Below are 72089 nucleotides of genomic sequence, written 5' to 3' on the forward strand. Positions count from 1 at the left end.
ATAGAGAATTTCATATGGAAATAAGATCAATCAGGTTTTTTTCCACTTAAATTATGTGGAAACAAAACATCAAAGCTATGAACATAACCAAGCTGGTGCAAATGATTTTAAATGCTTGATTTGGATATTTTGAGTATGTCAGCTATCTCCCATGTGGTATAACATAGATTGTTTTCAATTAATGTCTCAATTTGATCGTTATCAACTTCAACTTGTCTACCTAACTGTGGAGCATTGTCCAGTGAGAAATGTCCAGCAAGAAACTTTGCAAACCACTTTTGACACTTTTGATCAGTCACAGAACCTTCTCCCTACACTGCACAAATCATTTTTTGTCCTTTAGTTGCATTTTTACCTTTCTTGAGATAATACAACATAATATACCAAAAATGTTGCTTTTTTTCTTCCATCTTCAATATTAAAATGGCTAAACAAAAATTCACCAACATTGATAAGTTTTTTTAATGCATGCTGATATGACAACTGTCACAATTCAATCTAGCAACACTGTTTCAAATAAAGTTAAAGACAACTAAGAGCTACTAGAGCCATCTTACAGAAAAAAATGAATGAACCTTTTGGCCCACCCAATATGTAGATGCAATTTTCAATTGTCTTTGAATAAAACAGGAATTTCTTTGGAGAAATTAAAATGAGATATTTTTTCCCAAGAGAAAAAAGAGAAAAACAGACATTTCATCAGCAGCATTTTTTTTACTATTTTCTCTAGATATTTTATCATATTACTGGTATATAATAAACAATGGACACTAACGGCTGCCTCCCAAGCATCCATTTCTCCTACACAGGAGACTCTGGCATTTGTTGGAGAGCATGGTTCCACCCTCAGGGCTCCAGGGATGAGCACATGTACAGGTCAAGCCATGCTGCCCTTCCCTGTGGACACAGGAGTTGGTTGAGGTGTGGGTGTGTTGGGAGGTTGTGGAAGTTATTTCCCCAAGGTTAGCCAGTTTGAGAAAATATCAGTAGTTTTCTGGGAGGCTGAGACAAAGCCATTTATTTCCCGTACATTGGAAATGAAGAACAGGTAGCTCCAATCTGCAGGCAGTTATCTTAAGAATGTGGGAGAACTTTAAAGATGGATCATAGAATCAAAGAGAAAGAAACTGAGTCCTATGCTCAGCTGAGTTCTGGGTGAAGTTGTGAATGACTCTGTTTGTCTCCTGGACTGCTCATCTGCTCAGCTATTTAATCCAGGGTTAGGAAAACTTTTTTCTAAAATGCTCCAGATAATAAATATTTTGGGTTTGGTATGTCTTGTGGTATCTATTGCAGCTACTCACTTCTGCTGTTGCGTTGGGAAAGCAGCCATAGAAAATATATAAAAGAATGCACCTCTCTGTATCTTCAATAAAACTTTATTTATGAGCACTGAAATTGGAATTTCAAATAATTTTCATAAATTATAAAAGATTATCTTTTTGATTTTTTTTAACCCCCTAAAAATGTAAAATCCAGCCTTAGTTCTTACAAAAGCAAGCAATGGGCCAGATGTCCTGAGGACCACAGTTTGCTGACCCTTGATTTAAACCAATCAATTCATATTTTCAGGGGGAAAGTTATGTTTTTCCTTATTTACAACCTAAAACTTCTTTATAGATAATAAAGATTGCATGGAAAAGGGAACATATAAATAGAGGTTTTAAGAGTTAGTAGGAATTGGATACAAATTGTGATGATGAAAATAAATAACTTGAAAAAATTAGAAATAAGAAAATGTTTGGTCAGAAGAGTATGTTTTCTGGGGATATAAATGCATATACCCACTAACACACAATGAAAGCATATGACCACATAATTTGGGAAATCTTTAAATCCTGGAAATTCAGTGTGCTTTAATATATTAAATACTTTGAGAAGTCCTGGACTAAAGAAACAGTTTATTAATCTTTGTTTAATCCAGCACTTCTCAAGTGTCTTTGTTCATAAAACAACTTTATCATGGCCTGGCTATTAGCATTACTTAAAGCAACACCAATTTGAGTAACGTGCAGATATGTGATGTGTTTGGACAGGTCACAAAGGGCCATTGATGGTTCTCCTTTAAATGGGAGACGTGAATGACCTGCACACCAGCAGAACAGTAAGTGTGAGCACCCTGGTCAGACAGGGTATAATTACAAAACTCCATATGGGAGGTAATGAGAGCCTGAATTAGAAATATCTTCGTTTGAACCGGAAAGGAAAAGATCAAGATCAGATTTGGAGGACAAGGGGAGAGAGTGATCAGGACAATGAGACTCTCAGCCTGGAGGACTGACAAGAGGAAGAGAAGCATATTTTAGGAGATTACTTAGATTCAGCTGTATTGACTCTGAGGCATTTATCAGGCATTTGGGCATTCCCTACTGACTTTTGGAAGAAAACCATGAAGAATATCACAGATTCAACCATTACTGGTATCAAATCTAACCTGGACCCATTTGCCCACCTTGCAGCAAAGCCAATCGACTGACACTAGGTTGTGATAAAGGAACGCACAGTGTTTATTGCAGAGCACCAAGCAAGGAGAATGGACAGCTCATGCTCAGAAGACCCAAACTCCCTGATGACTTTCAGAGAAGGGCTTTTAAAGGCAACATTTGGGGTGAGGGTTGCACCCCAAAAGACTGTGACTTTTATAAATTTAATAATGAAAGTAAGGAATGTAATCCTTGGACCTTTGTGGGAAAAGGCACTTAAGGGGAAAACCTATTTAAGAAAAGGGAGATGTGAATAGTAGATGAAGATAAAGTATTGAGTAGAAGGAAAGAGAGAGATGGGAGGACACGAAATATCCAGGAGGGATGGAGGGAAGAGGGTGGAGGCACAGCAGAGTGATCACCTTGTCAGTGAGGAGAAAGAAAAGAGAGGAGAGAGTCAGGTTGAGATGGCAATGGGGACACTGCAGAAGGCCATGTGGAATTGTCCTTCCCTCCTCATGAAATGGAGAGAAGAGGAATCCTTGGAAATGGAATCAAGTATCAGAGTGAGGTTGGCCATGTGGTGCCCTGGAGAGGAAACAGACTCCAAGGTCAGACACACCTGCCTTCTACTACCATCTACCATGTAATTTTGAGTATGAATCTCTATTTGTTTATCTGGTTAATGGGGAGAATAACTCAAATAACCAAAATACATATCCCATTAGAGATGAGAGATAATAAATGCCAGCATGTTTGCTGTGAAGTCACTGTAAATATTAGTTTCTAATTTTCCACCCATCTTTCTTTCTTTCTTTCTTCCTACATTCATTTTCTCTCCCTTCCCATCTTCCTCCTTTCCTCTTTTTCTTCCTTATGTCCTTACATAGAAAGGAAAAGATCTGGATTAGCCATGTTAGGAATATTACAGTGAATTTGTGTTCTCCTTCATAAATCTGCCCCATGCTATACCCTCCCAACCAAAGCCGCATGGCTACTGAGATGTCCCACTTGCCTTCCCCTTATATTTCCCATTTATTTATACACAGCCTTCCTGCTAGTTCAGCTTCATAAATGAAATTCCAGAATCTAAAAGGTACAAGTATGCTTACCCATGACTTGCAGCTACCTTGTTGCTTTTGGGAAGAATTCCAATAAAATGTTCCAGGTAAATTAAAACCCATGTTCCTTTTAAAGACTTCCAGGAAAGGTTGATTAATGATTAATTCTGGTGTTTAATAACCATATATGTCAAGAAATCTTTCCTACAGATCCTCTAAATTCATGTGCTAAAGTGGGAGTGGGTTCTTTTTAGGAGCTATGGTTAATTACCTGGGGCATCAATTTCTACTGAGCTCACTTTTGCCAATTATTATATATCAAATGTGTGACCAGGGCACACATATCAAGTTAATGAGTCCTCTTCTACACTTTTTTCTCCTCTCTCCACAAAGATAATTGACTCAGATTTATCATGCAAGACATCTAAGTTCCACATAGGTCTGCATGAAATTCTCATACACACCTCACCCTCTCCATGCTGCAGAAGAAAGCTCCCTGGTTTGCTGAGAGTGGCTGTCTCACTGGCATCATACTACATGAAGAAAAGGAAAAATCAAGTTTTTCAGATTTTCTCAACTTCTACCACTTGCTAAGTCCTTCACTATTCACTAGAGTCACACTGAAGTCCTTCTCCAAGTTTATTAGGCAATGAGTTAAACAAGGAAATAAATTATTCTGCAAAATGCTGCCCAGCTTGAGATGGTATCAATTCTTATTTCTGAAGGTGAAGATTTAGAGATGTGTTTCCTTAACTTTGTTAATTTTCTCAAGCTACATTTGCAGAGTATTGAGACTACAGGCAGGACAGATCATGTTCTAGTCTGTGATGTGAGAGTCAGGATAAACTCCCTCCAAGTCCTGGGTATCTGCCTCGTCCTGTACAGTGAACAGTTGTTTTTAGTTGGCCAAAGTCTGGCATCCATGTTTTTTGAAACACTAGCCACACTTTTCATTTGTTTGCTCTACTCGGCAACGTTCTTGGAATGAATGGCCTTGGAAACCAAGTCCAAGGACAGAATTCCCTCGACATTCTTCTAGACATGGCTCATCAACTTGTGCCCCAAGCAATCTTACAGGTAAGACTCTCCATGCTGTCTGAGTGCACCACACCACTACCACCAGGTTCACCTGTTTGTTCAGATTCTGCATTTCTAATGAGCTCCTCGGTGTGGCAATGTTGCTGGACCATGGTCCACAGATTGAATATCAAGGTTCCAGTTGCTCCAGTCTGCCTGTATAAAGTGAAATATGCATTTACAACAAGGGCCCTTGAATCATGTTTCTAAGGGATACCAAACATGTTTCCATAAATTTCGACCTTCATGTGCAGAATTAGCATCAAATAAGCCATCTATTTTTTTTTCTTCTCTTTTAGAAAGAGCACCCAAGATACCCTAGGACAGTGGTGTTCAAAGCTTGCTGCACATTACAGTCAATGGGGGCAGGGAACATGGAGAGGAAGGGGAGATTTTAAAAATTACAAATGTCTCAGCCACATCCCTAGAAATTAAAGTAGAATATCTGGGGGTGGGGTGAAGGCTCTGCCTAGGTAGAAGGCCCTTGGGTAACTTCAAAGTACAGTGAAGGTGGTGCTCCACAACCTTTAACTTTTGGCACTACATGACAGGTGTTATTACTACTACACACAGCACATGAGTTATTTAAATCAAAGTAATTTCCTAATATTAGTTACCTCAAACACCAAGCAATTGGTAAACATTTTCTTTATTAATTCCCAGTAGGTGTTCTTTCTTAAAATTTTGCTTCCACTGAAAGTTGAGCAAAGGAAAATTTTACCTCCTAACATCTAGTTTTACCGCTATAAGGTTGTATAAAATAATTAAATTAAATTGCAGTTTGCAGGCTTGTGTCTTTATCTTAATCTTCCAATTTTCTATTTCTTAACATTAGTTGAATATTCTTTCCTCTCCTCAGAAGAGAGATACTCATTTTAAAAGGACTTCACTGGGCTTGAGTCTATATGTCAAAGTGTTTCTCTAAATGATCCCAGGAGAAAGTTTGATAAATGACTAAGTGTATTGATCCCTGCTATCTTCATAAGTCAAGCCAAGATGCCCTCAAAGTAAAATGCGACATAGATGAGAGAGCAATTAGAACAAAAAGACGAGTCACCATTCAGCTGCCAGTGCTTCAGAACAACAAGAGCAACATTTTGCTTGTTTGATATAAAAAGAACAAGGGTAGCCTGAGAGAAATAGAGTGTTGATGGGTAGAGACACCACAATTCCACCCCTAGGTACATACCCTAAAGAACTGAAAACCCCAACAAGCACATGTACACACATGTTTAAAACAGTACTATTCACAGCAACCAAAAGGTAGAAACAATCCATATGTCCAGCAGGGGATGACTGAATAAACAAGTTGTGGTCTATCACACAATGGAATATTATTCAGACTTAAATAATGGATTAAGTACTGACACATGCTACAATGCAGATGAACCTCAGAAAAATTAGGTTGAGTGAAAGAAGCAAGAATCAAAAAGCCATATTTTTACTGTGTATCCATTTACATGAAATATTCAGAGCAGGAAAATCCATGGAGACAAAATGCAGACTCGAGGTTGCCAGGGGCAGGGTGAGAAGGAGGAAATGGGGAAAACCTGCTTAATGGATAAAGGGTCTTACTTTGGAGTGATGGAAATGCTTTGGAATTAAATAGAGATGGTGGTTGCACAACATCGTGAATGCAATAAATGCCAGTGAATTGTTCATTTTTAAACAGTTAACTGTATTATGTGAATTACAATAGATTACTTTCTAATATGGGAACCATTTGTCATATCTGATGATAGTAAGTCTATGGAGCCAGAAAGGCAGATGTTGGTGAGGGTGATCTTTTTAAATAGAGTGGTCAGGGAAAGCCATCTCTAAAAGATGAGTTTCGGAAAATGCTAAGGAGTGAGGGAGTGAACCATGCAGACATATTTGAAAAGACTACTCCAGGCAGAAGGCCTCCAGGGGGAGCATTCCTGAATGATGAACAGCAGGGTGGCCAAGCTGGTTGGGTGGACAAGCCTAGGATTTCGATTCTAGGAGGCTCAGAGGGATGTAGGAGGTTTGTTGTGCTGAGCAAACAGGAAGTCCAGAATAAGCCACATAGAGGAAATGAAACCAAGCAGGACACTGCAGGGTCTTTCCAGAGCCAGATCAACCCCACCTTGTATCTCCCACCCCTTGTTTGTAAAAAAGATTTAGCTTCATATGCCTTCCCCAAGTTCCAAAGAGCAGATTTAATCAGAGAAATGAGAAAAATCAGAAACAGAGAAAAGCAGGACAAAATTATAATAGCTTAGTCGTTAAACAAAGTCAAAGACCTTTAGTTTCTCCTCAATGGCTATGAAGCATATTCTTGAGCTGTGTTGCAGATACTTAAACCCCCACCAGGTGGAGAAAGTTAACTGCACGCTGACCTCCAGCAACAGACCCCAGACTAGCTGGATCCCAAAAATTGATAATTGAAGTTCTTGAAATACCACCTTGTTACCTCACCATCAACCAATCAGAAAATTGTGCATAAGCTGATCATGCACCCCACAACCTTCTCCCTCACACTGTCTTTAAAAGCCCTTCCTTGAAAGCCACTGGGGAGTATTTTGAGCATGAGCTGCACATTCTCTAAGCTTGGCACCCTGCAATAAATGCTGTACTTTCCTTCGCAACATGGTGTCAGTAGATTAGCTTTACTGTGTGTAGGCAGGCAGACCTAAGTTAAAGTCAATAACAATTTTGGTGACTTCAAAAGGACTCCTGTTCTGAGTCCTTTCAAAGGACTCTCACCCATGACATATTAACCCCTGGTTGGTGACAGCTCTAGGATCCTGTACAGCAGTTGCCTGAGCTCCTTTGTCTCAGGGACAGCCCCAAGTACTTGCCACTGACTGGGCGTTACTGACCCATGGTGACTTTGATTCCATGAAAAGGAAAGAAGACTCTGGTCCTGGTCTATCAGACATCTCTGGTAAGTGGCAAAACCTCATGTGTGGCAATACTAGGGTATTCTTCCCTATTGTGTTGCTTTGATTGAAAAAGTTTCCTTTATGGGGGGGGGGACATAGGAAAGCACAGGACTTGGTCATCTGGTGTTGAGCAGAATGCTGCTTTAGGATTTTCCTCTCTGGGGTGAGGAATCTCCCAGTCATCCAGCACTGCCTGAGTGGTAATTGGGAAACTCCCTGTTAGACCAAGGCTTGTCCACACACCATCTGGACCAGCAGATAGGAAATCTTCCAGTTTTTCACTAGGGAATTGTGACCCTGAGAGACCACCAAGAACTGGGTTGCTTGGTTCTGATTGACTGTCTGTTTCTGGTAATACCAATTGTGCATAAGTACAGTGGGAAATCAGAGGTCTATTTCATCTTGTAGTCTCTTAGGGTACATTCTGCAGAATTGAGAGATTTTCAGTTTTGATCCCTTGAAAAGGAAAAAAAATGATATTTTTCAGTAATAATGTGTGGTCACAATATCCTTTAGGATCCAGAGAAAAATGGCCAAGATGAAACTCTCTTGACACTCCAAAACTGTTGTTCTTTCTTACATTAAAGAAAGCTGGCTTGATAAAATATATTTTCAAAATTCTGACCCTGAGAAAACAAAAATACTCCTAGGAGCAAACTTAAAGTAATAATTCTTTCATGTCCTTGAAATGCAAATACAGCCTGCATTGCCTAAGATTACAGCCTTGGCTTAATTAGAACCTGAGACTTAAGGGAAGAAAAGAGGCTTTTTAAAACTCAAATGAGTAAACTTAACTTATTCCACCTGTTATTTATAAACAAATAAGTTTTATAATGAAATACCTGACGTAACTAAGTTTTTTTTTTTTTCTATTGATCATCTTTTTTTAACATCTTTATTGGAGTATAACTGCTTTACAATGTTGTATTAGTTTCTGCTGTATAACAAAGTGAATCAGCTATATTTATACAATTATCCCCATTTCCCCTCCCTCTTGCACCTCCTTGCCACCCTCCTTATCCCACCCCTCTCGGTGGTCACAAAGCATCGAGCTGATCTCCCTGTGCTATGTGACTGCTTCCCACTAGCTATCTATTTTACATTTGGTAGTGTATATATGTCCATGCCACTCTCTCACTTCGTCCCAGCTTACCCTTCCCCCTCTCGGTGTCCTCAAGTCCATTCACTATGTCTGTGTCTTTATTCCTGTCCTGCCCCTAGGTTCTTCAGAAACTTTTTTTTTTTTTTTTAGATTCCATATATGTGTGTTAGAATATAGTATTTTTTTTTCTCTTTCTGACTTACTTCACTCTGTATGACAGTCTCTAGGTCCACCCACCCCACTACAAATAACTCAATTTAGTTTCTTTTTATGGCTGAGTAATATTCCATTGTATATATGTGCCACACATTCTTTATCCATTCATCTCTCAATGGACAATTAACATGACTAAGTTTCTTTTTTTTTTTTTTTGTGGTTCACAGACCTCTCACTGCTGTGGCCTCTCCCGTTGTGGAGCACAGGCTCCGGACACGCAGACTCAGCAGCCATGGCTCATGGGTCCAGCCACTCCATGGCATGTGGGATCTTCCCAGACCAGGGCACGAACCTGCATCCCCTGCATCGGCAGGCAGGCTCTCAACTACTGCACCACCAGGGAAGCCCAACATAACTAACTTTTAAAATAAAGTTATGAGATTTCTGGTCTGTCTGTCTTTATGTAAAGATTAATTTTGTAAATGAACTCTATTTAATTGGCTTAAAGAAAAGTAAGGACTTACAAATCGAATGTTTCCAAATACAACAGAAACTAACCCAAATGAATTTCAGTTTCACAAGATGTGAGAAATATTCAGTGTTAAATTAATATCTCATATTAAAGCTAGCTTAAGTTTGTTGGTTTAATTAATACAGACATGTCTTTAGAGTTATTAACATTCAGTCTAATACTTTTATTGTACCTAGGTTTACTAAAAGTCAAATAAGATCATATTTTATATGTTGCAAAATTTGTCAGCAATAAAAAATTAACTTGGTACCATGATACTGTCATAAGTAATAAAAAAGAGATAAAGGAGATAGAAGCTTTTAGGTGAACTTTTTAGGAATAGTTATGTTTTAGTTTTTCCAGATTTTTGGTAACTTGACCCTTTAGGGTTTTGTTTAATTAAGTGATGAGGATTAATTAAATATCTAGATCTTTTTAAAGTACTGAAACATTGATTGCTAGACAAGTTTAAATTTACCTATTTTTGTCTCCTTATGAAAGAAAAAAAATAAATATTTTGGGTTTATTAGACACATGTCTTATACCACATTAAAAAATCAATTATGCTGCAAGAAAGTACATGTTTTTAGAGGGTATAAAATATATCCATAAGTTTGCCAATCATAAAATGCTGGTATGAGAAACAGTTCACAATTGATTGCTTCTGGTGTTTTGCTAGAAATTAAGGTTTTTAAGGGTTATAAATTGTAATATATGTGTAATTAAAGCTACCAGAAATAATAAGGGAAGCATTTCAGTGTGTAAAAGAAAGTAAGATTTATGTTGTCAGTAAGAAAATGTATAAAAATGCAGATTTTTTTTTAAGAAAAAATAAAGTAGTTTTGTCCTAGAGCTGGTGGTTTCTGGGCAGGAAAAAATAAGGGTCACCCCTGGAGCAGGCAACCATGAGCACCTTGGTCTTTTTTATTTTTTATTTTTTTTTGGGTGATCTGATGAAATCCTTCTATCTGATGGCTGTGGTCATCCTGGGCTTTGCCTCAGGTACATCATCTGAGATGGGGGTCCTGGGCTGGAGGGAGAAAGTTGTGGAAGATTTGTAAGAAAGAAACCCTGAGAAAAAGTTTTATACATGGTCAAGATTGTATAAGATTAGATTACATTTAATTAAATAAATATATTTTCTTATTTAAAGTAAGATGGTATAAGACTAGAGTTTGTTTTTTTTCTCTCTCTGTCAAGAGAACAAGTTTTTCTTAGAATATTGAGCTGTTTTAGAACAAATTCTAATTGAAGTTTTTTGACCTCTAACTTTAGGACATTTCAAAGGGCCCCTGAGGCATCTCAGAGAAAAGTATTAAACTAATTAGGATTATTTTGTATGTTAAATTACATAAACATTGTCAAATGAGTGGTAATAAACCTGCTTATGTTATACTTTATAGGTAAATGTCATTAATATGAATGTTCTAGAAATCATATAGAGTTCTTAAAATTTGAGTATGTCCTGATATTATGTTATCAGTAATAATTCTGTTATTATCTTAATTTGTTGTATGTCACACAAGTTTCCCTGTCAATTGCATTATAATCAGATTTCTAACCCTGCCTATTTAAGTCTTTTGTCATTCATAGACAGTTATTGTTTCATACTGATGCTTTTGCAAAAATGCTTCATCTGTCAAAAGATTCATAGAAAGGACTTTTTGACAAGTACATGTTTCTGATACTTTTAGATCATACAGCTAAACTGGGTAAAACATTTTAAAATTCTAATGAAAACCCTGATGGTTTCATAAAACTGTTAACAAAAGATTAAGGATTAGTTACATAAGACTAAGTGAACTGATAAATGTGGTAATAATTTTTATGGCCTTTGTCTGAAATGTTATTGACTTTTAATCTGTTTTCTAGATATAAGGAAATCTTTCCCCTTAAGCTAATTATGACTTACAGAAACTTGGTAAATTATACCTTTGTAAGCAAAATTGAAACATTTATCTTTTCTCTCTATTGGATCCCTCCAGAAACTGGAAACTCTTACATTTCCAACACTTTATCAGGTGAATAAGAAAGGTCACCTCCTGACAAGTGCAGGAATCTCAAGATATTTTGAAGACCTTGAAAAGAGAGGAATTTACTGAAATTAATAGATATTGAAGGTGGAATCTGTGACTAGCACTTGGTGTGGATTTTCTGTCCTTGAGAGGCTATTTAATTATTTATTTGGCTGCACTGCATGGCTGTGGGCTTTTAGTTCCCTGACCAGGAATTGAACTCATTCCCTTGGCAGTGAAAGCATGGAGTCCTAAACACTGGACCACCAGGGAATTCCAGAGAGGCCTTTTAAAAATTCAAGCTGAGATTCCCCATGAAAAGTTCTGGCACAGCCAATTTAAAAGAACCTGTGTGATCAATTAACCAGACTTATGGTCTTAATTTGGCTATGTTGGGGAAAATGAGGGTAATTTTAGACAGAAAAATATTATGTTTCAGTGGATACTAAATTCTAGTTTTGTTAATTGAGGTCTGTATTTACTGCCTAAAACTCAATTCCCAGAGAGCTCCTTGTTGCTGTTATATTATTGTAAATTTTAATTGAGTTATTAAAAGGATATTCTAAGCTTGTTTCTGAAGCTAATCACAGTAATCTATCTTTAGATGACCTGCAATCAGGGAATTGTGCATACTGGAAAAGATATCATTTAAAGGACTATTTCTCCAACTTAGGTTAAAAATCCTTATCAGGTATTCTTAATTATCTCAGACACAGTGAAACTGAATGAACTCTTAAATTCATATTTCCCACTTAAGAAGGGCATCTGCATTAAACTTGTCTAGAGAAAGGACTGCTGATCCCAAATAACACCCACATCAGGATAAGAAGAAGATAACAACAGTGATAGATAGCTGACCCAAGAATACAGACCAGGCCCGTAAGACTCATCCAACTAATTCAATTGAACTGATTACCAAATGTTGGTCTTCAATGTTTGTCCCTATCAAAATGGAAAGTCATTGCTTTTCTTCTAACAATATTTTTGACCCCAGCATTCAGAAAGGAAAAAAAAATCTCCTTTGAAGTTGTCACAGAGTATTACTACTCATGACACGTATCCCTGCTTGTTTTAAGTCAACTGGTAAAAGCATATGTACAATGTTTGTGTGACAATTTGGTAAAATTGATAAAACGCATAGCCTATAAAATATTTCCCTGTCAACATACCTCAGAACTTATTCACTACGTCTGATTAGTTTTCCCCAATGTGAATAATTAGACAAATATATATATATATATATATACACAAAATTATATATATATAAACAAAATTTTATATATATATATACAAAATTATATATATATAAACAAAATTATATATATATATATATATATATATATATATGTACACAAAAAAGACACCTAGCACCAAATGAAATATGGACCCAGAGAAGGTAGAGAAAGTAATAACCACCTGGAATTGAAAGACAAATATTTTGATTATCAGTGCTTTCTATTGAAAGATTTGTAATCAAAGGGGAAATGGTGGGAGGAAATTTTCACATATTGAAGTATGGGGATGTCATTCTGGCTTATACATGATTTAACTTAAATCAGAACAGCCTGTTTTGTGGCCTATCTAATGTACATTGTACATCTGCTTTAACCATTGGGAAAAAATACATTTAAAAATAAAAATAGAGTGACTATAGTTCAGGTATCCAAAATAGATCTGGATAGCCATTGTGGACATGATTTTAGACACGTTCCTGTATTACTGAGGACTTAAATTTTCTGAACTGTATCCACTGCATTAAGGCAACCACCAGCTGCTCTCAAAACAATATCTGCTAGTAGCTGCCAGTAGCAAATTTATGGTCTCAAGATCTTCTCTTATAGCTATTAAATCTTTCTTTTACTTTAGAAATAGTAGTAACAAACGAGACAGCTCAAGCAGTAGCCTCCCAACAGAAGGCACTAGATTCTTTAGCCAGAATAGTACTAGACAATAAAATTTCTTTAAATTACATTTTAGCAAAACAAGGAGACATATGTATAGTGGTTAATAGTTTCTGTTATGTGTGTATTAATACCCCTGGAGAAGTTAAAACCCAAGTAAATTAAATACTTCAAAAGGTTACTTGGTTACAAAATGTATGTAAAGAGGACAACTCCAAGATTTATTTGCCTAGTTGCCATCAGGAATAGGAGGACTCTTTCAGAGAATACTACAAGTGTACATTTTGATCATTATCCTCATTGTAACATGTCCACTAATTTTGAAATGTTTGTCCAAGTTCTATGACAAAGCAACCAAAGAAAGAGGTAATGTTTTCATAATACTGGGTTGGACAAAAGTTTGTTTGGATTTTTCTGTAAATGTTATGGAAAAACATGAATGAACTTTTGGCCAGCCCAATACAAATAATTGGTGTAAGGCCTGGTACTCAAGAATTCTCTAAAATGAAAGTCAATGACTTTCCTCTAACCCTGAAAAATTGTCTTTGACCCCATTCAGCAGGAAGTAGCCAGAGCAGTCATTGCCCCTGTTCCCCTCAGGATTGAGGAATATCAAAGAAAAAGGGGGATTTAAACTTAGCAGGACCCTGAGGGGTCTTCCCAGGGACACACACCCACCTCCACAAAGTTCTATGCCTCTTGTTTATAAAAAAGCTTTAGCCTCCTAAGCTCTCCCCAAGTTCCAAAGAACAAATTTAATCAGAGAAGTGAGAAAATGAAGAAACAAAGAAAAGCAGTCAAGCAAGACAAAATAATAATAGTTTAGTCATAAAACAAAGTCAAAGACTTTTAGTTTCTCCTCAAGGGCTACAGATAATATCCTGAGCCATATCTTTGAGTTGTTTTGCAGGTACTAAAATCCCCACCAGGTGGAGAAAGTTAACTGCATGCTGACCACCAACACATAGACCCCAGACCAGTTGGAGTCAGAAAATTGGTAATTGAGATTCCTGAAATACCACTCTGTTCCCTCACCATCAACCAGTCAGAGAATCGTGCATAAGCTGATCATGCATCTCCCAACCTTCTCCCTCACTCTGTCTTTAAAAACCCTTCCCCAAAAGCCATCAGGGAGTTTAGGTATTTTGAGCACAAGCTGTCCATTCTCTCAGCTTGATGCTGTGCAATAAATGCTGTACTTTCCTTCACCACAATGCGGTGTCAGTAGGTTGGCTTTGTTGCACATAAGGCTAGTTGACTCAAGTTCAGTTCAGTAACAGAAATAGTGGGGAAATGAGAAATACACAAAATTATATGTAAAGGATTGAATTTAAGTGTTGTTCTAGATTGGGTTACAACACTTTACAGCTTGATTTAAACTTTTTATGTGTTTTAATAATGACCTAATAAGTATAGAAACAGCATAATTGGACAAAAAGTATTTTAATACATGTTGTTACTTTACCAAGTTTATTGGCAGTCAATCACTTCAGGCCAAAAGCCATAGCCTAGGCCTCATGGATACCCTTTTGGACAGTGACCAAAGGGAGCCCTGGGCATTGACAGCCACACAGTAGATCCTGGAAGAGTGAATAAGCCCCACTCTAAGAGTGATGGCACAATGTTGAATCTTAGGGATTTTTTTAGTCAGGTTTATTTAGAAGAGTCAGGAGCAGGTTCTCAGAGGGAGGGCCATGGACTTTGGAGCCAAGAGACCCGAGCTCAACAACAGGGTACAATGTCCACAACCTGTGTGACCTTGGGCAGGAAGTCACACCTCACTGAGCCCCAGACTCTTACCTGAAAAATAAAACCATGATAAACTACACACACAAGTGCACACACATGTACTATGTGCACCCCACAGTACACCCCAGTGAATGTTGAGTATCATTCTTCTCTCACCTGCTCCAACCTGCCTGTCCATCCCAGCTCCCTGTTTATGTCAGCCTGTTTCCACAGTCATCCCTCTCCATGTTTCCAACACTTGTCCCAACCCTTCCAGCTTACTTCTCTCCCCTGCTCCTCTCCAGGTCCCCCAACCCATCTCCTTCCCCAGCACACAGCACACTCACCCTGAAGCTGGTATTCTTCTCCCCCTGTTGCCAGCCTTTCTGCCATGAACCCTCCTGTCTTCACCCTGCTTCTCCCTCTGTCAGCAGCTCTTTCAGATCTGACTCTGGATGGAAGCAATTCTCCAGCCTTCATTCTCTTTTGCAGACTCAGAGTAGCAGGCAGTATTGGTACCTGAGAAGCTAGGAAGGACCTAGAGTTGACCTGATTCAATCCTAGAAGGTCCATAGAGGTGATGGAATTTATTTAGGGCATGGCTATGTTCAAGACAGTTTTAAAAACTAAAAACTAATATTTTATTTAAAAAACAAACCAACAAAAAGCTGATTACATGATAATTCACACTGTTAGCTAGATGTTTTTGTCTTGTTTTATTTTGTTTTAATTATTTGTCACTTTGCATACCTCTTCCAGAGCAGAGTTTCCTATACTGGTGAGATGATGAGTTGTCTAAGCTCTGTGCCCACTTAGCTTGGATGCACAAGGGATTTACAGCAGCTGATGTCCAGCACCTGGGGCTGCCCTTGTGGGGCTCAGCCTGGGAAGAGTGGACCAAAGATGGAACCTGCTGGTCTTCCCAGGCAGACTGTGCTTTGGCCCCAAATCCTAATCACAGTCTTGATCACTGGGGTTTGGTTACACAGAGAACAGTCCAATGAACCTTGTAGAAACTTACTCTTTGAGACAACAGCAACATCATATGCAGGAAGTGTCACTACCCCTGAAGACAGTCACACAGACCACACCTGCAGTGGAGTATGCTGAGATGGAGGGATAGCAGGGGGATGACCCCTGGACTAAGCAGTTTGTAGATGTGAGGGCTGCGATTTGCCATGACATCTGGCAGTATCCTCACTGAAACAAAAAGCTCTTTGGGTCACCTCTGAACTGCAACAGATTGAGGGAAGTCAACACTCAGAGGCCTGGAAAAACAGAGGTTAAATTTCAAACACCATAAAACTTACAACTCCCATGATCAATGCATTTGACACCAAAAAAACCAAAAAGGCAGCTAGGAAATTTACATCTCTTCCATTTTCAACCACAGAACAGATCATCCAAATGGCTCATGGTTATTTTTATGTCCATTGAGATACAACAGACCTTATTTTCCCCCAACTAGGAAATGAGGAATTTTTTGTCCCTCAAGCAGATGAAACATTGGCTGCCAAGAGCTTTGTTTGGGGGTCATCGAAGCCACCCCTTTCAGCACCTAAGGCTGAATTTCCATTATGGCCCCGTGTCTGGAATGTTAGATCAAGTATTTCATTTAACGTCTTCTCCATTCCCCAAAATGTGGCTCTCGATTCTTTACACATTCCTTTGAATCAAAATAGATCTCAGCTTGAATAGTTCCCATTGATGTAAAAATGCATTATGTATTACTATAAATTTCATCATCATCATCATTATTAAATGGTTACCCGTGCTGGGCACACTGACTTTAACATGTTTAATCCTTACAAAATCTCAATAAGGTAGGGCCAATTGTTATCTCCAATATGCTGAGGAGGGTGCACTTAAACGTATTTAGAAAATCTTAGAGGACAAAACCATGATTAACAAGATTAAAAGGAACAGGTCTGTACTCAGGTATGATCTGCCCATGCTGGCTCACCTTTAACTACTGGTGCTAAATCCAGGAAAATAATGGCCGGCCTGGCCTCAGTCCCACCTCCCTGCAGAACTTGTCATACCCAGACTGCCGTGAAGGTTCCCGCAACACCTCTCTATCTGCTATGACTGACATATCCTGCCAGGACTCTCTGTCAGCCCCTGATTATCAAGGCCAGACAAACCCAGACCTCCACCTTCCCTACTTCTTTTACCATTTGCCTCCTGGCTCACTCCACCCTCAAAGGTGACCAGCACCCTCCAGTCTCCTGCTGAGTCCACTGCCTGGAATGCTCTTCTCACACAGGTCCTCATGGCTCATCCCTCACTGTCCTCAGGGCTCATCAGAAACAACCCAGGATGGAATTTTCCCCACTCTGCACTTCCTGCCACTCTGACCTGGCCTTGCTCAGAGCATAACACTCATCACCGCCTGACACGCCTCTTCATGGATATCTGTGTATATCTACACCTGTGTCTCTGTCTGAGTCATCTATACACATACCTGTACATGGACTGTACTATACACACCTATAAGTTTATATATATATATATATATATACACACATATATGTACATGTGCTATACTATATACACTATATGCTATATATATTATATATGTAACCTACATATACACAAACTTTTACTGTTCTATACGTACCTATATGCTATATAAGATACATTATATATGTCATCTATATGCATATGTGTACATCTCTTATACTGTATACATCACTATGTATCGATATATGATATATATTTGTCATCTACATGCATATACGTACATTTATGCTGTACAAGTATGTTATATATATATGTATTTGCTTATTGTTTTTCTCCCTCCTTTAAAATGCAAGCTCCATGAAGAAACTTCTTTTATTTTGTTCTCTGCTGTATTCCCCATGCTTATAATAGGCTCTGAGACACAGCAGACTCTCAATCAATATTTGAAGAAAGGAGGAAATAGAAAAAGAGTAAAAGGAAGAAAGGATGGGAGGGGAAGAGGGAAGAGGGGACAGAAAGAGAGAGAGGTTCATTCTTGTTTCCAGCCTATAGTTACTTAGGCACCTCCATGATTATCACTAAAACTGGTTATTTCTGCGATGTCAGAAAAAGGTATTCACAGGGCTTCCCTGGTGGTGCAGTGGTTGAGAGTCTGCCTGCCGATGCAGGGAACGCGGGTTCGTGTCCCGGTCCGGGAAGATCCCACATGCCGCGGAGTGGCTGGGCCCGTGAGCCATGGCCGCTGAGCCTGCGTGTCCAGAGCCTGTGCTCCACAACGGAAGAGGCCTCAACAGTGAGAGGCCCACGTACCGCAAAAAAAAAAAAAAAAAAAAAAGGTATTCACAGATAGCCAAGGTAAAAAGATATTTCAAATGGATAACCAGGTTTCTAAAGACTGGCAATTAGGGGAAGTGTTAGGAAATCATTTGGAAGGGCTCTCAATTTGATGAGAGAGATTTTAGTTAGAACAGATGGATATGAAATGTCTGGAACTACAAAGCACAAGAGACTGAGGACCAACCAGCATACATGTGAGCAGCAAATGGCTTGAAAGCCCATGACAGACGTGCATAAATGGGAAGCATGAAAAACAAAGAACCCTGGTGAAAAGGGTGAAAACAATTCCTCACATCATGCCTGTCAAAGGCCATCACCCACGCTTGGGTGGTGCCGCTTTGTTAAGACGGGCAGCTGTAATCGCATTATTCTACACAGCCCATCAAAGAGCTTCCAGGGCAGAGGCAGGAGGCTCATTTGGGGGAGCAAGTGGGTTAGCATGTACTTCAGAAAGTCTTCTCCCAGCCACACACACTAGCCTTGTTCTAGCATGGCTGTTCTCCTAGATTAATTACATTTGCATGTGTGCCTTTTGATTCCAGTCAGGGAAATAGTTGGAGTTATCACCTCGTGCCCTGAAAAACATGCCCTGTCTTCTACACCTCACAAATTGTTTATTTTCTTTGCTTCCAAGTTCAAATAAAACACTTTATTCAGTGAGGTTTCCTTGATTTACTATAATATATGCCTAAAACTCAGCCAGGACAGGACTGATCTCTCAAGCACTGGTGAAAAAGAAAACACGTCACAAATAACTGTCAAGTTCTGTTGACAGATCATTTTGCTCATGTCATGGGAAACTTTTTTAAAAAAATTTCTCCCTGTGTCTCTTCAAGATTGCTGGCATTGTGGTATAATCCATTATATAACATGTGCCTTCAAAAGAGTCGGGGAGAAATGCATCCTTCTGAAAATCACATTGAAATTTAACATGCAATGCAGTTTTCCTTCAAGGAAACTAGAACCTCTACGTTTCCAAGATGCAGTGAGTTTAGCAAGCTGCAAACAGATGTGGTCATATCAATGAGAACATCAGCGTTCCCTTCCCTTGACCCAAGGACAGAGGGAACCTAGATTCCAGTGAGCCGTGAACCCTGGCAGTCGAGAAGGTGACCCGAGATGGGCACCTCCAGCCCCCAGGATTACATCCATCACAGACCCCAAACCAGGCATTTGTGGGGGACGTGATGGTCAGTATGCCACAGGGCATTCCAACCAGCTGATGATGGAAGATATTTTTTTTTTCTTGCTTCCTTTAAAGAAATCAGAAGGTCAGAAGACTTTCAGGACAAACCCTGAACCACATGCATTCTGAGAGCTCCGTTAGGTAGCCTTACTTGCGTGTTTGTTTTTGATAAGCACACAGAGACACCAGCCTTACAGAAAGGCCAAGACTCAGCAATTCAAACTCCCCGCCTCACTTTACCCTTGACGTCTGTCGGAATCACATAGGCCGTCCTGTCTCAGATGCTCTCAGCTGACCTGCTCTGTGGCCTCTGCACACACATCCTCACACCTCTTCAGACCAGGGTTCCCCTGACTTTCTGTGGGTCTCCTGGCTTCTTTCTCATTCTCCTGTATAAACCTAGGTGGATTGAGCTTGCTCTAACTAAGTCCCAGGTCAGACCTAATACTCAAATACTTAAAAGTTCTGCGTCATAGATTAAAAAAAAAAATCAAATCAAGGCAAGCAAATAAAAATAGATATATCAAAACAGCCATAATACTTGCCCTCGTGATCTTTTAGTGGGAGAGGGGACCTGCTTTCACAGATCTGGTTGGACCCTATGGGCCAAAGTCACATTGGACCCTTTCTTACACTGAGGATACCAAAAGGTCTTTCTGTTAGAATCACATTAGGAAAAATATTCATTATTATTAATGTATTGTTATTTCATTCATAACCATTTATATTAATGACATTTTAATAGGTTATGTTATATTTAGCTATAGATCTCATTTATTGAGAAATTATGAAATATCCCTCTCCTTGTCCAAAGTCCTTGGTACATTCTACTCTTCTCGCCTTGTTTTCTCTCCACCTGAGCACACCCTTCCCTGGTCATGTGAACCTCTTGTTCTCAAGAAATGAATCAGCTGAGATGGTGTGCCTATATGGAGCCTCGCTAAGAAGGTGGAGGTGACTTTGAAGAAAAACCGTGACCACCAATCGTGTGATCCTTAAAAGAACCGTGGCAGAACAATGACGACTCAGCACAAGACTTAATGGAGGATAAAATTCCAACTCAGACACAATCCAGGAATTAATAGAGGAGTAGCTCAATCTGAACTTTCTATGAAGAAAGGGTAATCATTTGGAAGACAGGGAACTGGAAAGGCCACTGAGAAGCCTGCCCAGGAAATGATGCTCCATATTGAGAATCCCAGAGGCTGGAGGACGTACTCCACTGGGGGGAGGGGTACCACTCACCGCCTCCAAGATGAGATACAGATGGGCCAGGATAGCATGAACTGTCCAAATGAACTCACTGCTCCAGAATCAACATGACAGGGAAGGGACTGGACGAGTCCTGTCCTGTAGAGGATCCCCATCCAGGGCTGCCTGGGGTGATTCCACATGTGATCCATCAGGTCAAGAGAGCCATAACCTTTGTATTTGAAGTCCTTAGCAGCCATGGCTGTATAGAAAGACCCTAATGAATATGTCTCACAAGTCAGACTCTGCACTTAAAATACGAAGTGCCTTTTATTTCATGATTTTTTGAACTACATGACAAAAGGGTTACAGTGAGTAATTTTAAATCACAAGCCTAACTCTTGAATATACAGCAGAATTTAAAAGGTAACCCATTTCCACATGGACTCAGCTATTCTGTGGGTGAACCTATGACCTCATAGCATAATAATTTAAAACTTTTATAACACTTTTTGCTTAATCTTTTTCCCCAATGCTAGCATTATAAAGTGTTTGATGGTAAAAGATGTTTAACAAAACCTGATATCTATGGAAATATTCTATTGCAACGAAGACAGAACATACATTTCCTGAATATGGGCTGTACGATCTATAAGAAAATAAAATATTTTCTTATAGATGAAAATAGTTAGGAACCGTTTTTTCAGCCCAGCTCAAAGTTTAGAAATCACAAATGGGAGCTGAAATTTGGAAACTGCCCCCCTATTAACACTTCTGCCCTCCGTGCCCGGGGTTCTGAGCATCTTCAGGTAATGACAGTGCAGTCGTCTGATCACAGGAAGCAACATTTGGGGCTTTATTTCACCTATTGTTACAGTGGACTGTTCTGCTCACATCTCCCCAACTGGGTGTAAAGTGAAGGAAGGAGAGACGTCTCTCAAGAAACTAGGATCTGGTGGGAACTGTCAGTGATTGAGAATCTTGAGAATCATTAACAAAATACTAATTACCCCCTTTCTTCCAGGTACAGAGGAAGAGAACTCATTCTTCCTTCTCACTCTCCATCCCTTCTTCACTTCTCTGTGAAAAACAGGTGGCTAATTGGGAAAGGTCATTGCAATGTCTAGGCCTTTCACAGACTCTTCCAGAGCTGCCTGTCCAAGAGAAGCCAGCATTCTCCCCTGGTCTTCAGGGACCGCAGGCCCTGCCCTGCCACATCTGGGAGCCATGCTTCCTCTCACTCCTCTGCCCAAAGCTGATTTGGCCAAAGAGATTGAGAGCAAAGGGGAAGGGAGAAAACTCTGACCTTTACACCCAGTGTCATTCTGCAGTGCAGCTCTCCCAGCTCCACCTGTGTGGCCTTATGTGACAGTCACTCACCTGTCCCTACCTGGGCATCCATATTGGCAGTGTGGGTTGCATAACAGCATCTGCTCCATGGGGTCAGTGACTTCTCCATGCCTTGCTGGTTCCAGGGTCAAATGGGGACAGTGACCGTGTTTAATTTGTGGAATTGCTATGATGTGTAAATGAGTCTGTAAAGCTCTTAGAAGCATGTCTGGCCTTTGCAAGCATCGCATCAGGGTTTGCAATCATTATTATCTTCAATAATGTTTGATTCCTTTCTGGCTTCTGTGACTATTTCTCTATAAGTTCAGAACCCAGAGGGGAAAGGACATTGTTGCTTAACCCTCTCACACCTAACTGGCAGGCTAGGCCAGCAGTCAAAGGGTATTTCAGCTATGCTGGGCAAGAAAGCTAGTGAGAGAAGGCTGTAGTGTGCAGAGAAAGAGGGAGGGACCAGGGAACAAGAGGCCAAAACATGCACTAATTATGCAATACCTTGCAGGCCCCAGTCCTCTCCTAGGACACTCCGTTCCGTGCTTACCTGTCCAGGTGTGCTGCCCCTGCAAAGCCCAGGCTGACAGCCACCTGCTCTCTGAAACCTGGCCTCATCTGTACCCAGCACAGTGTCTGCCTGACCTCTACCAGGTCACAGTAAATATCTACTAGCTGCAGAAAATAAATAAAGGAATGTAACATATTGGGACGATTAGTTCAGATCTTTATTCAAGTGGAACCTTCTGAAAGGTAATAGCACTGTTATTAATGATCTGATTCTGCCCAGCATTTCATTTCAGAATATGCCAACTCTTCCCTAAACAGGAAGACTGATCACTCTTGGTGGGTGAACTGCCAGCAGCGTATACATGGACAATGCTGGTACGCGTGTGCATAAAAGGTGTGCCCTTCAGCTGGACAGTAGAAGGGTGCATCTGGGGCTTCTAGAACCTTCCTCAGTACCTCTATACTCAATAGAGCTGCTCCCCGAGAAGAATACTATGTGGATTCCCATATCTACCCAAAGAGGACTATAGCTTACACAAATAAAGCTGAATTAAGTGCTTATCTATCTCAACCTTACCTGCAATCCACAGATAAACTAAAAGTTAGCAGGTAGAAATCAGACACAAGCCAAAAATGGAGGAATCCTTAACAACAACAAAACAATGAGTCACTCTGGGCACATTTCAAAGCGTTCATGAATCAGTGGGTGATAAAGATTAACCCAGCCACAGAAGATGCTAACAAGCATTATCTGTTTTCTGCTATTTGTGACCTAAACACCAAAAGCTTCTGGAAGTGACAGAGGATATTCCAAGACAACCTTAGTTTGCCTTAAATCATTTTCTGCTTTGATCATTAAAATATGGTATTTAGTTACACATAATTGTGCCTCGACTCAGAAACCATATTTTAAATGATTATATATAGCGCAGACATACCTGTCATTTTACTTCCCATAAAACATACACTGGTCTGTCCCAGAAGCTGGATTCATCACTGTTTTCCTAAATCCAAAAGATAACAAGTTGTGATAGGTAATCTCCACAGCTGACCCAAGATAAACTACTTTCCTGATATTCACACCCCTGAGTAGTCCTCCCACTATGAATCTGAGCTGGCCTGTGATTCATTTTATCTAAAATAACTTTTGGAAACGACATTGTACCAGTTTCATGTCTAAACCTTAGGGAAGCCTGGTAGCTTCTGTTTTTGTGCTCTTGGGAGACTTGAGCAGCCATATTGGAAGTTCAGCTACCTGGCTGGAGGGACCTGGAGCTATTAGGAGGGACCCTAGGGCTGCATGGAGGCCTAAAGAGGCCCATCAGTCCCAGCATCTGAGGTAAGCCTCCCTAGAACTCCAGCCCCAGCCACCATCAAACTGCAACTACTTGGAAGACCAGCAGGAAGACCAGCAGAACAACCCACTAGTCTAGTCAACACATGGAGCCACAAAAGATTAAAAAAACAGCTAAAAAAAAAAGAAAACAAAAAAACTGTGTTTTTCAGTACAGATTTGTTACACAGCAATAGGGACCAAACCAGCAACAGCTGGCTACAACAGTGCAATCACTGGCTTACACCTGATGAAATATTTTATTCTGGATTCTCCAGAAAAGAATGCCCTTGGGATGCTCCAAGATAGCATGGAATTACTAATTGCAGACTCTCTTCTGCATGGGAGAAGTTTAAAAATGCATTTAATGACGGAAGGTAAGATAAATTGTCTACATAAACTGGTGCTGCAGAGGTGAGAGGGGTCTTCTCATTTTCTCAAGTCAGCCCCTTCTCAGGGCAGGTCCCTCTGCAGGACCACAGCAGTTCAGAGTGTGGTCTTCAGCTTTCGGAGGGCTTTCTTCCCAACATCAAGACACAAGTGAAAATCCCAAATGTACTGGTAAAGAGAGGATCAGAAAACAGACTTAATGATGCAGTTGAATGCTTTCTCAGGACTGTGTATCTGCAACGTCTGGATCATATTCCACACTGATACATTTCTGACTGTGTATCACTAATGTATGTGTGTGTCGTAGTTGTACATACCTAAGGTATTAATGTGTTACACATACAATAAGATAAATGCTAAAATAAAACCTACCAATACGAATGTCCGCATAAGTTCCATATGCTTTCTCCCACACCCAGCATACTGTTGTGTGCCCCGCTTTGGAGATCTGCATGAGACTAGAGGGTGATGCTGCTCCGTGGTCAAGCACTGCGCATGCTTCAAGTGGCCGAGACACCCACTAATGTCACAAGTAGCCTCTCTCTAGCTTGATAAAAACTGACAAAGTTTGACTTTGCTATTCCTTTCTCCTTCTTTGTTGACATCAGAATGTTCAGCCCTTTATATGGGCTTTGCTCCAGGTACGCTGATAACATTTCTTCCCTGTCCATGACTGGCTCCATGCCAGAGCACCTTTGGTCAGTCTCAGCTTTGTGGAGCCCTGACTCACATTCCCTACGAGTACTGGGATTGAGACAGGAGGGGTGGGTACAGCATGCATAGGGTGGGACCCTGCTCCCTGTGCCTCATGCGTTGCCTCAGAAAGTGGCTTGGAATATACTCAAAGCTTCCTACCTTTGAGAATCAGGATGAATACAGGATCTGAACTGAATTCCTTTTTGTCCACTGTACTATTCTACTCCCATCTGTTATTGCTCCACTCCCATCTCCTTGTTTACTTGGACCATGACAACTAGATGCAGTACAAGTAAAGCAAGGAGAGACTTTTCTTTCAAGAAACTGTGCTCTGATCTGAACAAGCAGTTATCGAGACTTGTCAGAAGAATGCTAATTAACTCCATTCCTTCTATTTCCAAGGGGACAGATCTCACTTCCCCTTCTCAAAAACATCAAGATTTGCCATCCTGAAAAAATATTTTTATAAAGAAAAAGATTGAAAAAGTTAACAAACCAGTAAAAATTAATTATCCAACAACATAAAATGATCTTGTCTTTAGAAAGTCTTAATAAATCTACATGCTAAGGCTGCAGGATACAATGACAATATTTTTAAAAATCAGTTGCATTTTGTATACTAGCCATGAAAACTTAGATATGAAAATTAATACAATACCATTTACAAGGTCATCAAAATATGAAATGCCTAAAGATAAATTCCATAAAACATATACAAGATCTATACACTGAAAAGTATAAGATATAACTAAGATAAATAAAGAACTCAATAAATGAAGATATACATACCATGTTCATAGATCAGAAGATTCAAAAAGTTAAAAAGTGAATTATCCAGAAGTTGATCAATAGAGTCAATGTAACGCCAATCAATAAACAACAGTATGCTTTGTAAAGTTGCCAAACTTATTCTAAAATTTATAGAGAAATGCAAATAACCTAGAAGAGCCAAAACCATTTTGAGAAAGAAGAAACTGAATTTCCCACACTACTTGATTTAAAGACTTACTATGAAATTACCGTGGTTGAGACAGTATTGGCATAAAGATAGACATATAGGACAATGGAACAGAAGATAAAATCAGAAAGTCAAGTCATAGATAATACATATATGATCAATTAATTTTCAAAAGGATTCTGAGGCAGTTCATTGGGGAGAAGAATTTTTTTTCAATAAATGGTGCTAGAACACTTGACGTCCATATTAAAGAAACCTGGCCCTTAAAATATACCATTAAAAATTAACTCAAAATAATAGATCTAATTATAACAGCTACAACTATAAAATCTGTAGAAGAAAACACAGGAAAAAAGTCTTAGTACTTTGGGTGAGGCAAGGATTTTAAATAGAACACATAAAGCACAAACTGTAAAAGAAAAATAATGATATATGTTACACTTTATCAAATTTAAAAGTTTTGTGCTTCAAAAGACACCATTAAGAAAATGAGAAGGTAAGCCAGACAATGAAAAAATGTTTGTAAAACATATATTCAGTAAATTATTTCTATCCAGATACGTCTCTCTCTCTCTCTCTCTCTCTCTCTCTCTCTCTCTCACACACACACACACACACACTTAATTCAATAGTTAGGAAAAAAATTAATTTTTAATCTAATGTTTTGTTTGTAAATACTTTTCCAAAGAATATACACAAATGGCAAACACATACATGAAAATATGCTTATCATTTTGAGTCATTAGGAAATTGTAAATTAAACCACAGAATGGTTAAAATTTAAGACACTGATAATACCAAGTAGTGTCATGGATTTGGAGCAATTGGATCTCTCCTACCTTGCAGATGGGATGGAAAATGGCAGAACCATTTTGATGAAGAGTTGGGCAGTATCTTACCAAGTTAAACATACACTTACCGTAAGACATAGAAATTCCGCTCCTAGGTAGTTCCCCAAGAGAAATAAAAGCATATGTCCACCTAAAACTCTGTTTGTATATCTTCCCAGAAGCTTTACATCATAGTGAAAACCTAAAAAGAACCCAAATGCTCACCAACAAGTGTCTGGATAAACATATTTTGGACCATCCATATGATGAGATACTACTCAGTAAGAGAAATGAATAAATTACTGATACATACTACAACATGTTTGAATCTCCAAGGTTTTACGCTAAGTGAAAAAAGACAGACATAAAAGACCACATACATAAGCTTCCATTCACATGACCATCTAGAGAAGGCAAAACTATAGAGATAGAAAACAGATCGGTGTTTGCCAGTGCTGAGGTTGGGGAAAGAGACTGCTCACTAAGCAGAACCGAGAAACATTTGGTGGAGAAAATATTCTTTATCATGATTGTGGCTAAACAAATGAATATTTTCATCAAACCTCATCAAATTTTACACTCAACACTGTTGATTTTAATATATATATACCTAAGCTGACCAAAAAAAAAAAAGAAAAGGATAGCAGGTGGAATTTGATCTATTTTTATTATATTTAAAAGAACTTGGAAGATAAATTTTAGGCTGTCAACAGTAATTGTCTCCAATTGTTTCTTGTTTGTTTGTTCATTTGTTCTTGGGTTTTGTTTTGTTGTTGGGTTTTATTTTTGGCTAAATGTGTTTGTCTTTTTTCAGTTTCCAGAATGATTGTATATCATGTGAATAATTAAAATTTAATATTAAATATTATTATGGTTTTCAATTTATCATAAATCCTAATAAACCATACTGAGATAGAGAGTGAGCAAGAAGGATGCTCTCGTTTTCCCAGACCATCTTTCTCTGTCTACAACTATGTCCCCTAGGGATCAGGCTAATGACAACAGAGCCCTCCCACCTATACACCAGCCAGCACCTACTGAAACACCATTTATTTCTTCATGGCTCCTTGCTTGGGGCTTTAGGAAACATCAAGAATCAGAAAGAGTGTAGGCAAAGGATCATCCTAGCCCATGGGCCTTCCCAGAACATGAAACACCCCATCCATGGACCTTACCACACATGGACCACTCTACAATATGGCTTTCCCCACCATATGGACCACCCCCACCCTATGGACCTCCCATCACATGGATCGTCTCACCATATGTATCTCCCCACCACATGGTCCACCCTACTTTAATGGCTTCTTAAAGTTTCAGTCCATATAGGAATTATGTTTTCTGGACTCTTGACGAGTTTTGCCTCTCCCTTAATGTTCCAAATGCCAATATTAAAAACTACTCTCTTGGACAAAAGTTGTATTCCAGTTCTAATTTATTAGTTTTTATGTTGTGTACAGTATCACATAGAAAGTTCTTTGACAGAAGCGTACTGAGGGAAATAGGGTGGGAGATGTGAGTGGAGACAGAGAGAGATTTCTCTCATGAGGCAGCAGGTAGACACTTACTGTAAAAGGGACGCTGGGAGGTGGTAACAAGTACTATTACCTTCACTTGAAATGTAGAAAATATATGGCTGTGATAAATTGTAGAATTAGCATCATTTACACTATAATGAGTTAATTTTGATTCAGCATTCACTGTGTACTCTTCATGGGACATACAGTCTACTACTGAAGAAGGCATGGAGAATTCAAAAGGAATGGGGAGAATCTTAGAACACGTACTCACTCACAGAGGCACAGACTCACAGAGGAAAACTGGAGGACCTGTAAGAAGTCCACACACACACACTTGTTGGAAGCATGTGGCCCTGAGGCTATGTGCAGAGGGTAGGAGAGTGAACTTTAGGGGCTGACCACCTGGGGTTGCGACCTGGCTCTGCTACTCCTACCTGAGTCCTCTCCTCCATCAAGTGGACCAATGGCTGTAGGAAGACAGGAGTTAGTGGAGCCCATCCTGCTTATGATGCAGTGTTGACTTATGAGCTTTGGAAATTCATCAGCACAGAACACAGACTCGGAAATCACCATGGAAAGTCAACTTCAAGACCAGAAGGAACATGTGGGCCCCTACAGGTACTGACCAGGGACGGGGACTGCCAAGCTGTCCTATTACTGAGGCCCCTGCACTGTTGTGAGCGTCTTCCTAAGTCTCTCCCCATTAAACAAGAAAGCCCACAGACAGAGAGAGCAGAGAGGTCCACATGGGGACATTTCCTACCCTTCTGCATCCCCACCTCCCTGTCTCCAGGTCTCAGCAGTGCTGGGCTGGAGGAACCCAGGAAGAGGAATTGTGTTGGCCACAGCCTCATTCAGCATCAGCATTCACTGGGTCTCAGCTTTCTCTGACAATCACACTCCCACCTCCTTCCCCAGTAGGTGGCAGAGACGGTCACCTTCCTGAGGTGAGGCCACAGCTTCCGACCCAGAACCCCACCTGCAGGCACCGTGGGGTTCTTCCCAGAGTCATTCACACCCCACCTTCCCTCTGCTCTCCTTCCCAATCACACTTTCCAGATGGCAGCTCTGGCTCAACCTCTCCAGACACAAGTTTTCTCAGAAATATGGAGGTCTTCCTGCTAAGACAGGAAGTCAGTGGAGTCCACCAGGTCCTCTCAGGAATAAAGACCATCAGGCTGAAGGCCCAGTGCACACTCTGCAGAGACCCCTTCATCTGTGCCAAAGCCCTTTAGCTGCGTCACTGCTGGTAGTGGGCTGATTGGTGACTCCCCAAAAATGTCTAGGGCTTAATAGGGGACATGTGACTGTGACCTCATTTAATAAAATGGTGTTGATATAATCAAGGTACGGATCTCCAGATGAGAAGCTCATCCTGGATTATCCCGATGGCCCTAAAACCAAAGACAAATATCCTTAAAAGAGACACACAGAGGAGAGACACATAGAGGAGAGGCCATGTGCAGACGGAGTCAGAGATTGGAGGGATGTGGCCACGAGGAACACAGGGGTCTCCAGGAGCTGGAAGGTGTCAGGAAGGATATTCCCCTGGAGGCTTTGGAGGGAGTGCAGCCTTACTGATACCTTAGTTTCAGTCTTCTGGCCTTGAGAGCCAGGAGAGAATATACTTTTGTTGGTTTAAGCAAACAAGTTTGTGGTAATTTGTTAAGGCAGCCTCAGGATACTAATACATTGCTCAAGAGGAAATGATCTGAATGCAGCTCACCAGTAGAGCATGTCTGGGAACCCAGATGTGGGAGGACGTTGCAGCCTAACCTAAGGACAGGTGAGAGCTGATGTGTTTAGGAAATACGTTATAATAGTAGCAATCTCCTAGAAATCAGCCAGCTCTTCAGCTGACCCTCCTGCTTTCCTAATTCAAGGTGTGGGGTGCCTTCCAAGTCACGTGGGCATTGAAGCACTTGGAAGAAGAAGAACCAGCAGTATAGCTGATAGAGGAGGGGACTTTTAAGTGGGAGCGTCAATCAGGCAGTCAGAACAAAGCCCCTGCAGGCTCCCAAACAAGACTGTAATCTGGGTTTAGTGTGTGTGTTAACGGGCTATCCATCACTCCACCATCCCGTCACCAAATCACTCTGGTTTCCTCTGCTGCCAGGACTCCGCGTCTCCCACGTGAAGCAACTGCTCTCTCTTCTGAGATACACTTTATTAGCTTTTCAGACCGGGTTACTGTGTTCCCTGGCAACTGCATCACCCACGCACCCCGTTGAACAGATGCCAGTACAGCCACAGGCTGAGCAGGGGCGTCATTACACTTCCAGAGGAGCCCCGGGACGACCTCCACCCCACAGCCCACCGGCTGTGAATCTGTGCAAGCCCACAGCAGCTGGGACATCTCGTAATGTCTCCATAACTACTTTCTGTTAACTGTCTCATTTCCCCAGCTGCTCCACTTCTGCCTGCAAAGTCCTCATTTGCATCTGCAGCCTTGCCAAAATGATACCTTTTCTTTGTAAAAGCTAATTCTGAGATTCAATTGTGTCGAATCCAATTGTTTATTTTCAGGGATAGAAAGACGCCACCCAAATCTGCAGTAGGGCCCAGATTCAGTGCAAACATTTTGGGTGGCAGAATTCCTTAAACACAAGCTATTAGGTAGCCAATCTGTAGAAGCAACAAGGGAATAATAATTAAATCGCTGGCAGGAGAGTCCAATGAAATAACCTAGATGTTGAAGAAACATTAAAGGAATAAACAAGTCTCATGGTTTTGCGGAGCTTGGGATTTAGAAGGTCTGTATTGTAGTACCATAGCTATCTCAGCCTTGGTCCTGCTTCTCGACCTTTCCAGGACCTGGTTTTTCCATCCATATGATGGACACACTCATGGTAACCATCTCAGACTCAAGTTGGGCTGGGAAAGTTGCTTGGGCAGTGACTGTAAAAAGTTTGAAAAACACAAAATGTTCTTCTACACAAATCACAGTTACCCATTAAATATCTTAAAATCATCAAAGATAAATATAAGTGTTGCTCTTAAAATCCCATTGGGAAGAGGGCTCTGGACCTAAGCATTAGCTGAACCCATGAAAATAGTGGGCCTTTGTGGGGAGAGCCCATCATCAACATTAGCCCATGCATATAACTAAAGCCTGGCTCCCAACTGGTCATTATTTTACCTCCAGGGAACATTGGACTTTATCTGCAGACATTTTTGATAGTCATTTGCTTTGCTGTGGGTTGCTAGTGGCAGGTACTGTTGGAGACCAGGGATTCTGCTAATCATCCTACAACACACAGGCAAACCACCACAGCAAAGATTTATCCTGCCCGAAATGGCAATAGTGCCACAGCTGAGAAACCCTCGCTAGAGTCACCTCGGATCTCTTCAGTCTCTGTCCCAAAAGGGGCCCACTTTATTCCTGAGCAGTGCTTCACATGGTACTTCTCAGCTGGACCAACCCCAGACCTACCTGCTACCAGAGAGATGACACCCTCTTCTAGCCTTTCAGGTTAAGAGACCTGTATTCATGTTGCATCAACTGTAAACTACAGAGCAATTACTTGGGAAATACAAAATAAGGAGGAGAACGAAAGGGAATGGATGCTCTTTCCAGACACCAGCTGTCCCATATCCTAGGACTCTGTTCCACCAAGGGGTCTTCACTTCACCTGTGTGGTCACACGGATATGGGGGACTGAAGACAGGAGCCTCTGTGACCAGGACAAGAAAGCAGCCAAGGAAGGATCTGGAATTTTGCAGCTGGTGGGGATATTATTCATTCAACCTTTATTTATGGAGCACAGACTGTGTGTGTCCTGGGTCCTGTGGATGAAACCAACATGGAGCCCCTCTTGGGGAGCTTGCAGGCCAGCAGGGGAGAGACCATAAACAATTCCCACATGATGAGGGCTATGAGAGGAAAGCAAGCCTGGCGAGGGGCCAGAGGGAGGGATGTGGTGAGGGTATAAACTCAGGGGTCAGAAAGGCCTCTCAGATATGGTAGGATAGGATCTTCCGGAGATGGACCAAATCGCCGATTTTCAAGGTCAACCTGAAGAATGGTCTGACTCAGGTCCCCAACATGATGCATGTCGCTGTTGAATAAACCCACCACTTCCCACCGTAGTTCTGCCCACGTCTGTATCATGTAAAGATGACGCCCACCCGTAATATTCTGCAGCACTCCACTCTGCTGGGGCGTCTGAGAACCATTTGTCAAGGCCGGGTTTGGCTCACCCCATTGTCAGGCCTCAGTCACCTAGCAGCCGCATGGGGGGTCACAGCCAGTCCTCGGCACACAGCCGGCATTCAGTTCATGGCTCTACTGCTCCCCCAAAGCCTGGATGCATTTGGAGCCCATCCAGATCACTTAGCTAGGAAAAAAAACACATGGCACAAAGAAAAGAATTAAACATTGAAAAGAGCTTAAATAAGCAGGCATCCATGGAGCTGGTGCCTGTTTCCAGACAGCTTTATCTCTGTACTTCACGCCCTCTGGTTGTGAACAATTTCAAGGTTGATGGGGTAGCAACCGTCAGACATTCTTCTGGTTGTTGTTGATTTCTTCCTGTGCTGCCGTGGGAGCGCATCGTTGCCTCAGCAGAGAGATAGTTTTCACATTCTTCTCCTACCTCATTGGGTCAAATCAAACCTTGCCAGGGCCAGGGCCCTGATCCCAACTGGGGAACCAGCATATGCCCCATGTTGCCATGCTACTCCCATGCATCGCACTCTTGTTTATAAGGAACCCCTGGAGCAGAGTGTCTGCATTAGGTGTAGAGAGAGATGTAGCCTCCAGATTGTCCCAGCCCTTGTCCATCTTGCCGGAATGTGAGAGACTGAAGCCATTCCCTCTCAGTTTCCTATCCTGAGCGTGCTGTCTGCACCTCTGTACTGACCCCTTTCCAAGGTTCCCGCTTGGAGAGTAAAAGGTATTGATCTCGGGTGGCCTCGGCTGGCAGTGGCTTGAAGCAGGATCTCAGGTCCCCGACCAGAGATTGAAGCCAGGCTGTGGCAGTGACAGTACTGAATCCTAACCACTAGACCATGAGGACCCGTGGCCAGTGACAAGTCCCTGGCTTGTCTCCTTAGCAGAAATGAATTTCAACAAAGAGATGGAAAGTAGTGAAATGAGTAAAGTGTTTATTAGGAGGAAAAAAGTGTACACGTGAATACGCACACACGGGCGGGCTCAGAGAGAGTTGCGTCCTTGTGGTAGTTTAAATAACTTTTATGGGGCGTTTCTTCCAGGTTTCCTCTGGTCAATCATCTTGCTTTGCCTCATTCTGAGTCCGTATTTGGTTTATCACAGGGTCCTCCCTTGTGTGCACATGCATCTCTTAGCCAAGATGGATTCCAGTGCAGAGGCCTATGGGAAGGTTGACATCACCTGTTATGGGGTGCACCCCCTCCTTTTTGGCCCCAGAGGAGCCTTTCTGCACATGTGTAGTCGAAAAGCTCTCCTTGAGCTCGAGAATGAGAAATATGTGGTCTCTTTATCTTTTATCTGGCCAGGGCTCATCTCCTCCCTTCCCCTGCCGTTATTTTAGCTTGGAGTATCTGTCCACAGGGGACAGCTGTTCAGCCTGGGCCCATCTATCTCCTGCCTCAGTGTCAGTGACAGGGGCATGGAGGGTGGGTGGGCCCTGGTTCTGTCCCTGCCCTGGTATGGTTCCCTAGATGAGCCCCAGCCTCCCTGGGCCCCATTTCCCCACCTGCCACCCCAAGGTGATTGGGAGGATCCACTGCAGGTCATGGAGATCTGTAGATACATATTTTCATTATAAACACCAACTCCTTCCTCAAAACTGGCATCAAGCCCCATGCCTGCCTGCCCTATGGCCCCTGAGCCAAGCTGTCATAACTGTGTATTGCAAATCCCAACATAACTGCTTTTGTAATAAATAACCTTGTGTCCATATAGAATCCCACTGCACACATATCACCAACTTGGCAGTTTTCTTATAGCAAACCATGATCTGCCACTTAGTGAGCACTTCCTGTGGATATTTAAGTTTTATTGAGAGAAACTCAATTTATTGAGGAGTGGGGACAAAGAGCAGTTGTCCCTGCTTTGCTGTGCCAATATTGCACAATTGGACTTTTTATGAGACCAGATTGCACACATACAGAGAGACTCACAGGTGATATACACATAGATACACATACACACATGTATGTTTTCATACATGGCATAGCTGTTTAAAAGGAAGAGCAAAAGAAGATTTGCCACGGTTTGCTCCATTAGACAGTGCCTTGTCCCAGGAAGCTACATTTAGATTTAAAAGGGCCTTAAGATGAGTGACACTGAGGACATGTCAGAGGTGGCCCTTTCCCACTTACGTAAGTGGAACACAGGCAAAGAGACAGTTTCTTGGGCTTCCCTGGGAACCTCCCAGGGGAATCACGGAGGGTCTGCAGCTGGTGCTTTGCCACCTGCTGGACAGCTGGACCCCCAGAGGAAGGCTCAGGTAAGGAGAGGTAAGGGGGCCCTGCTCCCAGCACCAAGTGGACCTGTCCTGAGCTCCCACAGTCGGCTCTCAGCTGCAGCCTGTGTGCAGGATGCTGGGTCCCTGATGTCCTGCCGGGGCCTTCATCCTCTCCTCCCTCTCCCTGAACCAGCAGCCTGTCACTTCTTCCTGCCTTCCAGTCTCTGGAGGGACCCCCGCCAGGCCCTTGTCCATCTTCACACTGTGGGTTCCAAGCCTGACTTGCTCTCTGGCTGGCTGTAGGCCTCAGACAAGCCAAAGGACCTCTCTGCGCCCCAGCTCCACATTCCCAAGTGCGAAATGAAAACTGCACCATCAAGCACCCTGTCTCCCGCAGGGACAGCTAACTGACAAGAGTTAACCAGGCAAAGGCAGTTTCTGAGCCCAAGGGAGGCTGACAAGGAGTCACAATCATCACCCATGTTTGTCTAGACCTCACTTTTGAAAGTACAGCTACGATCTCTTCTTAATCTTGTTATAGGGTTGTCCCCTGGGTGGGATCCTGAGGATTTATCTCTACATCCTCCATCTGTACCCTACAATCACTGGAGCCAATGGGAAAAGCCCCTTCCTTGTTCTTTTTCAAGGACAAAATAAATGTCGACTAGGGCCTGAGCCAGCCTGAAACCCCAAAGGAGATGAAGGATGTTGGCAGAAGGAAGGGATTAATAAGAGTGAATCAAAGTGCCCAGTACTGGCTAGGCTGTGTTTTATGGTTGAGCTCCTGTGGACAGATCAGGACAGACCCCGGGGAACACTCGGAATTCCAGACCAAGTCTAGACTTCATCATCCACTTGAGAATATGAAACAGCCCCCATTCGGAGCTACAGCAAAAATGCATCTATTTATCTGACATTACTGAATCCCTTTTGTGTTGGGCATTGAAGAGACAGAGGCAGGCAAAGGGAAGAGGTGGATAAAGGGAGAAAGATGTGAAGACAGGGAGTTTCATGTCAAGTAACTTGGGAGAGTGTATAAGCATTGGTCCCTTCCTTCCTTCACCAGTGAGTAATCACTGAGTGCATCGGCCTCTCTTTTATTCTGCTGTACTGTCTCTTCCCATAGGACTGATCATCTTCCAAAATGCAGGTTATTTTTTTTTCATTTACTTTGCCTCTTTTAGTTGTCTGTGTTCCTCTGCTGGGTTGCAAGACCCCAGTAGGCAGGGACCTTTGTCTGATTCATTCACTGATGTTTCCCAAGCACCTAGAATATGGCACATGGTAGGTATGAGTTAATATTTCTTAATAAAATAAGGTCACCTCCCCAAGGTTGAAGCCATAGAGATAGCATTCAGTGTGTCTGGATGCTGAGAGCTCTTTTCTCCCAAACCTTCATTCCGGGCTGTTCTGTCTGATCCTGAGGCTTTGCTCCTGAGCTCTGCAGCTCTGCTCGGCCCTTCTGGATCACAGCTTGGGTAGCCTCTCCCTGGATGAGGTGCACCCTCACAGTACTGCGTCTGCCCACAGGTCTTCTGAGGCCCACGTGTGCAGCCCCCGTATCCGGCACTGCCAGTCTGGGATGTGCACCCCTACCCCTTCCACCATTCTGGTCTTTCCAAACCCCCCCTCAGACTCCAGCCCAAACTTCCTTCAATGCTTTGACGCCCCCCCGAAAGAAAGAAGGAAAAGGGGTGGGACTGAAGAGAGAGTGCAAGGAGGGGTGCGAGGATGTCACAGGTGGGGAGTCTGCTCCAGCCTTGGGGATGCAGTGAGATGCGGGCTAACAAAAGACAGTACCCGTCTTCCCACTCCCATCCCTCTGTGAGGCGCCCAACCTCGGTCTTGAAGGCTCTTAAGGCACAAAACCACTTTGTCTCCTAGGTCACCAGCCCCTCCCTGTTCATACCCCCCGCCGCACCACCCCCCCCCCCCCGCCCATCAACTTTCTATGCTCTCTGATGCCCGCCGATGCCCACCGTGTGCTAAGCCCCGGGTCAGAGAAGGGGGCTGCAGAAACACAAAGTAAAGAGTCAAGGTCCAGGGAAGGCTGCCGAAGAGGAACAGCAGTTACAGCACAGAGTGAAGGTGTCACCATCACCGTAAGCTCAGGGGCCAGAAGGACCCGGGATGGGGGGCCTGGCCCAACAGTGTGCCCAGGAAGGGGTCTGGAGGAGGTGGGAGCTGAGCTGCATCTTGAAGACAAAGGAGAAGAGAACAAGCAGGTTGTGGAAGGGCGGGTCCTGATGTAGGAAAGGGGTACCCGAGAACCTGGGCACTCATGGAGCCCACAGAGCTCAGGGTGTGAGAGGGAGCTTCCAGGAGGACGGGGGGAAGGTGGGCTCCAGGGAGAGTGGAAACCGGATTGCAAGGGGCGATGCCTGCTCACTGAGGAGCTGGGGGTTTATCCTGAAAGGATTTTCACTCTTAGAGGCACATGATCAGACTGTGCTTTAGATTATCACGGTGGCTCGGGGCGCTGGAGCGGGGATGCCTCAGCAGAAGGAGACCTAGTGCTGTGTCATCTTCATGCCCATAAACAGGGAAAAAATGACCACCCGCCCACTTTCAGGACAAGACATCACTGGCCATGATGCTTACCGGGATTTTGCAGGAGAAGAAAAGGAATGTACAAATATACGTTAACCTCGTTGCTTCATGGCACTGAGCACAATTCATATAGAATATTTTTTAGAAAGAAAAAGAAATTGTGTCTTAGGGACTGGAGGCAGCTACTTGCTCAGCATGAGTCAGGTACTCTGTTGTCTAAGAGCAAAGGACAATTTTGACCGTGAGTGTCCTGCTGAAATGGGTCTCCCCACTTCATAGCCATGCACACATAGAATACACATTAGGCAAACTTTCAATTATTCAGGAAGTAAACCAGTATTTCCTAAGGAAACCACTGAAATTAATGAAACCTTGTATTTTATGGACTGATCTATTACTATCATCCCTTTGAATTTACTTAGGTTTGTTTGTTGTTGTTGTTGTTTTCTCTTTCATGAAACTCAGAGTTTTACCGAAAGGTTTTGCTGTTAGACTGCTATTGCAGAATTGACCCTTGAGGTAGTTAGGATGAAAAATCAGAAAATTAAATCATAGCATGGATTGTTCACAGGGACATGCCTACTCCCATTTAAAATAACAAATTAAAAACATATATATATATATATATATATATATATATATATATATATATAAAACCCAGCACAAGCTTACCTATGTGTAGCACCTGACACGTAAAATTTTCAGGGTTATTCACTTAATCCTCATGGAAATTTTGTAGGTTACATATAGCCTGTAGTCCTATACACTGTGAAATAAAATTTCTTTTTTTCTCCTTTTTGCTGCTTATCATGAACTTTTTAAACCAGATTTTAAAGGACTGACTTGGGTGAAAGCTGACTTAGTAGTAATGGGCTTAAGGTTCAGCATTCAGAAGAAATAGATTCAGTATCAGGAGGGAAACTCAAAAGCAATTTGTCTATAATTTGGTGCAAAAAAATAAGAGAGTTGATACCCAGAGCATTTTGACTCAAAGGGAATCTCCCTCAATAGGTTTTTGAACATTCTGGGAATGAGTGAGGCAGATTAGCCCCACCATCCTAATTCTACGTGTGGATGGAGGTGAGGTGAGGGAGAATCAACCCATCTCAAGGCACCATTAGTCTTCTTGTTTCTATACCGGCCCTAGAGAGGAAGGCTTCGTCCATCAAGTACAACAGCATGATATTGTTTGTAACAAATCAACCTTGACTGGTTGTCAAGGGCCATCTGAAGGCCAGCAGGATGGATGGGCATTTCTGGAGGTCCCAGGTGTGAGTCATAACGACAGTGCAATGGAGCCATAATTCAAAACGTTACTTAAACATCCTTGAATTTTTTATACATTCAACGTGCGCTCAAAGGACATGAAATAGAGCAGGAGGTGTTATTAGTGTTACAAGTTAGACTGGAGCCCATTGCAAGTCCATGCTTAGCCACTGCTGTATGACCTTGAGCAGGTTACTTAACCCCTATTTGCCTCAGTTTGCTTGTCTGTGAAATGGGGAACTGAGTTGCACCTAATTCCTAGGGTTACTTTGAAGATTAAATGAGTTTATAACAAGGCCTCACACATAGCACTGCCATGTTTACTATTCTTAAGGTGAAGGAAAAATTAGAAGACATTTGTGTGAGCCTTTATATTTTTAAATATGTTATTTTTTTTAAAAAAGATGGATGCTGACAGGAAGCAGGTAATGAGGGAATAGCGCCCACTGGGTCAGATGTTAAACCTGCACGGGGGGTACAGATTTCTCTCTTGATTCCCTCACAAAGCCTGGTATACTGTTAATGAGTCAGCACATCAACAACTGATGAGCAATCACAGGTGACCGATTGTCCCAAGAAGTCAACCTTGGGAAAAATCTGCTTTGCGGAAATGGTTGGACCTTTGGGTTCTGAATCACTAGGTGATATTCCTGGTGGGAACTGTGGCTCTCATGCTAGCTCCTGCTTGATGGGTTTCACGTTCACCCTCCAATATCTGGGCATACAGTTTACTTGTACAACCTTCAAAGAGTCACCTATGTTCTAATCTCAGGGTCCTCGCCCTTGCTGGTCTTCGTGTTGGGGACCGCTGCCCCACACTACTTGTCCAGGTCTCAGAAATGACATCACTCCCTCTGAGAGGTCTCCCAGACCAGGTTGGGTCCCACCATTGCTGGCCATTCTATTCCTCCACATTCCACCTTGGTCAATACTTTCCAGTAGATGTTGAGCCCACAATGACTGGACTGTGGCCAAAATGGTGGACTAGACACCACATGTGGCATGCAACAGACTCCATGTGAATATCTGTTAAATGAACCGTGGGTGTCCTCCAGCCAAAACTCGCTAAGAATGAGCAGAGTTGGTTTTATTGACTTGTTGCAATAGGAGACAACACGCACTGTGAGGACCCCTGGCCTCCGCAGAAAGAGAGGTTAGAAAAGGCACATAGGATTAGAGTTCTCCTAGGTAATCCTAGGGATGTTTCAAGAAAGCTGGACTTTATTCTAGGTTGAAAGCTGTTGGGATGGGAGTCATTTATGATTGGGTGCCTCACGATCTTATCTAGAAGGTCAGAGCAATGCAACAAGGCTAAAGCTATAATTGTCAAACCAGTCACCCCCATCACACAGGACTGGGGGCCCTAGTGTCACGTGCATGGCTGGACAATGTCCATGTTGTTGTCTGTACTCAGACATGGTCATCCAGTGGTCCTGTGATTTCTGGCTCCATCAAGGTCACAGAGCTGCTTCTCTGCTGCTGCTGGTCTGGAAGATTTCTGTGTCCAGCAAAGGGACACCAAAGCCTGGCTGATCAAATCAGGCCAGTTCAGATGCCTGGGCTACTTGTCTTGCTCTCAGATTATCAGCTGGGTTTTCTTCCCCTTTTCTTCAGTTTGCTCTGGGCTCCTCTGCAAACCCCAGATCATTACCGTGGCTTTGGGTTTCTGAATTATTCCTCCAGGAGAAACTCAGCTACCTACTCAGTTCCCTCACGTTGAGGCTGGTTTTATCTTCTGCTGCTCTGACCTGTTCCCTCTTCCTGTCACTGCCTTTCCAATGCAGAAACCTTAGTCATTGAAATCAAAGTGTAATTTTAGAAACTTTCCTTATGGACAATCCTACCACTTCCTAAACTCAACACCAGTAATGGATTTTCATACACCCCTTTTCAGTAATGTGACATGATATTCCCTTTTCTAGGTAAAACGGGCTCTCCTCAGCAATCTACTGTGTCTTTTCTAATGGTGAAGCAGCCACGACACTAAATGGCAAAGCATGGCAGGTTCGCAAGGGTGATGACTGCAGTTATATGCTATTCATCTCTTTTACAAGCGCATTGAATTAGAGAGGCAATTTGTTTCTTTAAAATGAAGGCGAAAATAGCTCCCCCGACTGGTTAATGCTGAAGTGAGTAGAGTGCCCCCTAGTCCTGCATGGAGAAGTTAGGGATGCTGGTAAAATTAGCATAAGTACATTCTGCTGCATATAAGGAGAGATCTTAGAAGCAACAGAATTCAGAAGAGAAATCAGGCTGTTTATAAGAATTCTGTGCAAACCAGGGCCACGTCGCATGCTACTTTCTCTACCCTATACCTAAAAATGGCTACAACTCCTACAGCTGGAGGGCTGTTCTCATGCTACTGGTGCGAGGCATGTGCATGTCGCACGAGGCGGGCAGGAAGAACTTCACAGGGTCGCCTTACTCTGTGGCAGACACACATGACCCCACAACTCTAGGGCTCTGGAAGGGGCACTTCATGGCTCTAAACACTCCCATCTCTACTGTCTCAGTGCCACCAACTATGATCTCTTAAATGGGAAAAGAAGACTCCCCAAGTGGCTCAGGGGGACAGCCTCGTTTATCTCGATTGATGGGTCATGAGGATTCGCCAATGCTTCCTCCTGGAGGCCATTTAGATGGCTTCAGGGAGGGCAAGGGTCCACTCACTTTTGGAAGTGAACTCTGTTGGATTTGCAGGTTGGGGCAAGCTCAGCTCTGGAAGCAGAGGCTTGTGCAGGGATGCCCTGCTCACCTCTGGGCAGCTTCGATTTGAATTTCCCTCCTTTGTGAGGGGCAGAACACAGGGCAGCATGCAGACTCTTCCCTCACCCTTGCTCTTCCCGTGCAGACTTTATGAGGCTGGAGAAAGGTGGAGGGGGGAGAAGCAAGGCAGAGATGGGGGAAGCAGGGGCCCTGCCTATGTCTCTAGGACCCTCTCCTCTCCAGCTCAAGTGTACAGCAATCCACTGTGGACTGTGCATGTACCGCCTTCCCAAGGGATTCATGGCCACGACCCCATGGGAGTGCTATGTGGAGCAGACCCCCGGCCAGGACAGCAAAATAGATTGCTGCTACCTATCAGAAAAAAGAGAACTGGTCAACCAGCTCAGCCTTTGTAGAGATGCCAGGAGAAAAGGCAACTACAGTGAGGATGTTATGCCCTTTGCAATTGAAATGGGTTAAATGCATTCTCTTGAAATTGTCCCTTTTCAATTTCCCAAATGTAATGAGCAAGAATAAACTATTTAAGAAAGAAACCTGAGTGACTTCTTGATTTGCAAGAGAATAGAGTACATTAACACTCACACTTTGAGACACAGGGAACGTTCCTCTTCACAGACTCATTAAGATGGAAAATGAGTTTCTTTGCACTTTAGCCCCTAAACAAACCCTGCAATAAAAAGATAAAATTAATTTATGGAGGTTTGTTCCCGCTCTTGAAATTTAGAGCAGATCGTATTTCTCTGCCGGCCTTCCAGAAGGCTTTTGCTTATTTAGGTTTGAAAACACCTTTGATGTGGCTAGTGTCTGACCAGAGGGGAGGAGAGTGATTGGCTCTAGAATCCTGCAGGATGAACTCTGAGTGAATTGGAGATAAAACATCGGCTTGAAGTCACGCATAATATAGGCTCTTAAAACCAGCTACTCATTTCAAATAGAAATGAAATTTTCCAACGTGCTGAACCTGGCATGATGCTGTGCCTTTGCAGAGTGTTAAACGCTTTGGTGCTGAACTTCACAGAAAAAAACAAACAAAAAAAGAAAACCCTGCTTTCTGTAATCAGATTGGAATTGCATCTAGGCTGCTACTTTTCCCCTGTGGGGCAGTTTGTTTCATCTGAATTTTAGTTCATGTGCTTTAGCAAAATATCTTGGTTTCGATAGTCACAGAGCAGTAAGTTACATTTAGGGAAACTAATGAGTACAGCATTCATATATTATATCAATCTTTTATTATTGACTACTCAATGGATAGGGTGTTTAGAGAAGCAAATTAAGCGACAAGCATTGTGTTACCATAATGATACTCAAACATAATGGAACATTTTTAAGTAAGATGGATATTTTAATAACTTAGAATGTAACATCTAGTGTTTTCTTTTTGGTGGTGTGTGTGTATTGTTGCTGTTTCTTTTCTTAATTGGGAAGGAGGCCTTTGAATTCTCAAGAGAAGCACAGTGCCTCTCCTGCCTACATCAGTATGGTTGAACTTGTATTCTTTTCCAGAAAGAGCTAGCCCTCTATCATTTTGTTCACAACTATATTCATTAATTAAATATACCATTAGGGAGAAATTCACATCATCTTTACAAAAACAAGCCAAAGTGTCAAGACAAAAGGACTTCGGATGTATGCCATAGCGATCCACTCAAGGGCAAATGGAGCTTCTTCATTAAATAAATCCTTTGAGATCATTAAGGAACGTCTAACACTGAAAGTCTATGATGTTAAGCAAAACCAAACCAAAAAAAATAGACACTGTTATAAACTAAAGCCAAAGTCTGTTCATAAGCCTTGATTTATATGCAATTCTTGCCATAACATATTTTAAATGTAGTTAATGCATCAATATATTCCTGTTAATTGGAGGTACTCCTATTTTGAAATAAATATTGTGTAAGGTGCTTCATGAACATACAGAACACATTGGGATAGGTCTCCCCTCAGAGACACCCTGCATTTTTAACCTGTTTCTTAAAGAACTCCCATTTCCTCCCATATATGCATGACTCTAGCCCCAAACCTCAGATGCTTTGCCTCTGACCTTTCCTAAGCCTGAGGGAAAAGAAACGTACCCTGCCCTTCCCCTTTATTTTTCCCGGAGCTTGTCTCCCTGCTGTGCCCTGTGATCCTGCTTCCCGGCCTCCAGGAGACAGGAAAACATCTTCTTGGCTCTGCTCAGTGATGGGTCTTCCGACCCACCTCAAGAGTCTGTTGCAGGAAGAAGGCAGTGGATTGAGTAGCTATTGAGATTGCCACATGTGGGGAAAGTTCCAAGACATTCTCCATCCTGTGGACCCTGGTCATATCTGCCTAAAAATCTAATCCAGTATGGTGAAGAAAGACCTGTGATTTCTATCCATCTGGAGTCTTGTACTGCTTAAATTAGGGAGCCTAGGAAGAATTTGGGGTTATATAAAGAAGACTGGAGACCTGGGAAGAATTGGGGGCTATAGGAAGGTGTGCCCAGGACATGGAGCCCAGGGTGGATGGGGCTACATTTCACATCCTGATGGAGAAAGTTAGGATCCTTGATGGACTGGAGGATGGGGCTGGGTGAGGAGTGTGTCTCTCTAAAGAAAGTGTCCAAGATTCTGCCATGAGCCAAGGCTTGAAGGTGGATGTGGCCAGAGGAAAGTCCCTGGAGGCAGAGGGAGCAAAAGGTGCTTTGAGGTCGGTGATGTATAATCATCGATTTGAACCTGTTTGCTGTGCTGAAACATGATTCATGCCATCATTAAATCTAATGGTTAGTTATTTCTGGAACAAAACTCATACTCTTAGAAGATTTGGGGGATGTACCCTTTGGGGGGGGGTGTTTTCAGTTACATGAATAATCATGGGTACACCACCAAGCATGGGAACACCACTACATACAACAGAGTGGACACACAACTCACACACACATACTCTCCCCCATTCACACCCTTGCACTCTCTCACATATCACACACTGACACACAATCATTACGTTTACACTCACACACTCACATGCACACTCAAGCACACATGATCACACACTCACATGCTCAGACACACAACCAATAACACACACACACTCACGCACACTCACATGTATACTCACACTCACACACATACTCTTACAAACACACACACCAATTAATATTATTAGTACAGTCCTAACGGTATACAAAACACCTAGACACCCCTTGTGAAGCTGTTATTTGAGGCTTACACCATATGCATTTTATAGGGCAAGCAGCTGAGACAGGGAGAGAGTGAGGAACCCAGGCAAGGCTATGCAACAGATCACAGAAGCTCTGGAACCAGCCTTCTCACCACCGACAACAGACCCAGACTCGGTCTCCTCCATCCAACTACACCTGACCTCAAACCACATGTAAGAATAATTATAATTGTATTGTGTGGGTGCTTACCTAATGCAAAATGGGAAAGGCAGAGACCAAAATGTGACTTGACACCAAATAAACAAAATGCTTCCATGTGAATTCTCATGTGTTTGGGGTCAGCAGAGCCCCTGTTTTGCACTTCAGTTCTTCCTCATAAACAGAGACCTCTGTGCCCGGCAATTATATTCAAAAGGCAAGGTCACTAGAGCCAAGAGGCCGAGCAATGCCTGAAACCACATAAGGGCAGCAACTTCCCAGGGAGGACCCAGGGGCCCGGCTCTGCGGTCCCACAGGACTCAGCTCCAACTTCTGGCTTCCAGAATCAGTTCCTGCCTGCTTCCACCCCGCCACATCGCCCTGCTCCATGTTCCTGGGGAGCATGTCCTGGACAAATGAACAAGTGCCCAGAGCAGATTGATGCTGGTGCAGCCCCACCCCCCAACCCTGACCCTGAATTGCTGATCTTGCTCCATGGGCAGAGCCCCGTATCAAAATATCAGGGCAGAAACTGTCAATCCTGACTGCCTCAAATTAAAGATGAGAAGAAGATTAACAAGTCTCTGCCCATAATTATCTGTAAATCACTTTTATTCCTCTGGTTCTTGTTACAGAAATATCATGCGGGATAGATCCAGAGTGATCAGTGGACAGAAGAACCTGCTGCCTTTCTTACACCTATGAGGAGGCCTTGGCTCAAGAACCCTGAATCTCCTCATTCATCACTGATGCCTCCCATGATTATTTTTGTCTCTAAATGCTCTTTCTGTGGGGGAAGAATAAACAGCCCTCTCTGAGGGCGTCCCTTCTAAGTCATTAGCTCAATCACCTTGTGAACCATCCAAACAGATCATCTCCGGAAGCTGAAGGTCTCTGGCCAGTGTCTTTCTGGCACTCCTTCCCATGCCAGGTCTCCTAATATCACTGAACCTTTCTGGGTAAACCCCACTGTGGACAATATCAATAAGAGAGTTTCCTGGATGCCCTCACCAAGGAGGAATGAGGGAGAGAACCTATATTTGCCATCTATAAAATGCCAGGTGCCCAGGATGTAGGGATTGTTGCTCCCTACTCAGAGAAGGTGAATAATTGTCCCAAGGTCACACAGCTGGTAAATGACATGAGTGTAATTTGATATCTAGTCTATATAATTCCAGTTCTACTCTCTCCAATAGTGCTTCCTTGTCCCAAATTCCTTTGGTGAAGCAAATACAGGACTATGATACCATTTTGCAAAGAAGCAAAGAGGAAGCGTGTTTCCTGAGAGCCCAGGGCATCACTGCCCAGGTGACCCCTTGCGTTTATGATTTATGATGAGCAGCTGCTCAGGATCACACAACAGAACAATGGACAAGGATCTGAGAGCCAAGAGGCACTTTTCTCCCCACGTCAAGACTGTTGGGGAAAAAACATCTCCTTTCTCCATCAGTTGTTCCTTTTTTGGAAGCAACATTTTGGACAGGACGGAATTCCTTGATTGAAAGTCACTATTACATAGAGACACACTGTCAATTTAATGAGAGAATTAGGAAAAGGTACACAATAATTGCAAGAATATCTCTTTTCAAAGGACTAAAATGAGGCTTATTAAACACAAGCATCTGATTATCGGGAGAACATTCCAGCATAGTTTTGTGTAAGAGGAAGATGGACACCCCCTGAGAACAGGTGGATACTTTTGTTAATAAAAAAGGGAGCTATGACCTTGCCTGGGAGATGAGCTTCTCCAAGAGGTGGAAGGAAACATGAGTGTTTTTAATATGAATAAGCAGGTTTCTGTGGAACAACGTTCAAGCCAAACTCAGCAGTCTGGAATGAAGAACTGAATCCTAGTGATCTGGGCTGGCAAAGCAATGCCTCGGGTAGTCTTCCAGACACAGTTGTGCATTACCCACCATTGCTGAGACTAATAAGTTGAACCCAAACCCGGTGTGTGTGTGTGTGTGTGTGTGTGTGTGCGTGTGCTGCCTATTGACTCTTCTAGGCTTTATTGGACTCAAATTATTTATTAGGCAAATTCTACTGAACATCTTTCATGGTACCCTACTCAGCACCTTTTGTAGAACAAGGTTGTTTTTAATGTGCTGCATTTACTCAGTATCTACGGTGTTCCAGACAACAAGCTAGGTTTGGAAATACACGGGAAAGAAACTGAACTTTTGTTCTCAGGAAGCACAAAGTGTGCACACTGTAAAAGACTCTAATGACTATAATGTTGTGAATTAGATTCTTGACAAATGAAAGAGCTGTTTTTGATATAAAGTTTAAGTGAAAATAATCAGACATACTTCTAATACCTTTTAACTCAACAATTCAAGAGAATATTTTTGTTGGAATTAGTTTGTTCAAAACTTTCCTCTTTAGCAGTCTTGATCATAACTCCCCTACTCCATGCTGCTTGTGAAGACCTTGCTTCTGAGGATAAGTAAATGTCCTGTCTATCCTAAGTCATGTGGGGTGATGCACATAAGGATTGCCGAACACATTTGTGGGTGGTACGAACTACTCTGAATTAGTGGGCATCTGCAGGTGGTAGGATTCTCAAAGGTATTCTGGTTTTGTTTCTGATTTTTGAAGTCTAGACATTGTTCAGGTTCCAGTCTTCCTTCCCTGACCCTTATCAATATTGTGAAAATGACTATAGTACCCAAAGCAATCTACAGATTCAGTTCAATCCCTATCAAATTACCAATGGCATTCTTCACAGAATTAGAACAAAAAATTCTGCAATTTGTATGGAAACACAAAAGACCTTGAACAGCCAAAGCAATCTTGAGAAAGAAAAATGGAGCTGGAGGAATCAGGCTCCCTGACTGCAAACTATACTACAAAGCTACTGTAATCAAGACAGTATGGTACTGGCACAAAAACAGACATATAGATCAATGTACAGGATAGAAAGCCCAGAGATAAACCCATGCACATATGGTCACCTAATTTATGACAAAGGAGGCAAGAACACACAATGGAGAAAAGGCAGTCTCTTCAATAAGTGGTGCTGGGAAAACTGGACAGCTACATGTAAAAGAATGAAATTAGAACACTCCCTAACACCATACACAAATATAAACTAAAAATGGATTAAAGACCTAAACATAAAACCGGACACTATAGAACTCATAGAGAGAAATATAGGAAAAACACTCTTTGACATAAACAACAGCAAGATCTGTTTTGACCCACTTCCTAGAGTAATGAAAATAAAAACAAAAATAGAGACAAATGGGACCTAATTAAACTTAAAAGCTTTTGCATAGCAAAGGAAACCATAAACAAGATGAAAAGACAAACCTCAGAATGAGAGAAAATATTTGCAAATGAAGCAACAGACAAAAGATTAATCTCCAAAATATACAAACAGCTCGTGGAGCTCAGTATCAAAAAAACAAACAACCCAATCAAAAAACGGGTGAAAGACCTAAATAGACATCTCTCCAAGGAGGACATACAGGTGGCCAAGGGGCACATGAAAGGATGCTCAACATCACTAATTATTAGAGAAATGCAAATCAAAACTACAAAGAGGTATCACCTCACACAGGTCAGAATAACCAACTCAAAAAATCTACAAGTGATAAATGCTGGAAAGGGTGTGGAGAAAAGGGAACCCTCTTGCACTGTTGATGGGAATGTATGTTGATACAACCACTGTGGAGAACAATATGGAAGTTCCTTTAAAAACTAAAAATAGAACTACTGTATGACCCAGCAATCCCACTACTGGGCATATACCCTGAGAATATCATAATTCAAAAGGACACGTGTACCCCAATGTTCATTGCAGCACTACTTACAACAGCCAGGACATGGAAGCAACTTAAATGTCCAATGACAGATGAATGGATAAAGAAGATGTGGTACATATATACAACAGAATATTACTCAGCCATAAAAAGGAATGAAATTGGGTCATTTGTAGAGATGTGGATGGACCTAGAGTCTGTCATACAGAGTGAAGTAAGCCAGAAAGAGAAAAGCAAATATCATATATTAACACATATATGTGGAATCTAAAAAAATGGTACAGATGAACCTATTTTCAGGGCAGGAATAGAGATGCAGATGTAGAGAACAGACACATGGACATAGCGGGGGAAGGAGAGGGTCGGATGAATTGGGAGATTAGCAATGACATATATAAACTACCATGCATAAAATAGATAGCTAGTGGGAACATGCTATAAAGTACAGGAAGCTCAGCTTGTTGCTCTGTGGGTGGGATGGGGAGGTGGGAGGGAGGTCCATGAGGGAGGGGATATAGGTATACATATAGCTGATTGACTTCATTGTACAGCAGAAACTAACACAACATTGTAAAGCAATTACTTTCCAATAAAAAAAAATTTATTTTAAAGAACAGTGAAGCTTCTGCATCCCTATCTCCTATCCCTTTACACCCCATCAGCTTGCATTAAATAGATATGGGGGGTTGTCTGGCTTAATCTTAGGTGGACTGAGAGTTCCCCAAGGATGATTCAACTCATCTTTGCATCTCTAGCAGATGGTTTTGTAGCCAGTGCATAGTGGGTATTCAATAAATAATGTCTTGAATGGCGTCAAAGATGATGCTTTAGTCCAAATAAGCAAACTTCCTCTTCTGTATATTCACTACTCTGTAGTATGGGTGACAAGTACAGGACAAAGGCGACCTGCTCAAGTAATGCCTACTCACCAGTGGGAAGAACTTACAGGGACTTCACGTGGTAATCTTCTGTTCCTATTCTGGAGTGTGGTTAATAGACTTACAAGTTTTCTGCCTCCAACATGCTTGACTAGAAAGAACATCTCACAGAGACTCTGTAGTTCCCCTGGAATCATGGAAGTCCCTCAGAGAGCCACCAATTAAGTAGTTTAAGTAACATTTCTATTGGAGTGCCCTTCATGTTAAGGGACATTTGTAAGATGAGTGTCACTCTCACAGCTGGCGTGGGTGCACAGTAATTATCAGAAACAAGTGGAGTTTGGGATGGGGGCAGTGGGGTTGAACTGTAGAACCTGGTTATTATTTTCTATGACATAAAATCTGAAAAACTTACCTTTAGCTGCTGAAAATAACAAAAGAGGTGAGATCTGAAGACTGAGAAGCAGTTTAGACTTGAGGAACCCAGAGCACACGTGGTGGACATGAAGGGATGCATTAACAGTGGCCCCGGGAGTCCGAGAAACACCACCAACCCCACCAAGGGGCATCCGCCTCTGGTGGTGTTGCTGTCAGAATCTCATGGGAAACTACTTGGGTTTCCTTTCAGCTAAAAATGAAAGTGGGAAGTGATTTGCTGTCTTACACCCAAACAAAATTACTGATTTTGCTTTTCATACTCATGTCCCTCAAATTCCTAATCTGTGTCCTCTCTCCTCCCTACTTCCCATCCTAAACGAACAAGTACTTAGTAGGATTATTCATTCCCACAGCACTGTTGGGATGACATTTATCTTGGCAGACATGAATCAGTTACAGGGTTTGCTAACAAGGAATGTGGAATGATTTGCTCTTTCCCATCGAGACATTTGGGATGCAGGTGTTGGGTGTCCAGGTATCCATTTGGGTGCCCACGTGTCCCAAAGGACACACAATAAGGTGGGAGGACAGCACAAAACACACCATGGGGTACCTGCTCCCATGACATGCACTAGGCTCACAGGTGAGGAAACAGCCCCAGCCCTGACCCAGTGAGGCCTCACCCCACAGCCAGGGCACCACCGGGTGGGTTTTAAGGACTTGGCTCTTCAGATGTAGCATCTTTGGGCCATGGACACTCCAGAAGACTGAAGTCAGGCCCTTCCCATGGGGTTGGGTCCAGGAAGCTCGATTATACACCCCAAAAACATGACCCCAGCAAGGGCCGATAGGGGATGTTCTCACCACCTTGGAAATGCCCATCAGGAGCTCAGGTGAGCTGAGTCTGAACTGCCAGTGTTGGAGCCCCAAGGAGGACAAGAAGTCGAAACATCAGGAGCCGTCAGGACTTGAATCTCTGATTGTGGCAGCACGTGCAAGAGGCCGCCCCAGAGAACATGCTGACCGCCCCCCCTCCCAGCTTTCCATTTTCCCCCCAGGAATGGCGGGCCAGCCCAGCACCACATGGACCAGCACAGATGTGGGCGTCATCTCACTGCCAAGTCAGCCTTGAACAAAATGCGCCTCTACTTTCATGGACCCTTGTTGGGGGGTGGGGGAGGAGAGGAGAAGGAACCAGGAGTGGAGAATTGCTGAGTGTTGAGTCAGGGTGGGGAACTGTCCTCAAGTTGCAGGGCCAGCCAGGGGGCCGAGACCGTGACTGCAGCTCCCTCAGAGACCGCAGGGCACCGGCTCTGCTGAGTCTGGTATGGGAAGGGAGCTCCCGTGAGGCCTGCCGGGAAAAGCCTCGTAACTGCCCGTGGTCAGGCTGAAAAACCAAAAATGAGACTTCAACCAGGACCAGACTCTGCAAGCAGTGCCTAAAATTGATATGATTATACTTACAAAGTAAAGAAATGAAAAAGTGAGAGGAAATGTGAATGTAAAATATCAAAGCAAAGAGTAGGATGTTTTTTGCATTTGAGTGCAGTGAGCCAAATCCAGACCTTCTCTCTCTCTTTCTGTCTCTCCATGTATATGTAGGTATGTAATATACGCATACATACTACACACATGTACATATGTATACTGCATACAGGTATTTACTACCTGTATATTAAATATATGAGTGCACTACCTCATTACATAGATGTATATGTGTGATGTATATATATTATGTGTATGCATGTATATTGTCATTGCATATGTACACCTATGCATGTATATTTCTGTGTACACTTATGTCTATATATTAAGAAATTGTGAAAAATACAATGTGAAAAGACACACAGAGCCATGAGAGGGTCCCCACCCCCCTTGCCTTTCTCCCTTACCTGCTTTCCTTTTTCCCACTCTCTGTTCCCCCCGAACTTGGACTAACTGACACATCACAAGTCTTGCAGGAGGTGCTCTCAAAGATATGTCTCTGAAGTTATCAGGATGGCATCCGCGTCAGTGATCAGGGAAAGAGCAAGGAAAGAGAATCATATCCAACCATTCAAGACACAAGATTAGCTCAGGATGAAAATCACTCCCTGAGCCAAACCACAAGGTCGCTTGCTCTTTGCTTCTCCTTGTATCCCGCATCCACTCGGGAAGGTGCCTGGTGTTCAGGTGCTCCTCAGTGGGCTTCAGCTGAATAAAAGCTTTAAGCTCTATTTGACGTATCTAAGCCATTTCCTTTTGACACACTTATCTTCAAATGGACCCAGGATTTGTTTTCAGTGGGTGTGGTACGATTGGACATGGGACTGACTGTCTTGAATTGAAAGAAGTTGTTACACTCACAGGTCCCCAGAAGCAGGAGGCACAATGTCATGCAGGGCCACAGGGGAAGCACCAGAGCAGGGGGGAGGGAGCAGGGGAGAGCACGAGCCTTTATTGTAGTTTTTGAGAAAAAAAAAATGGGCGAGGCAAGGAAGCAGACATAGGGCTAACTAGCTTGAATAATTTGGGTCGGCTCCAGGATACAGGGGTGTCCCTAGTTGTCTGCTAACTGCCCTGGGATGGTTAAGGCAGAGGATTATTGCCTCGTGTAGGGTAAAATACAGATGGGGAAAATAGTTAGGAGTATGTGCTCTGGATTGGGTAATTTGCATATTAAAAGAATGCTCACAGTGGAGTAATTTGCTATCTATGAGAATTAGCCAGCCCTGGGAGAGGCAGCCTCCACCAGCCAGCAAGGCCCCCAAGATGTAGAAGCATCATAAAAAAATTTAATGAGTAATACAACTAAAAAAGAAAGTATCTAAAGCTAAAAGAGGAAATAATAGGAAAACATCATTAAATTCTTCTTGGAGGATATGATATTCAAGCTGAGGCTGAGAGATTGAGCAGACATCTAAGAAAGCAAACAGTGGAAGGGAAAAGAATTCCAGATTCAGGGAACAGCTTCTCGGCTTGCCCTGTGGTAGCCTGGAGCGGGGTGGAGAGGGTCTGTGGAAGGGACACAAGCTGATGCCTCCTGGGGGGCTTTCGCCGAGTGGATGTTCCCACCATGTTCTGCTTGCTTACATTGTTATGTCATTTTTTTGCTTGTTTATAAATATTTGATTGAAGTATAAAGTACATGCTGAAAAATGAGCAGATCACAGGTGTGCAGGTGGATGAACTTTGACACGGTGACCTTGCCCATGTGACCACCACCCACGTCAAGATATTCAACACGGTCAGCACTCCAAAAGGTGCCCAGGTGTCCCTGCCATGCCTTACCTTCCCTAAAGATAACCATTTATCTGCCTCTAGCTCACAGATTTGTTTTACCTGCCTTTTTATTGGTATAAATTGACGCATGCCCGCTGTATACTTCTGCATCTGATGGTTGTCATACATTTTATGTTTCTGCTTGGGTCAGTGCTTTCCTCTCGTACTTTGCCGTATCTAATTACATCTGTGAGCATACCCCAGCTTATCCAATCTACTGTTGTTGGACTTGAGAGTTGTTTCCAGTTTCTAGCTACTGTAAACAACGCTGCTATGAACATCCCTTTCTATGTCTTGTGCACATATATTCTCATTTCTGTGGAGTTTATTTATCCTTGTAGTTCAGATGTTTCTGGCTCATGGGGCCTGTGCGGGTAGATGCTTTACCTACATTAGAAAGATGCTGCCTAAGGACCAGTGTTCAGAATTCTTGGAACAATTTTCGTTCCACCACCTTGGTGTCTGAGGAAAGTGCTCCTTTAAGTATTAATAACACTTAATACTGTCTTATTCATTTATTTATAATTTCAGCCATTTCAGGGGTAGTGTGGTAGATCACACTGTGGGTTTATGTTCCATTTCCCAGATGGTCTTCTTATTGGTTTAGTGGTTGTTTAGATATCATCACCCACTACACTTTATAAAGTGCCTTTTCAAGGCTTGTGACCATTTTTTAAAAATTGGGTTATTGACCTTTTGCTTATGATTTTGTAGATGTCTTTACACATCCCGGATATAAGTTTTGCAAACATCTCCCTCCTTGTGACTTCCTTTTCTATGCTCTCACCAGTGTCTCTTGGAGAGCAAAATGTCTTAATCTTAATGTAGTACAATTTACTGGTCTTTTATGTAATGATCAGTGCTTTTAGTGTCCTGCTTATGAAACTTACCTATCTCAAGATGTTAGAAAATGGAAAAAAAAATAAACTCCCCAAAATGGAAGAAGAAAATAATAAAGATAAGAACATAAATCAACAAAATAGAAATGCTTTTTAGAAGAATAAAATTAAATTTCTAGCAATAATTTTAAGAAACAGAAAGAGCGAATATACAAGTACCAATATTAGTAAACGTAAAAGTGAAGCCTATGGGCTTCCCTGGTGGCACAGTTGTTGAGAGTCCACCTGCCGATGCAGGGGACACGGGTTCGTGCCCCGGTCCGGGAAGAGCCCACATGCCGCAGAGCGGATGGGCCCGTGAGCCATGGCCGCTGAGCCTGTGCGTCCAGAGCCTGTGCTCCGCAACGGGAGAGGTCTCAACAGTGAGAGGCCCGAGTACCGCAAAAAAAAAAAAAAAAAAAAAGTGATGGCTATACAGATTCTACACACATTAAAGTGATAAAGATATGTTAACAAATTTATAAATTTGAAATGTTTCAAAATTTGAAAATTTAGATAAAATGGAAAAGTTATTAGGGAAAACATAGCCAAGGTTAACACAATATGGAAAACCTTAATAATTACATATTTATTAAAGGGAACCATCACCATATCTATAAATATTTTATTTAAATTTTTTAAAAAGATAAGGGTTAAAGAGGAAGAATTAAGCTGTCATTTCATTATTAAAAGATAATATGCTTTTTAAAAGGAAATCTAAAATAATCTACAGATAAAAAATATTAAAAATTATAAATAAATTTAGCAAGTCTGGTGGATACTACACCAGCAAAAATGATTAGAAAATAAAAATGTTTAAATATTTTTTATGTCAAAAACATCAAAAGATAAGACCTCCATATAGAAAACTACAAAATTACTACTGAAAAATATTAAAGAAAACCTAAATAAATAGTAAGCTATGCCTTCTTTTTGGTTTAGAAGACTCAGTATAGTATGATGTCAACTCTCCTCTAAAATAATCAAAGAATTTTATGTAGGTCCAATCAAAATCAAATAAATATATCTTTTTTTACTTGTTTACCCTGCTGAAATTTTGACTGGGATTGTGTGAACATTATAGAGCAGTTTGGAGAGAATCAGGATCCTAACAATATTGAACTTTCTACTCCATGGATGTAGATTATATCTGAGCTTCTGTCGAGAGCCGGGAGTCAGGAAGGCAGAGACACTTGACCCTGTTCTACAACAGGGAAATCACATCACAACGGTGCCTCAGATGAAAGGCAGTAGGAATCATTTTGATGGTCAAATGTGTACATGCAGCAGAGAAGAAATCAGAGGAAAAGAACACAAGGCAGTGGGTTCCCCGAGGAGACCCAAAATGAGCCGACATGATGGATGATCAATGGCCTCATCAATGACCACTGGCCAAGCCCAGGAACTGTGGGCTGAGGACCCTCCTGGGGACCGGGCACTGGCCATTACTGCCACCTGGACAGAAGCTTCCTTGGTTAATTGAATGTTCACAGAAGCCCCTGATCCCTGCTCTGTTTTCATTAGTTATTCTGAGCCAGAGACCAGGGTCATCAGCAGATTATTCACACAGCAGGTGGAAACAATGCCTTGACATTGGAAATAGCTGAGTGCAAAATGCCATGCACCTAAAACTCAGAAGAGACTCCCAGGAGGTCACACTGAAATGAACAGGTCTTCTAAAGCCAGCACTCTGTTTTACGGAAGAGGAAGGTGTAGCAAGTGAAAGGCTGAATTCTCCAAGGTGACCCAAACCCACAGAGGGGTGGGACCCAGGACAAAAGACCAGGTCCCAGATCCCCAGGGCACAAGCATCCATCCTTCCCTCCCTCTTTGCCAGCTTTAGGCCTCAGAATCCTGGGGTGGTGCAGGATTTCCTGTACCAACTCTGTATTTTCTTTGAACTGAATTACACTCACACACACACAGACAAACACACACTATATTTTTCAAGTATGTAGATGTTACTGTGATTAATAAAATATAAAATTATTTCAAGCTGTTACTGAATTCATATCTTTTATCATAATGTATTTCCTCAATTAGTGTTTATTAAAAGTACAACCATCTAGGGCTTCCCTGGTGGCACAGTGGTTGAGAGCCCACCTGCCGATGCAGGGGACACGGGTTCATGCCCTGGTCCGGGAAGATCCCACATGCCGCAGAGCAGCTGGGCCCGTGAGCCATGGCCGCTGAGCCTGCGCGTCCAGAGCCTGTGCTCCGCAATGGGAGAGGCCACAGCAGTGAGAGGCCCACGTACCGCAAAAAAAAAAAAAAAAAAGTACAACCATCTCATGAATTTTCACCAAACTGGTGAAATTACAAAACAGGTCCTACCAGAAGCATTCAGAAACCACAGCCCTCCTCTTACACTTTCTAACTTCCCATTCTGAAATAAACAAGACAGAGGTGAAAGGCAAGCATTTTCAAGAATCTCTTCCTTTTCTGTCTTAGATGATAAGAATGACTGTGGACTCTGTTCACTAGCCCACCTATACGGTAAACAACACACACCCTACATTTCTCCTTGAAAGGCAGCAATTGCTAAATTAACTTGTAGCCACTAGTGTTGCATCTGTGAATGACGTACAGGACAAAGTGAGCATTCCGTTAAGGATAAAATTTGAAACTCCAAACTACTCATTTTCTTTTTCAAATCACACATTACTTTGAATGCATCTTTAAAATAGAACAAAGAAGCAAATTCATGGGTGTTTAGTTATTTGCCACTTGAAATCTACAGGACTGTCTTCTACAGAAGGATTGCATGTGTCCACTTAGAATATCATCTTTCTTTTCAACAGACAAAATGTAGCCCAATTGCAGCACAGAGTGTCCTGGATTGTGCAGTCTTAGATGGTGGATGTGTATTCTAGCTGAGACCATCCGACGACAGGTTTACAGTTGGGAATATAACATTTAAATCAGCCGAGAACCACAGCCTGAGAATCTACTGTGTTTCTTAAACAGAACTTACAGTGCTTCTGAAGTCAGGCCAAGCAGACAAAGGATGCAGCAATTCATTCATGTTGCTGAACAAACAGTGTTGAACTATCAGGTGAACTAATAATTATGTAAAATCCCAAGAATTTCTGTAGAATCTGTTGTTCGCGGACAGACCCTGTACTTGTGCAAATTCAACTTGATAAAACCTAAATGCAGGCTTTGTATTTATTTTAAGGTATCAGATTCACCAGGGAAACAGACTCAGGGGTGGGGCCTGTGTGCAGTGGTTTACTGAGGATCATACCTGGGGTGGAGGGAGTGGGGGGCGAGGCAGGACTGTGCAGAGGGAGGTGAACTGAGATTGTCACTGTTACAGTGGACTCAGCTGATCCCACGGGGAGCTCGGAAGCTGGGATGGGCTTGCACAGAAGTCCCTCTGCATACTGATCATAAATGAGGGGCCCACTGGTAACCCTCAAAGCATGTTCCTGCCACAAGGCTCGTCAGCAGCTGAGTAAAGGACCAAGAGCAAGCCTAGCACAGCCCACAGGAATGACCTGTAATAGTCAAATTAATGATGATAAGAATAGTCCCCTTTTACTAAGAATCTGCCTAAGTCTGGCATGGAACAGGGCTCTCTACAACGACTATTTATTCCTCACAAGCATTCCATAAGGTCGGCGTGTTCCTAGGGCTGCTGTAGCAAAGGCCCACTAAACAGATGGTTTAAAACAACAGAAAGTAGTTTCCTCGCAGTTCTGGAGGCTAGAAGTTCAAAATCAAGGTGTGGGCAGGACTGTTTCTTTCTGAGAACCCTGAGGGAGAGTCTGTCTCATGCCTCTCTCCTGCTTCTGGTGACAGCTGGCAATCCTCTGTTCCTGGGTTTTCAGGCACATCACTCCAATCTCTGCCTTTGTCATTCTATGGTGTTCTCCACTCATGTACCTGAGTCCTAGTCTCCTCTTCTACAAGGACACCAGTCATATTGGATTAGAAACCCACTCTACTCCAGCAGCACCTCATCTTAACTAATTACACCTTCTTAAGTGAACTTATTTCCAAATAAGTCCACATTCTGCGGTCCTGGAGGTTAGGACTTCTGTATATGAATTTGGAGGGAACCAATTCAACCCACAATAGTAGGCATTCTTATTGCCATTTCATATATGAAGAACTGGACAGTATCAGTCAGGGTCCACTCAGGAGCGTAGAAATTCCACCAGTTGTTTTAACAGAGAGAAATTGATATACACAATTGGTTAAATAAGTATTAAAGCATTGAAAGGTACAAGAAAATCTTAAAATGGAGGTATAATGTGCAGGAAACAGCTACCTCCCCTGAGCTTGGGGCAGCCAAGGAAAGAGTGTGAGACTGTTAGAGTTTAGAAACTTGGGTGAGCATGTGGGGAAATTGGACCCACTGGTACTGATGGCTCCACAGTTTTGAAGGTGGGAACTCATGATGCTGATATGAAAACCTTAGAAGTGGGGACGCTGTCCTGCTGGTACACTTATCTCTGAGGGGTGCACTGGGCCTGGCTTGGGAGATGTGGGTAGAACTGGAAATTGGAGCCAACAGTCACTGTCGCGGTGAAGGCATGTTCCTACGATTAGCAAATTGAGAGGATCAAGTCCCACTCTGTCCCCCAGACCAACGGTCTCCCTCTGCTCCCACAGCCTCGCAGGGAGCAACTGGCAAAGCAGAGATGTGGTTTGAAAAGCCCCAGGCTCAGCAACACAAAACAGAGGTCCAGAAAGATGAGACACTAGCTTCACTCCAACCCACTGGCATTCAGAAAAGCTCAGCGTGCATTGAGGGGCTAGGGTCTTAATCCAGGTCTGTGACACTCTAGACTCAGATCCTAGTCATTGGATTTTATTTCCCTTAAGACAGATATTTAAGAATAGCTGAGGGACTCCCCTGGTGGTGCAGTGGTTAAAAATCCGCCGGCCAAGGCAGCAGACATGGGTTCGAGCCCCGGTCCAGGAAGATCCCACATGCCGTGGAGCAACTAAATCCATGCACCACAACTACTGAGCCTGCATGCCTAGAGCCCGTGCTCTGCAACAAGAGAAGCCACCGCTCTTCTCACTGCAATGAGAAGCCCGTGCACACTGCAATGAAGAGTAGTCCTTGCTCGCCACAACTAGAGAAAGCCCACAGGCAGCAACGAAGACCCAACACAGCCAAAAATAAATAATTTTTTTTTTTTAAAAAAAAGAATAGCTGAATGTGACCTGCTTTTATTCTTAAATCATAATCCAAGAACTAATAGTGGAAGCAATTTATTATAAGGACCAGCCATGTTAGCCAGCTGTGAATCATAAGTAAAGTGTCTATTGTGCTCCCTTACACAGACTATATTCAATAGCAGGGCTTAGTAAAGAAAAATAAAAATAAAAATATACCAACAGAGGAACAGCAGCTACAAACTGCTGACCCTCAGAATAAGGAGGGAAACATGGGGTATAAAAGCATAGTAAAGTCAATTAGGTATTTTCAATCAAATAAGGAAAGATAGGATTTAGAATTGCAGCATGTAAAATGAAGTTAATAATCCACACTTTTCCACAATTTATAAACCTCTTCTGAATTTGCAGGATCATGACAAAGTCTATCTGGGTCCCAGTTGTTTAAGGAAATTAAACCACAGCAGAAAACAGTTGTATTTTTGTTTAAAGGAGGAGATAAGAGTCATTAACTGAGACAGGGGGGAAGGAAGACCCTTTGCTTGATCTCCCACCTTCCAAATATGGTGGACACTTGGACTTGACTTTCCACAGAATGTCCAATTTCCTCTTGTTTCTATCCCAAGACGTACACCCTGGCCATCAACCATTCCTGTGCTCCCATCAGGGTCACCTCAGTGGCTCTGGACTCCTGATTCATTCTCCTCCCTTCCCAGGAAGCCCACTGCTGCATCCTTCCTCTTCTCTGTGCCCCTGACTCATTACTCATAGCACAGTTGAGAAGAAGAAATATAGGCGTCTAAGTTTGGTGGAAAGGGCTCAGACTCTCGCTCTATCACTTTCTACCTATCAGACCTCTCAGATATGTTCATCTGCAAAACAAGAGCTAAGTTGATCGTGCTAACCTTGGAGGGCTTTTATCATGATTAAATGAGACTGTATGAAGATGTTTAGCACATAGCAAGTGTTTAACAAAGAGGCCCTTCACCTCAGCTCATTATTTTGTGTTAGTGACCCACTGTGACTCAGTGTCCTGGTTGACCAATATCTCAAATGGACAAAAGGAAAAAGCCCTTCAGACAGCTTGGCTACCACCTCTCTGTCTCCTGAGCTTCTTTTGAGATACTAAAGGAAATTTTGAGATAAAATCCAACTATGTTTGTACAAGTCACATTGTTAAATATAGACACCCAAACTCTGATTCTACAGTATTAAAGTCAGAATATGTAAGCACCAGAAAAAAATGTATAGACCATTTGCACCAATATCCTTGTTTCCTAGCTAGCAAGAGGCACTCTTAGATTAAACTGGTACCATGTTTCTCAGTCCATTTGGGTGGGAGGGTGCTATAACATATGATCTCAGACCGAGTGGCTATGAAGAACAGACACGTATTTCTCACAGTTCTGGAGGCTGGAAGTCTGAGATCAGGGCCCCAGCATGGTCTGGTGAAGTGAGAACCTGCTTCTGGGTGGAGACTTCTTGCTGTGTGCCCACATGGTGGGAAGGGCAGAGTGAGAGCCAGCTCTAGTGTCTTTTCTTAAAAGGGGAGTAATCCCACTCATGAGGGCTCTGTCCACGTGACCTAATCACCTCACAAAAGCCCCACCTCCTGATACTATCACATTGGGATTAGGGGTTCAGCATATGAATTTGGGGGAGACACAGGCATGCAGTCCATTTCACCATTGGCTAGACAAGTGCCGGACATACATGATCTCATTTAGCTCTCACAGCAACTCTAAAAGGTGAGAATTATCCCCAATTTATGTGCAGTGAAACTGCAGGATCATCCAACCAGTCAGCAGCAAAGCCAAGACGGAGGGTGGTCCAGGCTTTTTCCACCTTATTGCACTGAACCCTTCACACCTTCTGTAAGCTCCAGACAGAGCTGCCATCATCAATATTTTCCAGGGCTGGAAACTGAATGCCTAATCTTGCCTGGTGTTTCTGTTAGTCTAAAAGAGGATCAAGTGAGAATGTGGGGCTGATCCCATGCAGATCTGCTGCAAATCATGCAGCTCAGACTGCAAAACAAACAGGCATATATGCACACATACATACATACATAGGTAAATTGCTGTCCCATGCGAGCCTGTGTAGGCACCTGGTAATGCAGAATACACTTTGGGCAAGATAGTCTTATAATGCTGCTCCTGGTGGGTTTGGTTCTCTACAGAATCCTCCTCTTAGCCAATATCAGGGACCTGGGATTGACATCCTCTCTAACAGCAAGCACAGTTTCAGAAGAAAGAGGTCAACCCAAGGAAGGGCGAGGGAGAAGGGAAGAAAGGATGCCACAAGCCCAATCAGCTGAGCCAGCCTTGGGGTCCAAGGGGTGAAAAGGTCACAAACCTCCCCATACAGCTGGAAGAGGGTTGAGAACTTTTATCTATCTGAGAAATAATGGTTTCAGTGTATTATTCTCGCCTGAGAAACACAAGAGAATGAAGAAATAAGCTTAGTTGACTTGGAGAAACTTGACAGGCTGTGAGAGCCCTGTGGGTCTCTTACTGGTTCCTTACTAAGCAGGAAAAACAGCTGATTTCTGGAGTGCAGACAAATGCAGCACAGGTCAGAATGCCGACATCCTGGAAAGTCAGATGCGACTGGCTTTAACAAAGGGGCCTGCATGGATTGATGTATTAAAACTACTCCCCGTGGGTAGACTTCCCTGCCTCGTATGCATCCTGGAAATCGATGGGCACTCTACATGGCTCACCAGGCTGTCTTTGAGCATAATTAATTAATCAGGGCATTAGGCTACTGAAATGAAGTCTACTTTTCATTACTTGTGTTCTTAATAAATAATGACTCCAGGGTATTTGACGCTTGCAAGAGTTTTAAGGTCACTGTATTTTATAGAATACGAAGAAAACTGATTTCATGTTTTTGATGTTCTCATTTTACACTAATTTTCAAACAATGTGCTCAAATTACATGATAAACCTGAAAAGTTAACATGCTTTTTAATTTAGTTGTGACTTCACAGCTCAGGCTGATGCTTCAGAGTATGCACCATGGTTACGGAATTTAAGAAGTAATATTAGAAATCTCCTTTTTAAAACTTTGTACTAGGAATTCAGTGAGATGTTGAGAAGAAAGGTAATTTATACACATTTTATGTAGCCTCTGAGTTTCATTCAGGCGTGACCATCATCAACTCTGAATTTTGTGCACCCACATACACACACACACACACACACACCCCATTGCTCCTTTTCTAAGCATCTGGCCCAGATGGCATGTTTCTGTTTTTCATTCCTCCCTCCCACACCTTCTGTATATGATTGTTCCTTTCTTTGTGATATCTTTCCCATAACTCTCCCTAGTCTCACAAACTATTTTGCCATAATTTACCTAAGTATGCAAGTTCAAAAGTGCAACCAATTTCAAGCAGGAAAAATAAAAATAAATCCACATGAAGACAGATTATAATGAAACTTCAAAACCCGAAGGACTGTAAAATCCTAAAAGCAGCCAGAAAAAAACACATCTGTATATATACGTGTGTGTGTGTGTGTGTGCATGTGTCTGTGTGTGTAGAAAGACAGAGATAAAGACAGTCCTTCAAAGGAATGAGAATGACAGTTGACTTCTTGCTAACAGCTTTGGTAGCCAGAAGACACGAAACTGACCTCTTTAATGAGGGGAGAAATAATTCTATACCCCATTGAATATATGTTTCAAGAATAAGGACTAAACAAACATTCCTTGTAACAAAAAGTGAGAGCACTGGCAACAGCAGCCTAAAGGAAATTCTTAAGACTATAGATCAAGGAGAGAAAAAATTATCCCAGGAAGAAGGTTTGAAATGCAAGAAGAAAATAAGGACAAATAAAGTGGAAATATATGTATAATCTAAATAAAATTTACTGTATAAAAACAAGGTCTCCTGAGGACTAAAAAACTTTAAAAACAAAAATAGTAAATTAAACAGGAGAGCATAAAAGGGCTCAAGTGTTGTAATTTCCTTACACTGTTCTAAAAGAGAGTAAAATTAATGAATTGTTTTAAAAGTGGTAAGTTAAGTAGGCATGGTACAATTTCTAGGATAACTATTAAAAGAAAAAACAAACAAAATGCATGACTTTTAAGCCAGTACTGAGGAAAAATTGATTAAAAAAAAAAAAAACTCTGTTAAAGTCAAAAAAGGAGAGAAAAATACACAGAACAAATGGGGAAAGTCCAAATCACAAGGTAAGATGGTAAGTTTAAACCCAATTACACCAGTAAATGTATTATATATAAAAAGAATTTTTCCATACTAAAGAGCTAAAAAATACCCTTGAAAGAAAAACTTTAGGTCCAAGTGTCTTGTCACACTTTTTTTTTCTCTAATATAAAAACATTACATACATATAAATTCATTTGGAGAAGAGAAAATATGTCATTTTCTGAGACTAATATAACATTAATGTATAATGACAAGAATTGTAGGTGATAGGAAATTACAGATCAATCTCTCTCAAACGTGCAAAAAGTCTAAACAGAATATGAACAAATTGAATCCAGTGAAAAATATAATTATCATGAATAATTTAGGTTTAGCTCCACAGTGCAAGGTTGGTTTAATTGTGGAAAGTCAATGTAATCCAACACAGTAACAGAAAAAAATGAAGAAAGTTACAAAGGCAGAAACAGCATTTGATAAAGTTTTTCATGAGAAAATGATAAGTTGCCTAATAAACTAGAAATAGAAGAGATATTTCTCAGTATAATAAGTTTCTCTACCAAAAAAATCTATAACAAACATAGTTAGTGGTTAAAAAGTTAAAATCTTTTGTTTTGAGATCAGAAACAGGAAAAGGGTGCTTTATATCACAAATTTCTTTCCACATTGTACTGGAGGGCCCAGCCATCAGGGTAAGGCAAGAATAACAAAGAAAGGAAAAGCATAAGAATGGAAAATGGAGATGATATGAATTTTATATATAGAAATGAATTCATAAAATTCATTAGAATTAAAAGGAAAATTTAGCAAAATTGAAAGTTTATAAAAGTTCAACATATAAAAATAAATTTCATTTCTGCATATCAATTATGAAAGGCTACTAGAGGAACTTGAATATCCAAGTCACTCTTGAAGAAGATTTAGGAATGGAAAAACTGTTTACCACATCTGAAGCATTATTATAAAGTATGATAACCAAGGCAGTACGATACTGGTTCACGAAGAGACTAGGTGGAACAAAATAGGGCCTGGAAACAAATCTATACATACGTGAGCTCTTAACATAAGCCCACGGTGACACTTAAGACCAGTGGAGGTGTCCTTTCAATAAATGTTGAGATACTTATCTATATGGAAAAACATATATGAAATCAGAGCCGTACCTCCTACAACATATATCAAAAACTTATTTTCAGTAGGATAAATGTCATAACTGTGAAAGGAAAATTCTAAAGCATGTAAATAATTACATAGAGAAACATCTTCATGACTTTGGGATAGAGCTTTCTTTAATGAGACCAAAAAAAACCACACATCATAGGTTTGACTACATTATATTTGAGCACTTATGTTTACTAAAAGACATGATACAGAGAGTGAAAAGAGAGGTCCAGTCATTTCCTAGGTTTCCTGTTTGCTGGCTTAGATGGTTGTTATTGGCATCAAAAACTGAGATAAGAACTAGAGGATGAGGAGGAAGAGGAGGACAAGTTGAAACTGATGGACGTGGTTAAACTCATTAAATTGGAGGTGCCAGGAGATGCCCAAGTAGGACCTAAACTATTGCAAGGGGAAGAGTTTGTGCATGGGAGCTCCAGTGCCTTTGGAGAACAAGCTTTCCCAAAGTTGTTATTCTTCACCATCTTCTCCTCCGTGATCTCACCACACAGGTGTAGCTTTCACTACACCTGCAGAAAGGTGACTCTTAAATCACTTCTCCTGCCTAGAAAGCTACCCATCTCTCACCACTCACCCCTTGCACCTGCATATTGGACCTTCAGCTCCTATAACACACGATAATTTTCCCACCCAAACCATCCCTCCTCCTGCCTTCACTTTTCATCATGTTTCTAATCATGCAGACACAAAACTCTCAACTCATTTTTTTATTCTTTCCTCTCTTTCTCACCTCCCTGCATAGCCAGTCAATTGCCTAGCCTTGGGAAGTTTTCTCTGTATGGTTAAGTCAGCATTTCTGTCCCTTTCTTTCTCTTTCCACTGTCCACCCTCTGGATTGCCACGCCTTCACCATCTCACTCCTGGATTCCCATGTGATACTCCTGGCCATCTCTCTGCCCCGGTCCGTCCATTACCAGACCATTTCTCCCATGAGTATATCACCTGAGGGCTCAGAAATGATCAAGAGCAGCTATGGCCCAGAGCAAACACTGGGGGATCTGGCTGCACCACTTCACACACCTGACCCCTCATATGTGTCTGTGTTGTCATCAGTCATTACTGGTTGCTGTTCCTTCCTTTTCCTACCTCTGTACCTCCTCTCAGGTAGCCTCTCCTGAATGGTCTCCTTCATATCTGGTTTCTTAAATTCTATTTATTTTTTCATCATCTCACTTAAATGTGACTTGCACTTGAATCACCCAAGCTAAAGCCGGCCCTCATCTGAAATGCTAGACTTTGTGATCGCTCCTTACAAAACTGGTCTGCCAGTGATTTGGTTGCAGTTTTCTGTGAATGTTTTCATCTTGACTCACTAGATAATGAGCTGTCTGTGGTCAGAGACATGAGGTCATGTTACTTTGTAGCCTTAGTGGGACTTAACAAGGTATTTTCCTCAAAAAAGATGACAAATAATTACTTAGTGAAGAGTCCATACTTTTCACTATTTTCTCATACCCAAACATTCACTTAATCTGGAATGGTAAATTGTTCTAAAGATTCAACTGCCACCTGCTTCTCCGGGAGAAAAAGAGTAACTATGCTACAAATTCCTCTGAACATCACACTGGACACAGAGAAATGATTAAATGTGCCCAGTTTTAAAAGCTTTCTTATTCTAGATTCCTACATCTTGTGCATGCACACCTCACTAACAAGCATACGTTTTCCCCTAGATAATTGAAGCTTTCCAGAAATTATCCAAGAAAACTCAACCTCCTCCCAATATGTAGCGAGAGGACCAAAAGTGAGACATTTATTGCCAAAGAAATTACTAAGTCCACCAAGAAAGTATGATATACATTCGTTTCTGAGATAATTAATTTTTCAGTCTTCTCTGGTTGAGGGTAATGCCTACTGTTTAAATTAGGAAATAAAACATTATTTGGTACAATGGAGAAGAGAAGGAGAAGAGGAAGAAGGAGGGGAGAACAAGAAGAACAAGGGCGAGAAGAATGAGAAGAAGAATGAGAAGGAGAAGGAGAGGAAGAGGAAGAGGAAAAGGAAAGGAAAGAAGCTGTGCAACATGAGCACACATCAGATCTTACCTTCTCTCTTCCTTCTTTGGAAGCAAAATGCTTGCTGCAGTAGATCAGTCTTTGCAATGACAGATTCCTGGGATGGCCATGTTTAATTATCTGAACAATCAGGATGGAGAGATGATTAAAAAGCAAATAGAAAGTCATAGATCGCCCAGAACACTCGCTGCTGCCATTCACTCTGATTTGGTCACATCTTAGCTTGTCACCCAGCAACACTCAACCAGACACTTCCCTGTCCTGTGGGGCCTGTGAATCAGTTCACCAGAAGGTACTTCTTGCCAAGTGGAAAAAAACAGGTATAGACATCAGGATTCTCACATGTTTGAGGTCCTCTTGTCTACCCCCAAAGGAGGGTCCCACGTGTACCCACTTTTATTTCCAGAAGTTAGCGCATATCTGGATCAGTTTGAGATTTCAGACTGTCCTACTAGGGTAGGCAACTCAACCGTGTCTGAGGCCTTTGAATACTTAATGTGGATTTGGGGTCAGTGTCTCCAGGACAGGACAACTTCAGGGCCGCTCAATGTCCCGAGTTCTCAACATGATGTGCTCCCTGGTCATCTGGAGTGGGCTATGCCTTCAAATCCTGCTGGGCCACCTCCCAAAATAAAGAGTCACTAGGCTTGTTTGTTCATGGCTTCCTCTAGGGCCTTTTCACCCTAACCTGCCTTACAGTATTTATCCACCTCATGGTGGTCCCCATGGCTCCCCATCATTCACCTGAATTCCTGTTCACAGCCTCCTAAGGACACATGTCTGATGGTGAATACAGCTGGGTTGGTGCTGATCTCTGCTTCCCCCCTTTAAGTCACCCAGCTCCTAGATCAGTGTGGTCCAACACTGTGGGAGGACCCTCTCTGTCCTGATTCCAGCCTCAGTGCCCCGGGCCTTAGCCCAGGTATCTGGCATCTTTGTCACTGTTGTGTCAACCCAGCTCAAGAAGCAGGCAGTCTTGACTCCATGAATGCCCATCTGTGACCAGTAACACTCAGCAGAATAGAACTGTCAGGCAGTTACTCTCACAAAGCTCTTGTGTCATTTCTTTTCAGTAAAGAAAAACACAAGTGCTGGGGAGTCTGTAAGTATTAAATCCATGCTGGGTGCACAATACCAAGCCCAGACTTTGCAAAGGAGTTAAAAGAGGTCTTTAAGACATTGTATCATCGTAGAACCTTAAAATCAAGTTAGAAGAAGTAAGATTTATGTTAACATTTCAAGTGTTTATCCAGGGCCAATGACAGGCATTGTGTGAACGTGTAAGCAAGGGAGGTCTGGCAGATAGATACACAGCTAAACCCACACTGTATGATTAGCAGTAAATTGTGTAAATCAAACAATGTGCTAGAAATGTTCAGAGGCACTGTTATTCGGCCAGGGTCCAAGTCTGCACCAGGCGGGAAGATAAAACCATCACCACCCTTCTTTGTAATCTGTAAAGGTTTAACTGAGAAAAGAGTGTGTAGGACCTAAGGTGATTAAGAATGTCTCAGGGCTGGATGGGGGTCTTGAGCCCGTGAGCAGATTAATTGACACAAGAGTGCACTCAGATCTCACAAAATCACCCTAGTTTAGGTGAAAAGCACGAACTTTGACCTAACGCCTAAATTCTCAGCAGAATTGTGACAGCAAAATTGCTCCCCAAGGGGAAAAATTGATTGTTGGAGGAAAAGAAATCTTATATATTGCAATGGTTTGTAAACCTTCAAAGCTCTATGCTACTTGACAAAAATCTGTTCCTTAATATTTAATTTATCTCATTAAATTAAATTAGAATTTTCTCCTTAGTGGAATGATACTGAAAACAAGTTCAGAAACACTGACCTAAGACTTTTGATTAAAGTTGACCAAAACTTTCATCAAAATTAAAAACTTGGGCTTCCCTGGTAGCGCAGTGGTTGGGAGTCCGCCTGCCGATTCAGGGGAGACGGGTTCGTGCCCCGGTCCGGAAAGATCCCACATGCCGCGGAGTGGCTGTGCCTGTGAGCCATGGCCGCTGAGCCTGCGCGTCCGGAGCCTGTGCTCCGCAACGGAAGAGGCCGCAACAGTGAGAGGCCCGCGTACCTCAAGAAAATAAGATAAATAAAATAAAAGCTTATGTGTAAAAAAAAAAAATTATGTGTATCAAAGAACACTATCAAGGAAGTAATAAGACAATCTAGAGAATGGGGGATATATTTGCAAATCATGCATCTGATATGAATCTTGTATCTAAAATATAAGCAGACCTCAGAGATATTATGGGTTCAGTTCCAGATCACTGCAATAAGGTGAATATCACAATAAAGCTAGTCACACAAATTTTATGGTTTCCCAGTGCATATAAAAATTATGTTTACATTACAGTTTAAGTGTACAATAGCATTATGTCTAAAACAATAATGTACATACCTTAATTTAAAAATACTTTATTGCTAAAATTGTTAATCCTCACCTGACAACGTGGGGTTGTCACACCCTTCAATTTGTAAAAACCACAATATCTATGAAGCACAATAAAGTGAAGAGCAATAAAATGAGGTCTGCTTGTATATAAAGAACATTTTAAAACTCCACAGTAAAAAAGATAAATAGTCCAATTAAAATATGGGCAAATGATTTGCATAGACAGTTCCCCAAAGAACATATATAAGTGGGCAACAAGTACACAAAAAAGATGTTCAACATCATTAGTAGTTACCACAGAGACATACCACTTCACACCCACTTAGGTTGGCTATAATCTGAAAAGGAGAAAATAACAAGAGTTGGCAAGGATATGGAAAAATAGGAACCCTCGTAATTTCTGCTAAGAGTATAAAACGGTGTACCCACTGTGGAAAGCGCTTGACAGCCCCTCTAATGTTTATCGTAAAATTACCATATAACCCAGAAATTCCACTCCTAGGTAAATACCTAAGAGAATTGAAAACCTATGTTCACACAAAACTTGTATACATAAGTTCAAAGCAATATGACTCATAACAAACCAACATTGGCAAGGAGTGGAAACAGCCCAAATGTCCATCAGTTAATTGCATGGATAAACAAAATGTGGTAGATCCATAAGATGGAATATTATTCAACCATAAAAAGAAATGAAGGTTTGAAGCTAAAAAACATTATAACAAATGAAAAATGCCAGACACAAAGGGTTATATATTGTATGATTGCACTTATACGAAATGCCCAGAACAGGTAAATCTACAGAGTAGATTGGTGGTTGCCAGGGACTAGGGAAGGAGGGAATGACCGCTAGGGGTACAGGGTTTCTTTTTGGAGAGGTGAAAATGTTCTGGAATTAAATAGAGGTTATGGTTGCACCACCTTGTGAATATACTAAAAACCACTAAAATGATGACCTCAAGTGCTGCATTTTATGATATGTGCATTATATATTAATTTTAAAAAGTTGACCAAAGTGTTTTTCCTGGACAAACCTATGAGATGCAGGTTTGCATCCTATTTAAGATGCAGAGGGAAAAGTGGGGCCATGACCTTCTTAGCTCTTGGACCGATGTAAAGAAGTGATGTCAGCCTGGTTATAGCATCCCCAGATCACCTCTTCCTAGATGCCACACCATCCTAGACCTTGCAACTTTTCCATGAAAACAAACAAAATAATCTCAAGTGAAAGAAGCATTTGACCAGGTAGGATGTCATTTCTATCATCTAATTACACAAAGCTCAGTGATTAAGCCACTGATTGCTCCCATCTCCTCTATTAAGCAAGCATGACAATGCCTGGTAACTGCTGAGAAGATTAATTGCTGAGCAGATCTGGTGATATTACCGATAAATGCCTATGAAATCAGAGAAGAGGAGAACTCAGATTTATATGAGAATTAGGCAAGAAAAGCAAGCAGTGGCAGTATTTACTCTCTGCCCACCCTTAGCAAAATTTCAGTAAGTAAAGTTCTATCTTCCATTATATTGCTCCGAAACAAGAAATATTAAGACAAGAAAAGTACCATAAGAAAGGGATAGCCATCAAGAGCCCAGGAGGAATTCTTTGCTAATAACAACTTCTGTGGCAGAGACTTTGAGGCACTACATGGACTGAATTTACAGCCTCTGTTCTCAAAAGGTTAGAGAGAGATTATTCCTAATAAAATCAGCAGCCAACCCCTCTAGAACCAGAGAACTCCACATTTGCTACTTCAAAGGGGATTCTGAGAATGGGTCTGTGACTCCATTTTTGTTTTTTATTTTTTTTAGTGGAAGTAAAATATTTGCTTTGTTTCAGTTGGGCTGCTGACATTATTACCGAGTTACTTCAAAGTGTGTGCCTTGGTGGTCTGACTGGTGGCAACAGGGAGGGTGAATTGAACTGACCCTGGTCCTGGAAGTGGGGTAGGAAGGAGGTGGAAATACAGGTGAAAATCTCAGGGTTGCTGGAGGACTTCATCTGGAATGGGAGGCGGGGAGGTCTGGGCTGGGAGTCACCTCCCTAGTAGCCGTGTCAGCCATCTCTGAGGCCTTGCACACTGAGAACAGGTCAGCTCTTGACCTCCGGGGCAGTGCCTGCCCTCCTGCCCAGCACTACCAGTTTCCCCAGGGAGCCCTTGTGGAGGGCATCTCCAGCCCCTCTTGGCGTGTGTCCTAAGATCTCCAGGCATGATCATTTGCAGGTCCACCCTGAGACCTGCCTCTAGGCTTCATCATTCTATTGCTGGGTATTCATCCCCATCCCCGCAGTCCCCATCTCCCTTCTTCAGGCCACATGCCATCTCCCCCCTTCCCTGTCCCCTCACTTCCTTTTGTTCCAGCCTCACTGGCAGGAGGGGACAGCTGCTCACCCTCCTCAGCATAACGGCCCCTTTTATTCTTGAAAATGGTTATTACATCACTTGACTAAATCATCCTATTCCACCTTTTCCTCAGATTCACAGCTTTGCAAGCTCTAAAGCAAAGTCACTGCCCTCTGCAGGACCCCCTCCCTGAACTGCCCCACGCACTCAATTTGTGCACTCTCTGGTGGGACGCCTCTATTTATCGGCCTCTCATTAAGGGAATGAATATAATGATTTAGCCGAAGGCTTTCTGTCTGCATTTTAATACCGATTTGTCACTAATTCCCCTTGTCCCTTCCCTTTAAAGGGGCTGCTGCCTCCTTAGCTTCCCAGCAGACACCCCTTCACCACTAATGAGCTGGCTCTTCCTGCTAATTAATTTCCACCTGCTCCCTCCCTCCCAGCTGACTCTTGGCCTGAGAGATGCTGGTGGGGTCCCTACAGATGCACAGCAGCTGTTGCCACACCCAGGGGAATCAGCTGGCTGCCACACTGAGAGCTGGAGATAGAACAATAGTTAGAGGTGACGGGAGGGAAACTCCCAGCTTCAAACCTTCCCCCCACACCCCCCCACCCCCCACCCCCACTCCACCGCCAAACCTCCTAAAAGAGAAGGAAAGTGAAAGGTCAGCAAGAACTATCCACTCATATTTCAAAAGTAGCTTAAAAATAACAATAGATTTGCAACAGTTATAAGGGTTGGGAAGAACAGTCTAGATTCTTTTCACAATCATTTGAATGATTTCTCCTGGTATTATGGAGAGAGAGTGCCAAGATCACTCTCAGATCCTCCCCCCCCAGCAGGACTATCTGAGATGCTGCCTAGTTCATTCCCCGCCATTATGCGCTGAGGACCACACAGCCTCTCTCTGATTATCCTGCATCTTGTTCAGGACACTTTCCATCACACATTCCTTACAAAAGGAGCCTCTTTGTACTCAGTCAATATTGATATCCTGCCTTATAGACTAATGCTTTCCCCGGTGAGGTACTGTTGTATCTCAGGGTCAATGACTTTTCCCTGAAGTTTATCTAAATCTATGTAATGGCGTAAAGCGCGTGTCTTTAGATACCCCACACTCTTCAGGCTTCAGAAGCGCCTTCCCCGCCTTTTCTTTGTTTTCTTAATGCCTGAAAAGAGCTGCAACTTGGTGAGTTCTGTCGGCAGCTATTTTTCCAAGAATTGAGTATAGCAAGTCATTCCTTCCTGAAGTCTTCTGCTCAGG

The sequence above is a fragment of the Pseudorca crassidens genome, chromosome 3, assembly GCF_039906515.1.
Source record: "Pseudorca crassidens isolate mPseCra1 chromosome 3, mPseCra1.hap1, whole genome shotgun sequence".
NCBI classification, from domain to species: Eukaryota; Metazoa; Chordata; class Mammalia; order Artiodactyla; family Delphinidae; genus Pseudorca; species Pseudorca crassidens.